This window comes from Muscardinus avellanarius (genome assembly GCF_963383645.1).
Source record: "Muscardinus avellanarius genome assembly, chromosome: 2".
Classification (NCBI taxonomy): Eukaryota; Metazoa; Chordata; class Mammalia; order Rodentia; family Gliridae; genus Muscardinus; species Muscardinus avellanarius.
In genome coordinates, this window is record NC_137787.1 from 110,997,230 (window position 1) to 111,068,817 (window position 71,588).

General features: G+C 44.0%; 2 protein-coding genes across 4 annotated transcripts; both read left to right on the forward strand.

Annotated features, from left to right (window-relative positions):
• Positions 1-287: 287 nt before the first annotated feature.
• On the forward strand, positions 288-36,828 carry AMMECR1L (AMMECR1 like; the record flags this gene model as incomplete). Of its 2 annotated transcripts, XM_080690216.1 has the most annotated exons (7): positions 288-386; positions 17,531-17,975; positions 23,766-23,876; positions 24,776-24,890; positions 29,255-29,345; positions 34,941-35,037; positions 36,717-36,828. In XM_080690216.1, 6 exons carry the CDS (start codon positions 17,569-17,571, stop codon positions 36,826-36,828), a joined length of 933 nt encoding a protein of 310 aa, XP_080546342.1. The 2 variants fall into 2 exon arrangements, with proteins under 2 accessions (XP_080546342.1, XP_080546341.1); XM_080690215.1 differs by lacking the exons at positions 288-386; positions 23,766-23,876 and having other exon boundaries at positions 17,569-17,975.
• Positions 36,829-44,996: 8,168 nt separating this feature from the next.
• Positions 44,997-53,715, forward strand: POLR2D (RNA polymerase II subunit D; the record flags this gene model as incomplete). Of its 2 annotated transcripts, XM_080689663.1 has the most annotated exons (4): positions 44,997-45,069; positions 48,965-49,145; positions 52,596-52,691; positions 53,637-53,715. In XM_080689663.1, the coding sequence occupies 4 exons, from the start codon at positions 44,997-44,999 to the stop codon at positions 53,713-53,715; spliced, it is 429 nt and encodes a 142-aa protein (XP_080545789.1). The 2 variants fall into 2 exon arrangements, with proteins under 2 accessions (XP_080545789.1, XP_080545790.1); XM_080689664.1 differs by lacking the exon at positions 52,596-52,691.
• Positions 53,716-71,588: the final 17,873 nt, after the last annotated feature.

The window sequence follows — 71,588 nt, forward strand, 5'->3', positions numbered from 1 at the left end:
GGAAGTTTAATGTGTGTCTCATGTTCAAGTTCAATAGAACCTTTGATCCTCAGTGTCCTCCCTTGGTGATGACGCTCAGGATTAGGCGATTCAGGGCATGGAACTACTGTGGCTGCCTCATATTTAGCCTTTGAAAGTTTTAAAGTAAGGAGAGCCTGTTCTCTAGCTGTTTCCTTTTTCCAGAAAGTTTGCTCTGGTGAGTTGTAATTTTTACAAAACTGGCTCTGACCTCCGCACTTCCTGGATGGTGTTTGTTCACCTGCATTTCCATTTTAGGTACAGGAAGAAGGAATGGCCTTGGAAGGAAGAAAATTTATTCCAGAGACAAAATAGCTCCCCTCCTCTGTTGTAGCTGTTCCCCGGGCAATACCAACTTTCTGCTTTCAGTGAGTATTAGTTGGACATATTTAGAATAGATTTTGTTGCCGTTTTTTGGTTTTAAGACTGAGTTTGGATTTTAGAATGCAGGGATACTTTGTTCATTTCTATTTTTCTGCTTCCACAAGGGGGTCCTAATATTGATGAAGTTTTTCTACTTGCTCTTTTTTTTGTTTGTTTTGTTTGCTTTTGGTACTAGGGATTGAACTCAGAGATACTCTACCTCAATTACACCCCGAGCCCTACTTTTTATTCTTTATTTTTTATTTTTTTGTAGTACTGGGGATGGAACCCAATCGCATTTTACCTTTGAGCTATGCCCCTAGCCCTAGTTAATGGAGTCCCTGATCAATTATTGATTCTCATTCACCTAGTTAAATTTATTTTTTATTTTATTTTATTTTGGTGGTACTAGGGGTGGAACCCAGCGGCTTTTCTATCTCTGGGCTATACTCCCAGACCTGTTTTATACTTTATTTGGAAACAGGGTCTCACTAAGTTGCTGAGAGCCTCACTAAGTAGCTGAGGCTGGCTTTGAACCTGTGTGATCCTCCTGTCTCAGCCTCCCAAGCACTGGGATTACAAGTGTGAACCACTACTCCTGGCCATTTATCTAGTTTTAATGTTCAAAGATCGAACTGAAGCTGGGCATGGTGTTATATTCTTGTAATAACAGTACTTGGGAGGCTGAGATAGGAGAATCACAGGTTCAAAGCTACCCTCAGCAACTTAGCAAGGCCTTATGTAACTTAGTGTGATCCTGTTTCCAAATAAGAAATAAAATCTGGCTGGGATATAACTTGGAGGTAGAATGCCTATGGGTACAATCCATGCTTGTAATCTCAGTATTTGGGAGGTAATATATAGATTATATTTATAATCTATATTATATTTATATATATAATAATTATAGATGGGAGGATCTCTGTGGACAGCCTCAGCTACTTAGTGAGGCCTTTTGCAACTCAGACTCTTTTCAAAATAAAGAATAAAAAAAAGGAGCCTGGGGGTGTAGCTTGGAGGTAGAATGCCCCTGGGTTCCATCCCTAGTACTGCAAAAATGCAAAAAAATAAAAATAAAAATAGGGCTGGGAGTGTAGCTTGGAGGTAGAGTGACTCTGGGTTCAATCCCTGGTTCTGCAAAAAAATTAAAAATAGGCTTGGGTATAGCTTGGAGGTAGAATTCCCCTGGGTTCAATCCCCAGTACTGGAAAAAAAAAAAAAGTTCAGAGATATGTGTTACCTTTTGTCCTAAATTTGGTATAGTGATACTGTTTTCTTGGAAATTTTATCACAGATTTGAAAAGATTATAATTCACATAAACCTTACACAAAATTTCAAGGGAAAAGCATACTATTGCTGGCAGTATTGCTGGGGCTGGGGGTTAGCTCAGAGGTAGAACACTGGTTTAGCATGTGTGAGGTCCTAAATTGTAAACCCAGCACACTGGGGATTTTTTTTTTTTTTTTTTTTTTTTTTTGGTGGTACTGGGGATGGAACTCAGGGGCTTTCTAGCTTCGGGCTATACTCCCAGACCTATTTTATATTTTGTTTGGAAACAGGGTCTCACTAAGTTGCTGAAAGCCTCACTAAATAGCTGAGGCTGGCTTTGAACCTGTGCGATCCTCCTGTCTCAGCCTCCCAAGTACTGGGATTACAAACGTGGGCCACCACATCCGGTACTGGGGATAGAACCCAGGGCCATTCTACCTCCGAGCTACACTCCAGCCCTATTTTTTTTATTCTTTATTTTGAAACAAGGTCTTACTAAATTGCAGAAGACCTCACTAAGTAACTAAGGCTGTGCTAACCGTGATCCTCCTGTGTCAGCCTCCCGGCCTCCCGAATGCTGGGATTATAAGCTTGTGTCACCATTGCCTGGCTGTTTTTTGTTTGTTTGTTTCTTTTTTTTTTTTTTTAAATTAATGACAGTGTGTTAATCCTTGAACCCAAATTTTTCTGAGTGCTTTCATGGCATCAGAATGTCCCAACCCCTAGCGGGGCGTGGTGGCGCACGCTTGTTAATCCCCGCACTTGGGAGGCTGAGACAGGAGGATCGCATGGGTTCAGCTACTTAGCGAGGCTCTCAGCAACTTAGTGAGACCCTGTTTCCAAATAAAGTATAAAATAGGTCTGGGAGTATAGCCTGGAGGTAGAAAGCCTCTGGGTTCCACCTCAGTACCCCCCCCCAAAAAAAAAAATGTCCCAACCCCTGTGTTGAGAAATAGAGAACAAATGTTTTCATTTTATACACAAACTGAAGTCCAGAGAGACCTAACACCTGGCCACATAGAAAGGGGAGAGCAGGCTAAAAACAAGTTTTAACTCTTGTATTCCAGTGTTTTTCTTTAAGCTTGATAAGAGTTCATATGAAAATGTATAGTTCTGTGCATTTTGAAAAATATAGACATAGTAACAATAGTGTAGATCTGTATTTTGTGGGGGAAATGTTCATGTATCAAATGTTGTATATGTGTGTATGACAGAGATTCATAAATACAGAAATGATTATTTGGAATGATTACCAGAATGCTTGTGGGATTTTCATCTGTTTCCTGGGATGGTTCCATAAGTGGGCCAGAATTACAGTTCAGGTACAAGTGCAATATCTATCATTTAATTATTAAATTGAATTTTATTTAGACTCTGTCACAAAGGAAACAACAGCCTATTTTGCTCAGAAGCCTGCTCCCTTCTGAGGAAAGCTTGATTTGAGCAGACATCTGGGCACAAAATGATAACAGGAGAAAAATTCAGAGGCTTCTTTTTTTAACCTCTTTTCCATCTCCTGAATCTTTATGAGGTCATGCCCTCCAATAAGCTATTTTGAAGCTTGTCTTCAAAAAGTCAGTGTAGGTTTTTTTCTACTTCTAGACTTTTCTAGATGTTTTAATCAGATTATTGTTTGAAATGTAACTATTTTGACAGAGTAGTTCCATTAGTGTTCAATGTGTATCAAGACACCCACAATAGTAGCATATTTAGCAAGCATAGTTTCTTTTTTATTTTATTTTTTTGTACTAAGGATTGAGTTCAATCCCATCTCCAACCTACACCCCCAGTCCTATTACAATCATGCGCCACCATGCCCAGCTGCAAGCATGGTTTCTTTTTAGTGTATATGTGCAAACTTAAATGACCCTATAAGAATAAAATCCCTAGAGGTTTCAAGCTGTCCAGTATTCTTTTTTATGTTTTCTGTCATCTCAGGATAAAAAAAACGGGTGATTTCTCAGAAGCCATTGCTGATGGTGTAATTCAGTCACTCACAGATTCTGAGACATTCCAAATGAGCTCAGAGTGGAACCCAAACTGAGGTTTTTATTACAAAGGCAAACAAGTAGCCAGGCATAGTGGCACATACCTTGTAATCCCAGTATTTGGGAGGCTGAGACAGGAGGATTGCATATTCAAGAATAGTCTCAGCAAGTACTCTCAACAACCTAGCAAGACCCTGTTTCAAAACAAAAAATAAAGAGGCTGAGAGCCAGGTATGGTGGTGCATGCTTGTAATCCCAGCATTTAGAGGATCATGGTCATGGACAGCCTCAGTTACTTAGTGAGGCCCTTTGAAACTCAGTGATACCCTGTTTCAAAATAAAGATTAAAGCCCAGTGTTGTGGCGCACGCTTGTAATCGCTTGTATTCCCAGCGCTTGGGAGGTTGAGACATGAGGATCACACAGGTTCAAAGCCAGCCTTAGCTGCTTGGTGAGGCTCTCAGCAACTTAGTGAGACCCTGTTTCCAAATAAAGTATAAAATAGGTCTTGGAGTATAGCCCGGAGGTAGAAAAGCCACCTCCAGTACCACAAAAAAAAAAAAACAAAAACAAAATAAAGAATAAAATAGGAGCTGGGTATGATGGCATGCTTGTAATCCCAGCATTCAGGAGACTGAGACCGGAGGATTGTGGTTCGCGGACAGCCTCAGCTACTTAGTGAGGCCCTCCGCAACTCAGTGAGACCCGGTTCCAAAATAAAGAATAAAAAATAGGCCAGGAGTTATAGCTCTGAGGTCTAATTCCCCTGGGTTCCATCCCCAGACCCCCCCCCACACACACACACAAAAAAAAAAAGAATAAAAAATAGGGCTGGGGGTGTCCCTCAGAGGTAGAATGCTCTTGGGTCCCATCCCTAGTAATGCAAAAAAGGGAGGCTGGGGATGTAGCTCAGAAGTAGAATGTCCCTAGATTCACTCCTCAGTACCTCCCCCTACCCCACCCAGGAAAAACAAGTAAAATTGCTAGGGTATCTGCAAATAAGATTGTTGGTGACTATCAGCAGTGTTTTTCTTTTTTTGTAGTACTGGAGATGGAACCCAGGGGCTTTCTACCTCTGGGCTACATTCCCAGACTTATATTTTATTTGGAAACAGAGTCTCACTAAGTTACTGAGAGCCTCACTAAGCTGCTGAGGCTGGCTTTGAACCTACATGATCCTCCTGTCTCAGCCTCCCAGGTACTGGGATTACAAGTGTGCGCTACCAAACCCGGCTTTTTTTCTTTTTCTTTTTCTTTTCTTATTGTATGGTGTTGGGGATCAAATCTAGGGGCATTCTAGCTCTCATTTATCCCCTAGCCCTATTTTTTATTCTTTATTTTCTTTATTTTTTATTTTTGGTGGTATTGGGGGTGGAACCCAGAGGCTTTCTACCTCCAGGCTATACTCCCAGACCTATTTTATATTTTATTTGGAAACAGGGTCTCACTAAGTTGCTGAGAGCCTCACTAAGTAGCTGAGGCTGGCTTCGAGCCCTTGCGATCCTCCTGTCTCAGCCTCCCAAGCGCGGGGATTACAAGCATGCGCCACCATGCCTGGCTTTTTTATTTATTTTGAAACAGGGTCTCACTAAGTTGTGGAGGGCCTCACTAAGTAACTGAGACTGACTGTGAACCTGCGATCCTCCTGTTTCAGCCTCCCAAGTACTGGAATTACAAGCATGCGCCTGGTGAATATCAGCAATTTCATAGTTGTTGTATATACTCATGTAGAGCACTGTATTAGGTTTTGTGAAAGATAAAACACAAGTGCTAACTGGCCTCTTGAGGTAACTGTTGGATAGAATTTCTAAGTGGCATATGCTGCCCAGAAGAGTACTACTCTCCTTCCTTACAGAATCATGTGAGGAATTGCTGTGTGGCCTTTGTTGTGGACCCTAATGAAGCTCAGGACTCCAGAGGGTTATGTGTCATGTAAAAGAGAGCATACCCCATTGGACAGGGACTCAGTAGCATACTGAAGAAGGGATGATGGATTTGTTTTGGGTACTGGAGATTAAATCTAGGGACACTTGAGTGTATTCATTCGAGTTACCCCTCCGTGCCAGTCTGGTATGGAGCTGTATTTCTATTTTCTGTATTTCTATTTTTCTAATAAACTTCTTTAAATCTTCCCCCCAAAAAAATAAATCTAGGGACACTCTATCCCCCCTCCCCTTTTATGTGTGTGGTACTTGGAATGGAAACCACAGGCATTCTACATATGAGCTAATCCCCCAGCCCTATTTTATTTTTTTATTTTGAAACAGGTTTTCACTAAGTTTTGGAGGGCTTCACTAAGTATCTTAGGCTGGCCATGAACCTGTGATCTTCCTGTCTCAGCATCCCAGTTACTGGGATTACAAGCATGTGCCACCACGTCTGGCAGGGCACTCTGAATTACATGCCTCATCCTTTTTAGTATTTTTTTTTTCTTTTTCTTTTGTGGGTCTGGGGATGGAACCCAGGGGCATTCAACTTTCAAGCTACACCCTCAGCCCTATTTTTTATTCTTTATTTTGAAATAGGGTTTCACTAAGTTGCGGAGGGCCTCACACCGCGATCCTCTGGTCTCAGCTTCCTGAATGCTGGGATTATAAGCGTGCACCATCATGCCTGGCTCCCTTTTTAGTTTTTGTTTTGAGACAAGGTCTTAAACTAAGTTGCCTGGGCTGACCTCTAAGGTGAGGTTCTCCTACCTTAGCTGGGATTACTGATGTGTGCTACCATGCCCAGCAAAGGGGGCAGTGACTTTCACCTTTGAGGGCAGACTTAACTTTGACAATTGCAAGGCTAAGAGGTCTTATGAAGTAAAACAGGGAGACTTGTCATTCTCCCAGCTTTTTGTTGAAGTATGGATATTGTCTCCATCTGGTGGAAATCCATTTCAAACCAGTGCTTTCTCCTTGGTTGTTCAAAGTGCACAGCAGGACCAGGAGATCACTGCTCTGATGGTGGTGACCCTGGAGCTCAGCATGCCAGAATTACTCAGCCAGAGGCTTGGAAGGGTCAATGTTCTGCATGTTCAATCAAGTGAGGTTTTTCATATAAGTCTACTTACTACTGAGGACTTGACTTCACAGTAACTTGTGCTAAGGTCAGAGTGCCTTTGGTGGTAATTTTTTTTTTTTTTTTTTGGCGGGTATGGGGTTGGAACCCAGGGGCATTCGACCTTAAAGCTACACCCCTGCCATATATATATTTTAATTCTTTATTTTGAAATCAGGTCTCACTGAGTTGCAGAGGGCCTCACTAAGTGGCTGAGGCTGTCTGCGAACCATGATCCTCCGGTCTCAGCCTCCTGAATGCTGGGATTACAAGCATGTGCTACCACGCCTGGCTTGTTGTTATTTTTATTAGGTTTGGGGAAGGTTAAGAATAGTTTTTAGCTGGGCTGGATGGAACCCTTCTACCTCTGGGCTATACTCCCAGACCTATTTGATATTTTTATTTGGAAACAGGGTCTCTTAAGCCAGAGAGGCTGGTTTCAAACCTGTGTAATCCTCCTGTCTCTACCTCCCAAGTGTGAGGATTGACCCTGCCCGGCAATAGAGTTTGTTTTGAGCTGGTCAAACAGTTTGTCCTACTAAATGGTATTGAATAAAGTGTGGTGGCACACACCTGTAATCCCAGTATTTGGGAGGCTGAAACAGGAGGATCACAGGTTTGTGGCCAGCTTTGGCAACTTATTGAGACCAAGAGTAAACATAGGGCTGGAGGTGTACTTCAGAAGTAGAAAGCCCGTGGGTTCTATGTCCAGTACCACAAAAATAAAACAAATAAAAAATAGCCAGGCATGGTGGCGCATGCTTGTAATCCCCGTGCTTGGGAGGCAGAGACAGGAGGATCACACAGGTTTGAAGCCAGCCATGCTGGTTTAAGAGACCCTGTTTCCAAATAAAAATATAAAATAGAATCCAGGCATGGTGGCGCACGCTTGTAATCCCCACGCTTGGGAGGCTGAGACAGGAGGATCGCGCAGGTTCGAAGCCAGCCTCAGCTACTTAGTGAGGTTTTCATCAATTTAGTGAGACCCTGTTTCCAAATAAAATATAAAATGGGTCTGGGAGTATAGCCCAGAGGTAGAAAGCCTCTGGGTTCCACCCCCAGTACCACCAAAGAAAAAATAATAATTAAAAAAAATAAAAATATAAAATAGGTCTGGGAGTGTAGCCCGGGGGTAGAAGGGCTTCCAGGAACCTCAGTACCACCAAAATAAATAAATTAATTAATTAAATAAATAAATAAATAATAAAAGCTGTCGTCAGTTGGGCACAATGGCACATGCCTATAATCCCAGTATGTGGGAAGCTGAGAATGGAAGATCTCTTACTCAAGCCAGCACAGTATAAGTTAGTGAGACTCTGTTTCAAAATAGAAATAAAAGCTGGGCAGGCATTGGTGGCACATGCTTGTAATTCCAGCATTTGGGAGGCTGAGACTGGAGGATCGCGGTTCGCAGACAGCCTCAGCTACTTAGTGAGGCCCTCCATAACTTAGACCTAGTTTCAAAATAAAGAATAAAAAATAGGGCAGCTTGTGTAGCTTGAAGGTTGAATACCCCTGGGTTCCATCCTTAGACCTCCAAAGACAGAGAGAAAGAAAGGAGGAAAGAAAGAAAGAAAGAGGGCAGGGGATGTAGCTCAGAGGTTGAATGCCCCTGGGTTCCATCCCCAAACCTGCAAAAGAAAAAAAAGAATAAAAATAGGGCTGGAGTATAGCTCGGAGGTAGAATGATCCTGAATTTCATCCCCAGTACTGCCAAAATAAAATAAAAATAAAAGGGTTGGGGTTATAGCTAAGTGGTAGAATGCCCCTGGGTTTAATCCCCAGTACCAACCCCCCAAAATTGTCTTCATTGTAATCCCATCATTTGGGAGGCTGAGACAGGAGGATAGCAGTTCTCAGACAGCCTCAGCTGCATAGTGAGGCCCTTTGCAATTCATTGAGACCCTGTTTCAAAATAAAGAATAAGAAATAGAGAGTCAGGCATGGTGGCACACGCTTATAATCCCAGCATTTGGAAGGCTGAGATAGGAGGATCAAGGTTCACAGATAGCTTGAGCTACTTAGTGAGGCCCTTTGCAAATCAGTGAGACCCTGTTTCAAAATAAAGAATAAAAAATAGGGCTGAGGGTTTAGCTTGGAGGTAGAATGCCCTGGGGTTCCACTCCCAGTACTACTACCAAAAAAAAAAAAAAAAAAAATTACCGCTGGGTCCCTTCCCCAGTACTGGTAAAAACAAAAACAAAACTGTCATCAAAATTATTCATCAGAGCCAGGTGCCATGGCACACATCTGTAATCTCAGGATTTGAGAGGTTGAGACTAGAGGATTGCAGATTCGAGGCTAGCTTCAGCAATTTAGCAAGACCCTGTTTCAAAATAAAAAGGGTTGGGGTGTAGTTCTGAGGCAGATCAGACCTAGGTTCAATCCTCAGTACAAAAAGAAAATCAGAAGTTTAGCTGGAGGAAATAGGTAATGTACGGTGAACATAAATGAAATTGATTGGCTCTATATTGAACCTTCTTAAAGCTAGGAATTGGGTTTGTTATACTATTCACTTCATTTTAAAAATTTTCCATAAATTTAACTATTTATAAGCATGGAGGTACATGCTTATAATTTTAGCAATTGAGAAGCTGAAACAAAGAATTTCAGGTTCAAGGACAGTCTAAGCAAAATAGTGAGACTCAGCAACCTAACAAGATAGATTCAAGGCCAGCCTGGGCAACTTGATGAGACTCTATCACAAAACAATAAATAAAATAGGGCAGAGGGAATAAATAGCTCAGTCGAATGCCCCTGGGTTCAGTCCCAGCATCTCTCTCTTGCATGTACATGCACAGATGCCCTCCTTTTTCTTTCTTTTTTCTTTCTTTCTTTCTTTTTTTTATGATGCTGAGCCTCAAACCCAGAGCCTCTCACACTTTAAGCAAGCACTCTACCACTGAGCTAAACCCCTAGCTCAAGAAATGCCTTCAAATATATGTGTGTGTTTGTGTGTGTGTGTGTAGGGTAGGTACTGGGATTGAATCCAGGAACATTCTACATCGGAGTTACACCCCAGATCTTTTTAGTTTTTATCTTGAAACAGACTCTCTAAAATGCTGAGGCTGGCCTCAAACCTGCAATTTTACTGTTTTAGCCTCCCCAATACTGGGATTACAGGCACTACACCTGGCTCTAATACGGTCTTCTCCTTCTCCTCCTCCTCTTCTTCCTCTTCCTCCTTCTTTTGTATTTAATGTGGGACGCAGAGGCATTCTACCTCCACACTACACCCTCAACCCTTTTTATGTTTTATTTTGAAACAGGGTCTCACTAAGTTGCTAGAGCTGGCCTGGAACCCGTGATCCTCCTGTCTTAGCCTCCCAAGTACTGGGATTACAAATGTGTGCTACCACACCCAGCTTCTAATGTGGTTTTGATGCAAAATCTGTGTTCTTTTCACTAATTAAAATTGTGTGTGTGTGTAGTCCAAACACATTCTACTTGGGAATTATACCCTCAGCCCTGTTTTATTATAGTATTTATTATTATTATTATTATTATTATTTTTTATTATTATTATTATTATTATTATTATTATTATTATTATTTGCAGTACTGGGGATGAAGCCAGGGGCATTCTACCTCTGAGCTACATCTCCCACCCCTATTTTTTTATTCTTTATTTTGAAACAGGGTCTCAATAAATTGTGGAGGGCTTCACTAAGTAGCTGAGGCTGTCCGCAAATCATGATCTTCCTGTCTTGGCCTCCCAAATGCTGGGATTACAAGGTGTACCACCAAGGCCGGGTGTGGTGGCACACGCTTGTAATCCCTGTGCTTGGGAGGCGGAGACAGGAGGATTGTGCTGGTTTGGAGTCAGCCTCACTGGCATAAGAGACCCTGTTTCCACATTAAAAAGTTAAAAAATAGGTCTGGGAGTGTAGCCCGTGGGAGTGTAGCCTAGATGTAGAAGGGCTTCCAGGAACCCCAGTACCACCAAAAAAAAAAAAAAAAAGAACAAGGTGCACCACCACACCTGGCCTATTTTTTATTTTGAAACACAGACTCACTAAATATATCTCCTCCTCCTAAGTACAGGGATTACTGGTGGATGCCGTCTGGCCCAGCCCTGCTGAGATTAAAATTTTTATTTGCTTAGTGGTATTGAAGAGAAATACCTAAGGCATAAAGAGCTACAAGAAGCCTGGCATGGTGGTGCACGCTTATAATCCCAGCATTTGGGAGGCTGAGACTGGAGGATCACTGTTCGTGGACAGCCCTCAGCTACTTAGTAAAGCCCTCTGCAACTTAGTGAGACCCTATTTCAAAATAAAGAATACAAAAATAGGGCATGTAGCTTGGAGGTCAAATGTCCCTGGGTTCCATCCCCACACCCATATTAAAAAAAAAAAAAAAAAAAGAGCTACAAGAATTTGGTTGTTTCATGGGCCAGGCGGGCGTGGTGGCGCAAATTTGTAATCCCAGTGTTGGGAGGCGGAGAGAGGAAGATCGTTCAGATTCGAAGCCAGCCTTGCTGGTTTAAGAGACCCTGTTTTCAAATAAAATATAAAATAGGCCTGAGAGTATAGCCTGGAAGTAGAAGGGTTCCATCCCCAGTACCACCAAAAAAAAAAAAAAAAAAGGAATTTGGTTGTTTCTATCTATGTCAAATTGTAGTTTGATAGATAGGTGTTGGGGGCGTTGGTAAATGTAAACTCTGGGTATCCGTTGCAGATCAGAGATTGTAGTGTGTGAGCAGTCATTTATTCTGGAGTTCACCTGCACTCCAATGCTTTGAAAGTCCGCTCTTGCTTTGCTAAGAGACATTATTTGAGTGGTTGCCAGTGTCGCATGACATTTGGCTTTTCCTTCAATTTATGGCATGGGATAATGAGACTGTTTCATCCCTCCTTTTTTAAAAAAATTACTTAATTAATTTATTTTTTTGGTGGTACTGGGGTTCCTGGAAGCCCTTCTACCCCTGGGCTACACTCCCAGACCTCTTTTTACATTTTATATTTGGAAACAGGGTCTCCTAAGCGAGCGCGCGCGGCTGGCTTCGAACCTCCTGTCTCTGCCTCCCAAGCGCAGGGATTACAAGCGTGCACCACCACGCCCGGCCTCATCCCTCCTTTTTGATTCCTTGAATTCTGGGGCCCTAGAGGGAAAGCCTTGGGGTCCTGTTTACCTGTTGAAATGCCAGCTCTGTGCAGATAGTCTTGCTCCTTCATCCAACGTGTGTCCTAAGTCTACAGCCCATAATGTATAACTGAGTCCAATGGTGTTCATTGTGGACTGCGCAGAGTGGGTACTTAAAAATTTCTAGGTGAAGCTGCGCGTGGTACCGCACACTTGTAATTCCAGGATTTGTTTATTTTTTATTTTTATTTTTTATTTTTGCTGGTACGGGGGTTCCTGGAAACCCTTCTACCTCCAGGCTACACTCCCAGACCTATTTTATACTTTTTTATTTGGAAACAGGGTCTCTTAAGCCAGCACGGCTGACTTCGAACCTGCGCAATCCTTCTGTCTCAAGCACGGGAATTACAAGTGTGCACCACCACGGCCGGCTTATTTTTATTTTTATGTTGATCATATTGAAAATGACATACATTCAGACAGTCCTTGGTTCTCCCTCCCCCCCCAACAGTGAATTTTCAGGTTAATGATGGCTATATTCATACTTTTTTTTTTTTGGTGGTACTAGGGGTGGAACCCAGGGGCTTTCTACCTCCAGGCTACACTCCCAGACCTATTTTCTATTTTGTTTGGAAACAAGGTCTCACTAAGTAGCTGAGGCTGGTTTCGAACCTGTGCAATCCTCCTGTCTCACCCTCCCAAGCGCGGGGATTACAAGTGTGCGCCACCACGCCCGGCCTATATTCATACTTTTACCCATATTCAAATGTAGCTCCTCCATCAATCAACCTCAGCCTTCTTTCTCTCCTACCCTTCCTTTCTAGCTTTGCTGAGGTTTCTGCTTCATTATCTGGAGTCCCTCTGGTATCCCCAATGCTCCCTAGTTTGGGCATCTTAGGGAAAACATTATGTCCCTTTCTCTTTCTGTGCCTGGCTGATCTCACTTAACATAATGTTCTCCAGGTTTTTCCATCTTCTTCCAAATGACATGATTTTGTTCTTCTCTATAGCTGAGTAGAATTCCATTGTGTGTATTTCCCATAATTTTGCAATCCATTCATCTGTTGATGGAGACCTAGGCTGGTTCCATAATTTGTAAGAATTATGCTGCTGTGAACATGGGTATGCATGTTACTGTAGATCTCTGATTTCAACCCCTTTGGAAAGATACCCAGGAGTGGTATAGCTGGATCATATGGTAGATTTATTCCCAGGTTTCTAAGGAATCTCCACACAGATCTCCATAGTGGCTGAAATAGTTTGCACTCCCACCAACAGTGTAAAAGAGTTCCTCTTTCCTCACATCCTCACCAGCATTTTTTGTTATTTGACTTTATGCTTGCCACTCTGATTGGGGTTAGATGGAATCTCAGCGTAGTTTTTGTGTGTGTGTGTAGTGGTGGTACTGGGGTTCCTGGAAACCCTTCTACCTCTAGGTTACACTCCTAGACATATTTTTTTATATTTTTATTTGGAAACAGGGTCTCTTAAGCCAGCGCGGCTGGTTTTGAAACTGTGCGATCCTTCTGTCTCTGCCTCCCAAGCACGGGGATTACAAGCGTGTGCCACCATGCCCGGCCTCAGCTTAGTTTTGATTTGCATCTCCCTGATGGCTAGTGATGTAGAACATCTTTTCATGTATCTATTGGCCATTTGTATCTCTTTTGTGAAGTGTCTGTTCAATTCAGTTGCCCATTTCTTGATTGGGTTGTTTTGCTAGTGTAGAGTCTTTTGAGCTCTTTGTATATTCTGGATATTAGCCCTCTATCAGAGTGGTGGCTGGTAAAGATCTCCCATTCTGTAAGCTTTCTCTTTAGGTTTTTGATGGTTTCCTTTGATGAGAAGAAATTTTTTAGTTTGATGCCATCCCACTTGTTAATTCTTGCTTTAATTTCCTGTTCTTTGGAGGTCTTGTTCAGAAAGTTACTGCCTGTATTTATTTATTTACTGACATTTCTTTCTTTCTTTCTTTCTTTCTTTCTTTCTTTTACTTTTTTTGTGATACTGGGGATGGAACCAAAAGTATTCTACCTCTGAGCTACCCACCCAGCCCTATTCTTAGTCTTTATTTTGAAACAGGGTCTGAGCCCTATTTTTTATTCTTCATTTTGAAACAAGGTCTCAGGAAGTTGCAGAGGGCCTCACTAATTAGCTGAGGCTGGCTGCGAACTGTGTTCCTCCTGTCTCAGCTTCCCAAATCAAACTCCTGAGTTTTAATCTTCTTTCTCTCTTCCTAGATCCAGCCCAGGGCATTGCATGTGCTAGGAAAGAGCTTTTAACAGTGAACTACACTAGCAACCCCATAATAGTCTTTTTTTCTTTTTCTTTTTTTCTCTTTTGATACTGGGGATTGAACCTCGGGGAAGTCTACATCTGAGCAATATTCCCAAGTCCTACTTTATTTTATTTACTTATTTATGTTTTTGCAATACTGGGGATGGAACCCAGGACCATTCTACCTCCAAACTCAGACCATGTTCCAAAATAAAGACTAAAAATAGGGTTGGGTGAGTAGCTCGGAGGTAGAATACTTCTGGTTCCACCCCCAGTACCACACACACACACACACACACACACAAAAGGTAAAAAAAAAAATAAAGAAATAAATGTCAGTAAATAAATAAATAAATAAAGCTGGGGTATAATTGAAAAGCAAAACACCCCTGGGCTCAATGCCTGGTCTCTGATTCTGCCTCTCTCTGTTTTAATCTCTAGAGTTATGTAAACTGATTCTTATATATTCATATTTTCTAGTTCTCTCTTTCTCTCACTGATTCTTTTATATTCATCTCTCTCTCTCTCTGCCAAATTCTGGGATTATTGACTTCACATTATACCACAGAGCAATAGTAGTAAAAACAGCATGGTATTGGCACAGCAACAGGCATACAGACCAATGGAACAGAATAGAGGATACAAAAACAAACCCACACACCTATAGGCAATTGATCTTTCACAAGGGGGCCAAACTCATACGCTGGAGAAAAGACAGCCTTTTCAACAAATGGTGCTGGGAGAGCTGGCTATCCATTTGTAGAAAGATGGAACTAAATCCTTACCTCTCACCATACACAGGAATCAACTCAAGATGGATCAAAGACTTAGAAATTAGACCTGAGACTGTGAAGTTATCAGAGGAGGACACAGGTTCAACCCTCCAATATATAGAAAATACCAAAATACAGTACCATAAAATAAAACAACTCAGGAATTTATTTTATTTTATTTTTATTTTTTGGTGGAACTGGGGATGGAACCCAGGGTCCTTCTACCTACGGGCTACACTCCCAGACCTATTTTATATTTTATTTGGAAACAGAGTCTCTTAAGCCAGCTGAGCCTGGCTTCGAACCTGCGCGATCCTCCTGTCTCAGCCTCCTAAGCGCAGGGATTACAAGCGTGTGCCACCACGCCCGGCTTCAACTCAGGAATTTTAACTGCTTGGGAGGTTGAGGCAGGAGGATCATTTCAGTTTATCAATTCATAGTGAGCCTGGGCAACACAGTTATGCCTGTCTCAAAAAAAGAAAAAAAAATAGTGGCTCATGTCTGTAATCCCAGTGCTTGACAGGCTGAGGCAGGAGTTGTCACAGGTTTGAGCCAAACACATAGTAACTTACCAAAACCCTGTCTCAAAATAAAATAGGGATGGATATGTATCTCAGAGGTAGAACACCTTGGGTTCAATCCCCAGTACCATACACACAAACATAAGACAAAAGTATGTGCTACACATCCAAACTACAAGGAAAAGACAAATATGTATGTGTTTGTATATATGGATATATACACATACATACATGGCCAAAACAATATATATAGCGAGTTGAGAGAAAAAAAGTACACTTTTTTCAAGTCAGCAGAAGTTTACAAACTTTGGTGTTATCAACATTGAAATAAATAGGGACTGTTTTCTTGATTCTGTTGAAGGTTGACACTTTTTAGACAACAGAAAAGATCTGTGTGGACACAGGCAGGTGGAATGCAGGCATGATCGCACACGCTTGTAATCTCAGCATTTGTGAGGCTGAGACAGGAGGATCGCAGTTCATGGACAGCTACTTAGGGAGGCCCTTTGCAACTCAGTGAAACCTGTTTCAAAATAACAGCCGGGCGTGGTGGCGCACTCTTGTAACCCCTGCGCCTGGGAGGCGGAGACAGGAGGATCGCGCAGGTTTGAAGCCAGCCGCGTTGGCTTAAGAGACCCTGTTTCTAAATAGGTCTGGGAGTGTAGCCCAGAGGTAGAAGGGCTTCCAGGAACCCCAGTACCACCCCCAAAAAAAATAAATAAAATAATAATAATTAATAATAATAATAATAATAATAATAATAATAATAATAATAATAAAATAGGGCTGAGGGTATCACTCAGAGATAGAATGCCCCTGGGTTCCATCCCCAGTACCCCACACACACACACACCAAAAAAAAAAAAAAAGGAGGAAAGAAAGAAAAAAAAGATTTATGACTTTTAAGCAGGAAAAAAGGAAGAATTAGTAAAAATACATTCCTTCCTCCCCTTTACATCATCAGATGGGAAGCTGTGGCCTCCTGGACCTTGCAGTTCACATTTTGTTAAGCTGGGCAGCTTTGTAATCTCCGCCTGGCTATGACAGGGCAGAAATGGCTACCTCACAAAAGGACTGTGAAGCTCGGGTCACTTGTGTGAGTAAAGGTTTCCAGAAGGTTGCAGTAGTTTTTTGTTTTTTTGTTCTTTTAAATAGGGTGTTGAAAGGATAGCGATGTATAGACACTGGAAAGAACTCAGCTGATCAGGAGGGATGCTGTAGACACAGGCAGGGGAGCATGGTGTTAGAGGTGTGGTTTTTCAGAATGATAGCTGCCTGCTTCTCATCCTCACTCTTGTCTGAGGCTGAAACTGAAATCATACAGATAGATTTAAGTTAGTGATGAGGCATAGGTTGAAAGGATGTGGCTAACAAGGAAAAGCCTGAAAGTTCCTCTGGAATTCTTGAAAAATAGGATGGTTCAATTTGGAGCCTCTGAAAAAGGTAGAGAAAGCAATCTAAATTTTGAGGGGTCCAGGGTGGTCTCCCAGTTACTCTTGAATTTTTCCCATCGTGCTGTCCACTGGCCCCACCCTTCTGATGTGGGAAAGGGAGAGCTGCTTGTTGCCTGGCTCTCTCCATGGTGGCCGTAAACTTAATGGAAAATAAAAAATAGCACCCCTTTAGGAAGAGTGTAGGTTTCTCTGGACAGCCTGAGGTCTCTCCTGGCCCTTTTGGTCTGACAACTCTTTGACCATGTGGCTTGAGGTGGAAAAGAGATTTTTTTTTTTTTTTTTTTTTTTTTTTTTGGTACTAAGGGATTAAATCCACGGGCATTCTACCTCTTAGCTCCACTCCCAGCCCCTTCCTTCCTTCCTTCCTTTCTTTCTTTCTTTCTTTCTTTCTTTCTTTCTTACTTACTTACTTACTTACTTACTTACTTACTTATTTGCAGTACTTGGGATTGAACCCAGGGGTATTCTACCTACAAGCTACACCCCCAGCCCTATTTTTTATTCTTTATTTTGAAATGGTCTCACTGAGTTGCCAAGGGCTTTACTAAGAAGCTGAGGTTGTCTGCAAACTGCAGTCCTCCTGTCTCAGCCTCCCAAATGCTGGGACTACAAGCGTGCGCTACCACATCTGGCTAGAAAAGCAATTTTGACAAGTCTTCCCTGGTGCTTGCCACTCTTTTAGTTTTTGTTCTCTTCTTGTAATAGTTTCAACCAATGCTTACTTTTCTCTTTTGGTTTAGGGTTCTGCAGCATTCCAGACCACAAGCACCAAATCAGGATGGGAAAAAGACGTTGTGTTCCTCCACTTGAGCCCAAGTTGGCAGCAGGCTGTTGTGGGGTTAAGAAGCCCAAACTATCTGGAAGTGGAACGCACGGTCACGGGAACCAGTCCACAACTGTCCCCGGCTCTAGTTCAGGACCTCTTCAAAACCACCAGCATGTGGACAGCAACAGTGGACGGGAGAATGTGTCAGACTTAACTCTGGGGCCTGGAAACTCTCCCATCACACGAATGAATCCCGCATCGGGAGCGCTGAGCCCTCTCCCCCGGCCCAATGGAACTGCCAACACCACTAAGAATCTGGTGGTGACTGCAGAGATGTGCTGCTACTGCTTTGACGTACTCTACTGTCACCTCTATGGCTTCCCACAGCCTCGACTTCCTAGATTCACCAATGACCCCTAGTGAGTAAATAAGGCATTAGGACAGTAAGGAGGGCATGATGGCATCTTTTTTTTTTTTTTGGCGGTACTGGAAATGGAACCCATGGGCATTCTACCTCTGAGCTATATCTCCAGCCCTATTTTTTTATTTTGAAACAAGGTCTTACTAAGTTGTGGAGGTAGCTGAAGCTGGCTGTGAACCTGCGATTCTTCTGTCTCAGCGTGCAACCATACCACCTGGCTTGTGATGCCATCTTTCTTTCTTTTTTAATTTTTCTTTCGTTTTTTTTTTTTATTTTTATGTTTGTTTGTTTGTTTGTTTGTTTGTGGTCCTGGGGATGGAACCCAGGGGCCTTCTACCTCCGGGCTACACTCCCAGACCTATTTTATATTTTGTTTGAAAACAAGGTCTCTTAAGCCAGCTGAGGCTGGCTTTGAACCTGCATGATCCTCCTGTCTCAGCCTCCCCAAGTGTGGGGATTACAAGCATGCACTACCACGCCCGGCTCTGCCCTATTTTTTATTATTCTTTATTTTGAAACAGGGTCTTACTAGGTTGTGGAGGGCTTCACTAACTAGCTGAGGCTGTCTGTCCGTGAACTGCGAGCCTCCAGTTTCAGCCTCCCAAATGCTAGGATTACAAGTGTGCGCCACCACGCCTGGCTCATCATGATACCATCTTTCTGGGAACCCAGGGGCATTCTGCCTCTGAGCTACACCCCCCCTACCCTATTTTTTATTCTTTATTTTGAAACAGGGTCTCACTAAGTTGCAGAAAGCCTCACCAAGTAGCTGAGGCTGTCTGGGAACTGTGATCCTCCTGTCTCAGCCTCCCAAATGCTGGGAGTACAAGTGTGTGCAACCACGCCTGGCTAGAGGGCTGATACTCTTTTTTTTTTTTTTTTTTTTTTTGGTGCGGGTCTGGGGATGGAACCCAGGGGCATTCAGCCTCTGAGCTACACTTCCTGCCCTGTTTTTTTTTATTCTTTATTTTGAAACCGGGTCTCACTGAGTTGTGGAGGGCCTCACCAAGTAGCTGAGGCTGTCCATGAACTGTGAACCTCCGGTCTCAGCCTCCTGAATGCTGGGATTACAAGCGTGCACCACCATGCCTGGCTAGAGAGCTGGTACTCTTAACAAGGGTTACCTCCACTGTGTTTCGTGGCAGCCCCCTGGTAAACTCACAGGGCCACTGACACCCCCTCCCCCCCAAATATGGAAGGTCAGCTTTAGCTTGACCATTTTTACTCCAAGGCTGAGAGAGAGGCTGAGACAGTAGGATTACAGGTTCGAGGACAGCCTCAGCAAGTAGTCAGACTCTCATCAACCTATTGAGGCCCTCATAGGATTGGATGTAGCTCAGGGGTAGAATGCCCCTGAGTTCAATCCTCAGTACCAGGCCATGCTTGTGATCCCAGTTCTTGGGAGGCTTAGACAGTAGGATCACAGGTTCAAAGCCAGCCTCTGCAATTTAGCAAGGCTCTTAAAAACGTAGTGAGATCCTATTTCCAAATAAATGAAGTCAGGCTGGGAATGTATGGTGGAGGTAGATTGCCTCTGGGTTTAAAACCTTGTTCCAAAAACATTAAGGTCATTCCTTGATTTTTTTTTTTTTTACCCCCCTGTACCGGGGATGGAACCCACGGGCATTCTACCTCAAGAGCACACCCCCAACCCTATTTTTTAAATTCTTTTTATTTTTGAAACAGGGTCTCACTGAGTTGTGAAGGACCTCACTAAGTAGCTGAGGCTGTCTGTGAACTGTTATCCTCTGGTCTCAGCCTCCTGTATGCTGGGATTACAAGCGTGCGCCACCACACCTGGCTTTTTTTTTCTTTTCTTTTTAAAACAGGGTCTCACTAGATTGATAAGAGCCTTAACACTGGCTGAGGCTGCCATCGAACCCTCAGCGATCCTCTTGGTCTCCTTCCAAGTACTAGGATTACAGGCATGCGCCACTACACCAGACATATTTCTCAATCTTTGATGTCATGCTGAGACTGTATAGATCTCTGAGCAAGGGGCTAGGGGTATAAAGAAAAAAGTCTTGCCCTTGGGAGACTTCTCATTGAGTTGACAAGTCACACACAGCCAGATTGTAGAGGAGAAGTTTACCCTTGTTTGTGTCTGAGGTGAGATAATATGAAGAAAAGTCAGCATAGCAATTTCAGGGAAGTCTTTCATGGAAGACTGATTAGTAAACTCCCATTATGATGTGAGACTATGATGCACCAATAAAAGCACAAACACATAAAAAAGAAAACTCCCACTGGGCGTGGTGACTCACTCTTGTAATCCCTGCACTTGGGAGGCTGAGACAGGAGGATTGTGTGTGCAGGTTCGAAGCCAGTCTCATTGGCTTAAGAGACCCTGTTTCCAAATGAAAATATAAAAATAGGTCTGGGAGTGTAGTCCAGAAATAGAAGGGTTTCCAGGAACCCCAGTACCACCAAAAAAGAAAAGAAAAGAAAACTCCCAACAGGTAGAGACTGTGCTCTTGGTTGAGGTCAGCTGTCCTGTATAGGAAAGAGACTTGGGTTTGAAGAGTGGGTGGCAGCCTCGTGGGCAGGATCTAGGTTGGAGTATTAAGGGCTTTAGGCTTTGTGTTTTTATCCTGTGGGTAGTAGAGGTCTTGGGTCTTTGTGTAGGTTTGGGGATAATAACTTTGGCTGGTACAGTGCAAGTACTAAGTGCTTTATTGCAAGGAAACATTGGATAGGGGAGAGAGCTGCTAGGAGCCTTTGTAGCCAGGATCAAAGAAGATAGCTTTGAATATGAAAGATAACTTTAAACTTTCAAGTTGCCTTTAAGAAGTGATTAACTTAAGCCGGGCATGGTGGTGCATGCTTGTAATCCCAGCGTTTGGGAGGCTGAGACCAAAGGATCATGGTTCGTGGACAGCCTCAACTACTTAGTGAAGCACTTCATAACTTAGTGAGGCCCTGTTTCAAAATAAAGAATAAAAAAATAGGGTAGGTGGTGTAGCTCAGAGATCGAATGCCCCTGGGTTCAACCCTCAAACCAGCAAAAACAAAAAAAGATTAACTCAAGAATGTAAATTAATGTGGCCCAATCTTAGTACTTGGGAGTCTGAGACTGAAGGATCATAGGTTTGAAGCCAGCCTCTGCAACTTAGTGAAACACTGTTTCAAAATAAAAAAATAAGCATGGTGGCACACACTTGTAATCGGTTTGTAATCCCAGCATTCGTGAGTGAGGCCCTCCACAATTTAGTGAGACCCTGTTTCAAAATAAAGAATAAAAAAATAGGGCAGGGGGTGTAGCTCGGAGGTTGAATGCCTCCGGGTTCTATCCCCAGACCCGTAATAATAATAGTAGTAGTAGTCGTCGTCGTCGTCGTCGTCGTCGTCGTCTTCAGGGGTGTAGTTTGGAGGTAGAATGCCCTTGGGTTCAATTCCCAGTACCACCAAAATAAGCTGGGTATGGTGTCTCACACCTGTAATCCTATTATTTAGGAGGCCGAGAGAGAAGGCTCACATTTTTGAGGCCAGCTTTAGCAACTTAGTGAGGCCCTCGACAATTTACCTTGTTTCAAAATATAAAAAATAAGCAGGGCATAGTGACACAGGCTTGTAATCCCAGCATTTGGGAGGCTGAACCAGCAGGATCATGGTTTGCGGACAGCCTCAGCTATTTAGGCCCTTTGCAACTCAGTAAGACCCCATTTCAAAATTTAAAAAAATAGGGCTGGGGGTGTAGCTCCAAGGTAGAATACTCCTGGTTTCAATCCCCAGTACTACAAAAATGTATTTTTATTTACACATAAAAAATATATATATAAGCCAGGCGTGGTGGCGCACACTTGTAATCCCAGCATTCGGGAGGCTGAGACCTGGAGGATCGTGGTTTGCAGACAGCCTCAGCTACTTAGTGAGGCCCTCTGCAACTCAGTGAGACCCTGTTTCAAAATAAAGAATAAAAAATTGGGCAGGGGGTGTAGCTCGGAGGTCAAATGCCCCTGGGTTCCATCCCCAGACCCGCAAAAAAAAAAAAAATATATATATATATATATATATATATATATTTTTTTTTTTTTTCAAGCCCCAGTACCACACAAACTTAAAGAATCTAAGAGTTAAGAGTTTAGGAGCTGGGCATGGTGGCGCACGCTTGTAATCCCAGCATTTGGGAGGCTGAGACCGGAGGATCATGGTTTTTGGACAGCTTCAGCTACTTAGGCCCTTTGCAACTTAGTGAGTCCCAGTTTCAAAATAAAGAATAACAGATAGGGCAGGGGGTATAGTTTAGAGGTCAAATGCCCCTGGGTTCCATCCCCAGACCTGCAGGAACTAAAAAAGTGTTAGGAGCATGGAGGTATCTCAGGAAGATGGGACAGCTTTTTGTGAACTTCTTTCTAAAAAATTTGTTACCACCAATTTGATGATACCTTAATGAATTATAACTTTGGTCTAGGTATACAAATGGCAACTGTTAACAAAAAGCTTCCTTGAGAAGGCATTGTATTTATTTTCTGAAAATTTATGAGTAGGAAATATTTGTAGTCGGGGGCAGTGATAATTATGGGGGAAAATTGTAAGCTTGTAGAAAATACTTGCAGACATGGGTGGGGGGGTAGGATATATGGGAGAGATGTATTGTCACAACATGGCTACTCATAAATATAGAGTAAAAGTGAGGAAGCTGGGTGTGGTGGCACACCACAGTAATCCTAGTTCTTGGGGCCAGGACAGGATCACAGGTTCAAGGAGAGCCTGAGCAGCATAGTAAGGCACTTAGTAACCTGGTAAGATCTTGTTTCAAAACAAAAAAGTGCTGGGGATATAACTGGTAAATGTGTCTGGTAAAACACATTCACATGCGTGCATGGTGCATGTACACACACAGACTTTTTAAAATCTTTTTTTTTTTTTTTTTTTTTTTTTTTGTGGTACTGGAAGTGCTAACCAGGGGCATTCTATTTCCAAGCTACACCCCCAGCCCTATGTTTTAGTCTTTTTATTTTTTTTTTTAATTTTTTAACTTTTTGGTGGTACTGGGGTTCCTGGAAACCATTCTACCTCCAGACTACACTCTCAGACCTATTTTTTATACTTTTTAATTTGGAAACAGGGTCTCTTAAGCCAGCACATGTGGCTGGCTTCGAACCTGCGCGATTCTCCTGTCTGCCTCCCAAGCACAGGGATTACAAGTGTGCGCCACCATGCCCGGCTTAGTCTTTTTATTTTTAGAAACAGGGTCTCACTGAGTTGTGAAGGGCCTCGCTAAGTTGCTGAGATTGTCCGCCAACCGCGATCCTCCAGTCTCAAGCATGTGTCATCATGCCTGCCCTGTGTGCCTGCGCGCGCACACACACACACACACACACACACACGTGCGCGCGCACACACTTTTAGAAGAGAAAGTTGAATCTTAGGGAAGAAAAATACCCCAAGCTGCAATGTCGTGATCTGAAGCATCAGTGTGGAGCAGAGGAAGGCTTTGCAGGCCATGTTGGCTGGAGCAACTTCAAGAAAGGCATAGTTCTTTAGGTGTCTGGCAATTTAGAAAATCCATCTGGAGACGGGTGTGGTAATGCACAACCTGCAACCTCAGTACTTGGGAGGCTGAGACACAGGACTGCAGGTTTAAGGCCAGCCTCAGCAATGTAGTGAGGCCCTGTTTCAAAATGAAAAAATAGGGCTGGGGTTGTAGCTCAGAGGCACAGTGCCCCTGGGTTCAAGCTTTAGTACCACAAAAAGGAAAAAATCCATTGCACAGTGACTAAAATGAGTAAGAATATTATCTATGATTAATTTGGGTCTGGAGATTGTTTTGTGCTTGATTTTTTAGTCCGCTCTTTGTGACCTGGAAGACAGGGCGGGACAAGCGGCTTCGTGGCTGCATCGGGACCTTCTCAGCCATGAATCTTCATTCAGGACTCAGGGAATACACGTTAACCAGGTAATGGCACCAGGCATTAAGAGATGTTCATAAATTGGCTAGGGTCAGAAACTGCTGTGGCTGGGCGTGGTGGCGCACGCTTGTAATCCCAGCTCGGGAGGCTGAGACTGGAGGATGGCGGTTCGCTGACAGCCTCAGCTACTTAGTAAGGCCCTCTGCAACTTAATGGGACCCTATTTCAAAATAAAGAATAAAAAATAGGGCGGGGGGTGTAGCTCAAAGGTAGAATGCTCCTGGGTTCCATCCCCAGACCCATGAAAGAAAGAAAGAAAGACTGCCTTGCTTCTAAATGATCCATTTTGAGTATTCCTTCAGGAAATGCCAGGATTTAATCTGGTGAGTGACTTTGTCATTTCCTCTGTAGACAGTTAATGGTGCCAGCTAATACTAACACATTAATGTTACCAGATGCAGTGGCATATACCTGTAATCCCAGTACTTGGGAGGCTCAGACGGGAGAATTGCAAACTTTGTGGCTAGCCTCAGCAATTTAGCAAGACCATATTTCAGAATAAGAATAAAAGAAGTTGGGCATGGTGGTGCACCCTTGTAATTTCAGCATTTGGGAGGCTAAGAAACGAAGATCATGGCTTGTGGATAACTTTAGCTACTTAGTGAGGCCCTTTGCAACTCAGTGAGACCCTGTTTTAAAATAAAGAACAAGAAATAGGGCTGGGGATATTGTTCGGAGGTAGAATGCCCCTGGGTTTTATCCCCAGTACCACAAAAAAAGGTAGCGTGCATCTTGGTTTAGTCTCCAGTAAACACACATATCATTGTTGATAGTGGTAGTTGCTCTCTGCATATCTCAGTACTCATAACTGTGTGGGGCTCTGTGGCGTGTGATGTTGGCTCCTGACTTTGGAGCAGCCTCACTTATGTTTTCTGTCCCCCTCCAGTGCACTTAAGGACAGCCGATTTCCCCCCCTGACCCGAGAGGAGCTGCCTAAACTTTTCTGCTCTGTCTCCCTCCTTACTAACTTTGAGGATGCCAGTGATTACCTGGACTGGGAGGTGAGAACAGCTGCATTTGGAACTCTGCGTCTCTCGTTGCATTTGGGTTCGGGTTAGTACATGGTAATGTATCTCCTTCATTGAGAGAGGGCCACCCTGAAAATGTGAATGCTGAGTGTGGAGCCAGTTGTAGACAGTAGACTCCTATGACAGAAAAGGTGCTGCTCCACTATGAGTAGGAAGAAATACAAATGTAAAGTCTTTAGTTTTCCATTTCTTCCCAGTACACTCTATTCAGCCATGTCTAATAAGTAATATCCAGGACCCGGCATGGTGGCACTTGCTTGTAATCCCAGTACTTGGAAGGCTGAAACAGGAGGATCGTGATTCCCAGCCAGCCTCCGCTACTTAGGCCCCCAACAACTTAGTGAGACCCTGTTTCCAAATAAAAAATAAAAAATAGGGCTGGAGGTGTAGCTCAAAGGTAGAATACCCCTGGGTTTCATCCCCAGTACTGTCAAAAAATAATAATAAAAACGGTGGGGGTGTAGCTTGGAGGTAGAATGCCCCTGGGTTCAATCCCCAGCACTATTTAAAAAAAAAAAAAATAGCCAGGCATAGACCAGGCATGCTGGTGCACACTTGTAATAACAGTACTTGGGAGACTGAGACAGGATTGCAGGTTCAAAGCCAACCTTTGCAATTTAGAGAGGCTCAGCAATCTAGGGAGACCCTGTTTGCAAGTAAGAAATTAAAAAAAAATCAGGCTAGGGATGTAGCTAGGGAGCCTTGTGTGGTGGCACACACTTGTAATCTCAGGATTTGGGAGGCTGGGATAGGAGGATAGTGGTTTGGGTTTGCAGACAGCCTCATCTACTTAGTGAGCCCCTTTGCAACTCAGTGAGACCCTGTTTCAAAATAAAGAATAAAAAATAGGGCTTGGAGCCGGGCGTGGTGGCGCATGCTTGTAATCCCCGTGCTTGGGAGGCTGAGACAGGAGGATCGCGCTGGTTCGGAGCCAGCCTTGCTGGCTTAAGAGACCCTGTTTCCAAATTAAAAAAAAAAAATAGGCCTGGGAGTGTATCCCGGAGGTAAAAGGGCTTCCAGGAACCCCAGTACCACCAAAAAAAAAAAAAAAAATAGGGCTTTGGGGTGTAGCTTGGAGGTAGAATGCCCCTGGAAAAAAGGGCTGGGAGCTGAGCATGGTGGTGCACGCTTGTAATCCCAGCATTCGGGAGGCTGAGACAGGAAGAACGCCTTTCAAGGCCAGCCTCAGCTACTTAGTGAGGTTCTTTGCAACTCATGAAACCCTGTTTCAAAATAAAGAATAGAAAAATAAGCTGGGCATGGTGGCACACACTTGTAATCCTAGCATTCGGGAGACAAAGACCAGAGGATTGCAATTCTTAAACAGCCACAGCTACTTAGCAAGGCCCTTTGAAATTCCGTGAGACCCTGTTTCAAAAATAAAAAGATGAAAGCCAGGTGTGGTGGCACACGCTTGTAATCCCAGATTTTGGGAGGCTGAAACTGGAGGATCTTGGTTCAAGGACAGCCTCAGCTACTTAGTGAGGCCCTCTGCAACTCAATGAGACCCTGTTTCAAAATAAAGAATAAAAAATAGGGCAGGGGGTATAGCTTGGAGGTCGAATGCCCCTGGGTTCCATCCCCAGACCCGTAAAAAAAATAAAATAAAATAAAATATAGGGCAGTGGGTGTAGTTCGGAGGTTGAATGCCCCGGGTCTTATCCCTAGACCTGCAAAAAAATTTTTTTTTAAGTAAAAAAATGAAGCCGGGCGTGGTGGCGCATGCTTGTAATCCCTGCGCTTGGGAGGCTGAGACAGGAGAATTGCACAGGTTCGAAGCAAGCCTCAGCTACTTAGTGAGGCTTTCAGCAACTTAGTGAGACCCTGTTTCCAAATAAAATATAAAAAAGGTCTGGGAGTAGAGCCCGGAGGTAGAAAGCCTCTGGGTTCCACCCCCAGTACCACCAAAATTTAAAAAAAAAAAAAAAAAAAAAAAAAAAAACACACACACACGCCCAGCTCTGTTTTATTCTTTATTTTGAAAAAGGTTTTCACTTAGTTATGAAGGCCCTCACAAGTTGTTGAGTCTGGCCAAGGAACCTGGGATCCACCTGTCTCAGCTGCCCAAGTACTAAATGTGTGCCACCACACTTGGTTTGTGAGACCCTATTTAAAATAAAGAATAAAAAATAGCGCTGGAAGCTGGGTGTGGTGGCACACGCTTGTAATCCCAGCGCTTGGGAGGCTGAGACAGGAGGATCCCAGTTCGTAGACAGCCTCAGCTACTTAGTGAGGCCCTTTGCAACTCAGTGAAACCCTTTTTTTCAAAATAAAGAATAAAAAATAGGGCAGGGGCTGTAGCTCAGACGTAGAATGCCCCTGGGTTCCATCCCAAGTACTGCCAAAAAGGGGGGGGGGGGGATGGAGGTGTAGCTCAGAGGTAGAATGCCCCTGGATTCAATCCCCAGTTCTACAAAACATTAAATAGATAAATACAAATAAAATAGGACTGGGGGTATAATTTGGAGGTAGAATGACTCTGGGTTCAATCCCTAGTGCCACAAAGGAAAAAAGCTAAGGTTGTAGCTCAGTGGTAGAGCTCTTGCCTAGTGTGTGCAGGACCCTTGATACAATCCCTACAACTACTAAATAAATAAATAAATGAGAAATAATGAGATAATTGAAAATATTCTAAATATCTCTTGGCAAGCCTTTAAGGAAAAGTTTTTTTGTTGTTGTTGTTTGTTTCTTTTTTGTTTTTTTGGTACTGGAGATGGAAGCTGGGGGGTATTCTATCTCTGAGCTACACCCCCAGCCCTATTTTTATTTTATTTTATTTCATTTTTTGTGGTATTGGGCATGGAACCCAGGGGCATTCTACTTCTGAGCTACACCCCCAGCCCTATTTTTTATTCTTTATTTTTGAAACAGGGTCTCAATGAGTTGCAAAGAGCCTCACTAAGTACCTGAGGATGTTCACAAACCACATCCTCCGGTCTCAGCCTCCCAAATACTGGGATTACAAACCTGTGCCACTATGCCTGGCTTTATTCTTTTTTTATTTTTTTTTTTTTGGATATGGGGATGGAATTCAGGGGTATTCGACCCCCAAGCTACACCCCCTGCTCTATTTTTTTATTCTTTACTTTTGAAACGGTCTCACTAAGTTGCAGAGGGCCTCACTAAGTAGCTGAGGCTGTCTGCAAACCACAATCCTCTGGCCGCAGCCTCTTGAATGCTGGGATTACAAGCATGTGCCACCACTCCTGGCTTTATTCTTTATTTTGAAACGGGGTCTTAATGAGTTACAGAGGGCCTCAGTAAGTAGCTTTGGTTGTCCTCGAACCACGATCTTCCTGTCTCAGCCTCCCAAATGCTGGGAATACAAAGGTGTGTCACCACGCCCAATATTTTTATTCTTTACTTTGAAACCGGTTCTCACTGAGTTGCAAATGGCCTCACTAAGTAGCTGAGGCTGTCTGCGAACCACAGTCCTCCTGTCTCAGCCTCCCAAATGCTAGAATTACAAGTGTTCATCACCATGCCAGGCTAGGAAAAGCTTTTATTAGGAAGCATATATGAAGAATCATGAACCAAGATTAAAAGAATCTTGTAAGGTGTTTTCTTTTTGGGTGTGTGTGTGTGTGTGTGTGTGTGTGTGTGTGTGTGTGTGTGTGTGTGTGTGTGTTACTGGGGATGGAACCCTGTGGCATTCTAACTCTGAGCTGCACCTCCAGCCCTATTTTTTATTCTTTATTTTGAAACCGGGTCTTACTAAGTTGCGGAGGGCCTCACTAAGTAGCTGAGGCTGTCTGTGAATCACAGTCCTCCGGTCTCAGCCTCCCAAATGCTGGGATTACAAGCATGCGCCACCATGCCCAGCTTGTAATATTTTTATTTAATGGGATAGGATTAAAGGTAAAATGTTTTAAATTATTGGGTAAGCTATTTAAAGAATTTATTTCTAGCTAGTTGTGATGGCTAACACTTGTAATCTCAGTATTTGGGAGGCTGATACAGGAGGATTGCAGGTTCATAGACAGCCTCAGCTACTTAGTGAGGCCCTCTGCAACTTAGTGAGACTCTGTTTCAAAATAAAGAGTAAAAAGAATAGTTCTGGGGGTGTAGCTTGGACGTAGAATGCCCCTGGGTTCAATCCCCCGTAGCGCAAAAAAAAAATTATTTTTTCAGTCTTGATATTCTCAGGTGACTACACATTTGACCTTGTCCTAAAGGTGGACTTTTTTGGCCTGTACCTGAAAGAATTAGTTATGGAAAGCAAGTTCTACTTCCCAGTTGTGTCGAGCTGTTCAGGGGACTGTGTTCATTTACATATGGGTGACTGAAGTTCCTTTGGAATAAGGAAATGCCATTTACTTGGTTTTGTTTATCTGTAGGTAGGGGTCCATGGGATTCGAATTGAATTCATCAACGAGAAAGGCGTCAAACGCACAGCCACATACTTACCTGAGGTTGCTAAGGAACAAGGTGAGTTGGATGAATGGGCATTTAGTGAGCAGCACCATGCATAGCTGTGCCAGCTAAAAGGCAGGAGAGCCAAGTGTCATCTTTATCTTTCAGTCCAGCTGCAACAAAGAAATGCCTTTCTTCCTCTTGTTGCGTGTCAAATTCCTGTAGAACAAGGACAGACTCCCCAAAAGATCAAGAGCTGGGAGAAGGTGGCTACTTCCCTTCCTCACCTGCTCACTTCAGATCCTTCCTTTCTGTGAATAGTGGTAGTGCTCTACCTCTTAAGTTATAGTGGTAATCATAGCAAATTTTCAGCAGTCAACCTGAACAGACTATAGAGTTTTATTGTAAAGGGAAGTTGCTTATATCTGTGGGCGTTGAACTTATGATCATGTATCATTAAAATGTTATACTTGTCAAAGGGCATAATGTATTCCTTACTTTTTTTTTTTAAAGAACTCAGTAAAATAAATAAAGAATTCAGTAATGATTTCTTAAAATGGGAACATTAAAGGTAGGAAGTGGGTTGGCCAGGTTTTCTCTTTAAAAGTATCTAGAAAAATACCTTTAAATGTTGCTTGTGCTTTCTGTGATATGTAACTCAGTTTTCTTTCTTTCTTGGAATTAGTCTGTTTTTGAAAATAAAATGTGAAACACAATATTGGTTGGGTGTGAACCTGGAATAGAGAAAAATACCCAGTTAAGTATATTAATGAACTCATTCTGTAGAAAGTGATTGTCTTGTTGGTTTCCCTTATGGTTGTTTAACCTTTTTGAAAGTAGTGTAAATATGGCATAAAAGGAAACTTTATCTAGGTGTAGTGACCCATGACTTAATCCCAGTACTTTGGAGACTGAGACAGAATAATCACAAGTTTGAGACTAGCTTGGGCAATGTAGCAAAATCCTTTTTCTTTTTCTTTCTTTCTTTTTTTCTTTTGTGATACTGGAGATGGATCCAACAGGCATTCTACCTCCAAGAGGCACCTCCAGCCCTATTTTTTATTCTTTATTTTGAAACAGGGTCTCACTTAGTTGTAAGGGACATCACTAAGTTGCTGGGCTGTCCACGAACTACGATCCTCATGTTTTAGCCTCCCAAAGCTGGCATTACAGGCATGTACCACCACGCCTGGCTGCAAACCCTTTTTTGAAAGAGAAAAAAAGTGGTGGGGGTGTGGGATGTAGCTCAGTGGTAGAACATTGAGCTCAGTCCCCGTTTTAAAAAAAAAATCGGGGCTGGGGGTATAACTCTGAGGTAGAATGCCCCTGGGTTCCATCCCTAGTACCGCAAAAAAAAAAAAAAAAAAAAACAGAGAATCTTTTAGCCACCTCAGAGAGGTCATAATTCTAACATAGTTGTCCATGAGAAGGCACACCAAAAGTGTTATTTAGTGAAATGTGAATGATAAGGTTTGCCCTTTGTAATCCCCGCGCTTGGGAGGTGGAGACAGGAGTATCGCGCAGGTTCAAAGCCAGCTGCGCTGGCTTAAGAGACCCTGTTTCCCAATAAAACCTATAAATCAGGTCTGGGAGTGTAGCCCGGAGGTAGATGAGCTTCCAGGAACCCCAGTATCACGAAAAACAAAAACAAACAAAAGTTGGGTAGGAGCCGGGCGTAGTGGCACATGCTTGTAATCCAACTTCTTGGGAGGCTGAGACAGGAGGAGCTACTCCTAAATTGCATGGCTCTACGCAACCTAGTGAGGCTCTGTTTTTGTTTGTTTGTTTGTTTGTTGTTTTTGGTGGTACTGGGGTTCTACACTCTCAGACCTATTTATACTTTTTTATTATTTGGAAACAGGGTCTCTTAAGCCAGTGCGGCTGGCTTCAAACCTGCACGGCATCCCTGTTTTCAAATAAAGAATAAAAAATAGGGCTGGGTATGTATTTCGGAGGTAGAATGCCCCTGTTCAATTTACAGTACTGCCAAAAAAAAAAAAAAAAAAAAGAATGGGTATTGGATGTGATGTCATATGTCTGTAATCCCAGTACTTGAGAGGATGAGACAGAAGGATTGCAGGTTCAAGGCCAGCCATAGCAATTTAGCAAGACCCTCAGTAATTGAGCAAGACCCAGTTTTTGTTTTTTTTTTTGTTTTTGTTTTTGTTTTTTGTTTTTTTTGTTTTGTGGTGCTGGGGGTGGAACCCAGGGCCTTTCTAGCTCCGGGCTATACTCCTAGACCTATTTTATATTTTATTTGGAAACAGGGTCTCACTAAGTTGCTGAGAGCCTCACTAAGTAGCTGAGGCTGGCTTGGAACCTGTGCAATCCTCCTGTCTCAGCCTCCCAAGCGCAGGGATTACAAGCATGCGCCACTACGCCTGGCTTGTTTTTTATTTTGTTTTTGTTTTGTGGTGCCAGGGATTGGATCCAGGGACATTCTACCTCTGAGCTACACCCTCGGTCCTATTTTTAACTCTTTATTTTTAAATAGGGTGTCACTAAATTGCAGAGGGCCTTACTGAGTAGCTGAGGCTGGCCACAAAGCCATGATCCTCCTGTCTCAGCCTCCCACGTACTGGATTACAAGCGTGCACCACCATGGCTGGCTAAGACTCTGTTTTAAAATAAAAAATTTAAGAGCTGACCGTGGTGGCACACGCTTGTAATCCAGTACATTGGAGGTGAGACAGGAGGATTGCGGGCTTGTGCACAGCCTCAGCTACTTAGTGAGGCATTCTGCAACTTAGTGAGAATTTGTTTCAAAATAAAGAAGCCAGGTGTGGTGGCGCACACTTGTAACCCCAGCATTTGGGAGGCTGAGACAGGAGGATCACGGTTTGCGGACAGCCCCAGCTACTTAGTGAAGCCCTCTGCAACTCAGAGAGACCTGGTTTCAAACTAAAGAATGAAAAACAGGGCAGGGTGTGTAACTTGGTGTTCGAATGCCCCTGGGTTCCATCCCCAGACTCTCAATAAATAAATAAGTAAAAAATAAAGAAGAAAAAATAGGGCTGGGGTATAGCTTGGAGGTAGAATGTCCCTGGGTTCCATTCCCAGTACAACAAAAATAAACAATAAACAAAATAAGCCAGGCATGGTAACACACACTTGTAATCCCAGCATTCAGGCGGCTGAGACATGAAGATCATGGTTCGCAGCCAGCTTCAGCTACTTATGCCCTTCGCAACTAAGTGAGACCCTGTTTTAAAAATAAAGAATAAGCCAGGCGTGGTGGCACACGCTTGTAATCCCCACACTTGGGAGGCTAAGACAGGAGGATCGCGCAGGTTCAAAGCCAGCCTCGGCTACTTAGTGAGGCTCTCAGCAACTTAGTGAGACCCTGTTTCCAAATAAAATATAAGATGGGTCTGGGAGTATAGCCCGGAGGTAGAAAGCCTCTGGGTTCCACCCCCAGTACCACCAAAATAAATAAATAAATAAATAAATAAATAAATAAATAAATAAATAAAAATAATAAAAAAAAATTAGGGATAGGGGTGTAGCTCGGAGGTAGAATCCCCCTGGGTTCTATCCCCAGTACCTCAAAAAATAAATAAGTAAATAAATAAACAGAATTAAATATTAAGTCTGGGGGTATAGGTTAGATATAGCATGCTCTTGGGTTCAATCTCCAGTATCAGTAAATCAATAAAATTGTTTGGGAAAATAAAAAGCTGATGGTATCTTATAAAGTGATTTAGTGCGCTTTTTGTTTTTTTCAACTTGATATACTTGTTTTTTATATTAAAAATATGCAAGAAGCTGCCAGGTGCGGTGGTGCACTCTTGTAATCTCAGTACTTGGGAGGCTGAGATAGGAGTATGGCGTGTTTGAGGCCAGTCTCGGCAATTTAGCGAGGCTCTTGGGAACTTAGTGAGACCCTGTTTTTAATCAGAAGTACAATTGGTCTGGGGATATATCTTGGCGATAGAATGCCTCTGGGTTTAACTCCAATACCAAAAAAAAAAAAAAAAATCAGGTTGGGATGTTGTTTGTAGATAGAATGCTACTAGGATCAATCCCTAGTACTAAATAAAGAATAAAAACAATAAACTAGAACTGGAGGTGTAGCTCAGAGGTAGAAAGTTCCTGGGTTCAGCTTCTTGTACCAAAAAATAGGTGAAAAAATGATTCAACAAGCCGGGCGTGGTAGCACACACTTGTAATCCCAGCATTTGGGAGGCTGAGACCAGAGGGATCCCAGTTTGCAGACAGCCTCAGCTACTTAATGAGGCCCTCCGCAACTTAGTGAGACCCTGTTTCAAAATAAAGAATAAAAAATAGGGCAGGGGTTGTACCTCAGAGGTAGAATGCCCCTGGGTTCCACCACCCAGATCCACAAAAAAAGACTCAACAATATCTGTGTGAACAATTTTCTCATCCTTCCTAAGGAAGCAGTTTCTTCCTCTCAGTTCTCTGACATAGAAACAGGATCAGTTCTCTGTCATAGAAACAGGATTAGTAGACATGTCTTCAAGGAAGGCATTTCAAAAGAGTATAAGCATTGGGGCATGGTGGTGCATGCTCGTAACCTCTGCATTTGGGAGGCTGAGACAGGAGGACTGTGGTTTGCAGACAGCCTCAGCTACTACTTAGGCCCTTTACAACTCAGTGAGGCCCTGTTTCAAAATAAAGAATAAAAAATAGGGTTGGGGGTGTAGCTCAGAGTAGAATGCCCCTTTGTTCCATCACCAATACCTCAAAAAAAAAAAAAAAAAAAGGTAACGCTGGGCGTGGTGGTGCACGCTTGTAATCCCCGCGCTTGGGAGGCTGAGACAGGAGGATCGCACAGGTTCGAAGCCAGGCTCAGTTACTTAATGAGGCTTTCAGCAACTTAGTAAGACCCTGTTTCCAAATAAAATATAAAAAAAAAAAAGTCTGGGAGTATAGCCCGGACGTAGAAAGTCTCTGGGTTCCACCCCCAGTACCACCAAAAAAAAAAGGTATAAACTTGCTTGGCATGGTGGCGCATGCTTGTAATCCTAGCATTTGGGAGGCTGAGACAGGAGGATCACAGTTTGTAGACAGTTTCAGCTATTTAGCGAGGCCCTTTGCAACTCATTAAGACCCTGTTTCAAAATAAAGGGTAAGAAATAGGGCTGGGGTTGTAGCTGGGAGGTAGAATGCCCCTGGGTTCCATCCCCAGTACCGCCAAAAAAGTATAAGCTTTAGAATTTAAATTCTGCCCTCCTAGCTGGACACAGTCGTGTAGGCTGTAGTCCCAGATGCTCAGGAGACTGAGGCAGACCCATCACTTGAGCCCAGGAGCTTAAGACTAGCTTGAGCAAAAAAAAAAAATCCCCCTTTCCCCCAGAGCAATCCTGATTATGAGCATGAGGCCCATTGGCTGGTCTGAATGGGACCATATTTGCTCTTCATAATTATCCTTGGGCAACTCCGGACACAAAGGACACAGGAGCAGCCCATCTGTGGACAGCCATTCTGGGACTAATGAGGCCATCATCTGGTGTCTTGGAGTCTGTACTGAGCTGTAAGTGAGATAGATAACAGGGACTCCAGGTATGTGGGCCAGTGCCCAGGGCTTCCTTTGGCCAACAGACTTGGCCACTTATTGACTCCAGTTTGTCCTCTACACTGGCTGTTTTTGAGCATGCCCTCTCCTGTTTGGTTATATGCTGACCTCAATGTGGCATCTCTTCTCCTCAGACTGGGATCAGATCCAGACAATAGACTCCTTGCTCAGGAAAGGTGGCTTTAAGGCTCCAATTACCAGTGAATTCAGAAAAACGATCAAACTCACCAGGTAAGCTGCTCTCTTGTTTTTCTTGTCATTTTCATTTAGTAGGGTTTGGGTAGAGGATACTTTGGATAGAAAGGGGAAGACAAATGTTTTCTTTACTAACGTCCCTAACCTAGAGCAATACGGGTGAGAGGGAGGTCTGAGGAAGCCATGGCAGGAGAGGCAGACTCCTGGCATCATGTGCATCTCCATAGCCACGCCGATGGTGGGATGGGCTGAGTTCTGGCCTGCAGAGTGAGCTGAGAGCATATGAGGGAAGGCAAGTTAGAGAAGGCTCCCAATGGGAAAGTCCAGGGCCAGTTGAGCTACTTTCTAATGCAGGACAACCAGAAACACTTTGTACAGCATTTAAAGGACATACCTCCCCTGTTTGGGGACAGTACTTCTGTGGGGAGGTTGCCTTGTGTTGTAGAATGCACATGGACTTGGGGTCTGAAATCCCAGCTTGATCAGTTACTAGCTGTGTGACCTCTCTGAACCTGTTTCCTGTGTGTAAGATGTGAATGAAAATTCCTTAGGGTTGTTTTAAGATGTGATAAGGTAGTATATGGAGAATTTCTAGCCTAGGGCCAGGCAACACTGTTGGTAATCAGTAGAGATCAGTTCTCTTCCCACCCCTACTATAACTGGAAACACTGAGAGTAGTAGTTCTCAGGAGCCTTTGTTGGGCCCCTCGTTAGTAATATATGAGCCTCACAAGTCTGTTTGGAAGATAACCCAGTGTTTTTGAAATGCTTTGGATCCCCAAAATTAAGGGGCTGGGGGCATAGCTCAGTGGTAGAGTGCGTGCTTAGCATGCACTAGGCCCTGGGTTCAATCCCCAGCACCAAAAAAATTAAAAAAGAAAAGAAACACTCTTCAAATACAAAGCATTATTATTATTATTATTACAATTTATTTGAACAGCCATTTCCCTGTCAAAATTCAGGAATAATCACCTTGCAGTGGAGGAGTGATTACAGTGGGAAAGAGATGGCTCTGGGTAAGGATTGTCACACCCAGCTCCTGTGGTCTGTAGTAGGCTCCATAGGTTTGTAACACCCCATGCTTCGCATCCTGACTCATGGCTCTTTCCAGAGCAAAGCCAAAGTGCAATGAATTTTGTTCTGATGACCCTGTGATATGGCATATTCATCTGGGGATTGAGACCTGTCCTATGTAGCCCAAGGATCCTTTAACCTGCTTCATCAGAATTTGACCCAGAATTAGGTATCTGTGCCCCTTCTAGTTATAATAACTTGCTTATTGCTCTTTTACAAATTGAGGTTGCACTTTTGTCAAATTTGTCTTATTTTAACTTGAAAGTAGATGTGCAGTGTACACTGGGTTTTGGTGCAGCAGTCTTCCAGTCTGCCACCCAGGTGATTTGATCTTGGAATTCTTCATCCAGACCCCAGCAGCAGATTGCTTATGAGCAGCCTGATGAGCATATGTAGCACTTAGAGGTGGGATGTGCTGAGACACATTCTCGGGGGAATCGTGATTGTGCTTTTTCATCTTGTTCATTTGTAATAACAACATTGTTTTCTTGTGCCGTCTTTCATTTTCTGTAAGTAAGATTGCTCTTGGTCTTCCATTTTATTCTTTCAAAATGTGGAATAAGCTTTGGTTTTCTCTGCTGAGTGACTACAGAATGAAGTGTTTGAGATTCCTAATACCCTTGCCTGTTTCCTTATACGCAGGTACCGAAGTGAGAAGGTGACAATCAGTTACGCAGAATATATTGCCTCTCGACAGCACTGTTTCCAGAATGGCACTCTTCATGCCCCGCCCCTCTACAATCATTACTCCTGACACACGGCTGCATGACCAGTCCCACCCCTCTGTGGCCGCCAATGGCTATGACATCATTGGAGCAGATGCCTCCTCTTCCTGGTCCAGTTACTTCTATTACTGCACCATTTTATGATGCTAGCTTCCGTTGCCAAGTCTGCCTCCCACTGACTGAGGGGTGTGGGGTTAATTGAATGAAACAGAACTTGAGGGGCCCAAGCCTTATCTCAGCCTTTCCTCAATATGGGGTTCCGTTGGATTGGGGCTCCTCCATGACTAGTGAAAATTACTCTGTGGGTTTGGAAGACCCTTGTCTGGTGATTTGCCATGTGTGTTAGCCACACACTGGAAGCTGGAGTCGATGGTTCGTAGAGGCTTACCCCACACACACCCACAGCCTCCCCAGATGAAATAGGTGTGTTCCCCTGGCAGTCTGGGCAACGGAGACCAACAAGAAACATTTTTAGGTTATTTTAAATTACTTTTTTTAAACTTCCAATTTATTGCATACCAAGAGTTGATCCCAACCACCATGCTCTGTAAGTGGACGCCATGTTAGGGTTGAGCGTGGGCACTACGAGGCCATTGAGGCTCCTGGACAGAGACCCACATCAAGATCGGAAGCCCTTTGGATGGCGTTGCAGGTCCTACAGCTTAATAAGCCTTGAAGGTTTTAATTCTCATCCCACTCTCAGTTGGACTTTCTGGCCCTCCCTGCATTCAATTTCCTGGTCTTGAACAGAGCTCTATGGTGTAACCTGCTGAGGAATGGATGGAGATGACCCCTGGAGGTCCTGGCATCGTCATCACCATCTGCAGGCCTGAAAGGAAAGACCTCTTCCTCGCCACCTGGCTACCTCACCCCTCTACTGGTAGCAGTGCCTATGTAGCTGGTTCTAGAAGCATAGATGTGCAGACAGGTGGTAGGTGAGGTTGGGCTTTAGAAAGGCACATGCCACAGGAGAGAATCCAGGGTCTCTAAGCTGGTTTTCTTCTCAGGCAAACATCCTGAGGGACCTTAAAGCAGGGAAGTTCCTTTCTCTGGTTTGCCTGAAGTGAGAAGACTTGACGTCTCACTCCTTAGGACCCCAGGACAAAGCTGTGTAACTGAACAAGGCGAATCTTGCTCTTGCCTACTATGCCGGGGATCTGCACTCCACCAGACAGATTGCCAAGTCACTCATTTGTGTGTGTCATTTCAACTTCCATGGGATGTTCCCCTTCCCCGTTGTTGCTGTTTTTCAAATAGCTGTCAGCACATTTTCCTCCCTCTTGCCTCTCATTCATTTGGTGGCAAATTCATAGAACTTGGGGGTTGCTTTTGGAGTGCTGTCACAAAGGCACTGGTAAAGTGTTTGACAGGAACAGGTGGCCAACTGGAATAAAGGATCCTGAGGATGAGACACTGGTTTTCAACAACATGCTTAGAGAACTCTTGAAGTGAATTGGGGGTCAACCCAGTGAACACATTTTGGGCTAATTTATTTTTTAGAGTTTATGTGGTGATGGTGTGGCTTTCAAAAATGAGCAAATATTCAACTAAGATCTTTGAGCTTTTATCTGCCAGGAATGGGGGAGGGAAGCAGGGGCACAATCACAGAGGGGAAATGTGTGGTATTCTGGGCATCCCCATATGTATGGGGGGGGGGGCTCCTCGTTGTTGGTGAAGACCTGAGATGTGTGGGGAGGACAACATGGTGCCGAAGCTGCACCCTCCTGTCCGCTGTGCTGGGTGCCCTTGGGACAGAAATGAAGGTGAAAGGGTCAGTTCATGAATTCCTGCTGCTGAGTATAATATATGTCTTGTTACAAACGTGACGACAGTTACTCTTAGGTGCCATGGATCGATGTCAGGGTGGTCAGCTCTGGACTTAACCACCCACCTCCCAATTTGTACAACAACAGTATTGATACATAGGGCTACACTCATTACTGTTCAAGTGTTCTATGTTAAAAGTTGTGTTTAATTTCTAAAGATTAAAAAAAAGCAAAAAAAAATTGGTGCTAAACTTTCACCCCTGAGCACGCTCAGTGAGACTGGTCATGCAAGCATTTATAGTGCCATGTTCCTCAAGCTTATTTTTCTCATAGAAATGTTGCCCTATCTGTCTTCTCCATTGTATAGTACATATTTTATTAAGGGTGGGGTAGGATACCTGCCATTTAAGAAAATGAACAGAAAAATTTAAAACCCAAGAAATGGGGAAAAAAAAAAATCAGTGCACAAGAACCTGGCTGGCAAAGGCCAGCGCTGCACCACACCACAGTGGGCTCTGGGTTTGGAGTGAAGAAGCCTTACTCCCTGCACATTCCCTCATACTCCCACACAGGTCCGGCAGTGCCAAGGGAATCCCTAGTGGCCTGAGGAGTGGGCACCATCCGTGCCCATCCTGGTAGGCCTAGTCAGGAAGCAGTCTGGGAACATATGGTCATGATGGCCTCATGGAAACATGTGGCAGGTGTCCCTCAGGAATAACACCAGGTCTGGATCATCCACCTGGCACCTTTGCATAGGGAGGCCACAGCTCCAAATTGGAACTGAACTGCCTCTGCACCAGGTATGGAGAAGAGGGGATGTTTCCTGCCCAGCCTTTCTTTTGTCCAGGGGCCACTGGAGCTGAATGGGAGGTAGCCACTGTTGTCAAGGAGGCAGCCCATCTTGGCTGGCTTGATTCAGAGTTTGTTTCATCCCTAGCTGTGAGTGCCTTTTGGTCTGCAAAGTTGGTTTGTCTCATAATACCCACAGCTAGGACATTCTCTGTAATTATGAATTGTCTTTGTTTTACATGAAATAAGAGGATGTCTGGTCACAAGAGTTTGTCAGTGTTGGATTGTTTCCACTGTGAGGTTCTTAAAAATTCTTTTTGCTTTATAATATTAAAACAACTCATGTTAGAGACCCTTTCAACATGAAAGGTTTGTAGTTGAGGTGTTACATATATTTTACTGTTTATAATAAAAATCATCTATACAAAAGTCCCAGGTGTTAATCTTTTGCACAAGATCTGTTTTCCATGATGTGTCAACATCTACAATTTCACTAACAGTTAATGTTCTTTTCTATTTGAGATTTCTGGAGCTTAGGGAGCTACTGCTTTTATTTTCGTTCTTTTTTCCCTATAAGAGACTGTATGGCCTTCCGTGCAAAGACTTCAGACCAATTCTTTGTATTACACTTGGTTGCCTCTTGGCTATATAACGTCTGAGTGCAAATCATTGAACTCTTTAATGAAGTATTGTAGAGAATAAACCATAATGGGTAAGAATTGTTCTCTGCCTCCTTTTTTGTAATCAGGCATGTTCGTTTTCTTTTGCTTTGGTACTGAGGATTAAAACCAAGAGTTTTTTTTAACCTCTGAACTATACTGCCACCCCCCCCCTTTTATTTTTGTGGTACTAGGGATGGAACCCAGGGGCATTCTACCTCCAAGCTACACCCCCAGCCCTATTTTTTATTCTTTATTTTGAAACAGGGTCTCGCTGAGTTGCAAAGGGCCTCACTAAGTAGCTGAGGCTGTGAACCACGATCCTCCTGTCTCAGTCTCCCAAATGCTGGGATATAAGTGTGCGCTACCACGCCTGGTTCTAATTTTGAAACAGGGTCTCACTAAAGTTGCAGAGGGCCTCCCTAAGTTGCTGAAGCTGTCCTTGAATCTGCGATCCTGTCTCAGACTCCCAAGTACTGTGACTATAAGCATACTCCACAGTGTGACTATTTCAACAAAATCGATCCAGATGGATTAACATAGGTTAGAAATCCAAATCTAGAGCTGATGTATCCTTTGTTGTCACTAAGACAGAAGTACATGTGTGTGTATCATTGGGTACTGAACTAGGGGGTTCTAAGCTACGCCCTCAACAGCCCCTTTTTGTTTAATGAAACTGGGGATGGAACCCAGGGGGCATTCTACCTCAGCCCAGCCCTATTTTTTATTCTTTATTTTGAGAGAGGGTCTCACTGAGTTGCAAAGGGCCTCACTAAGTAGCTGAGGCTAGCCGCGTACCCAGATCCTCTTATCTTAACCTCCCAAGTACTGGGATTACAATCCTGCACCACTATGCCCAGCTCCTATTTTTTTTTTTTTTTTTAAAAACAGGGTCTCAAGATGCTGAGGCTGGCCTTGAGCCATGGGTCCTCCTGTCAGCCTCCCAAGTACTGGGATTACAGGCCCTCACCCACCAGCAGCACAATGCAAGTTTCCAGCAAGTACCAGTGCTTGCTGGGTGCAGTGACACATAACTAATTCCAGCAATTTGAGAGGCTGAGGCTGAGGCAGTAGGATCCTAAATTTAAGGCCAGCCTGGACAATTTAGTGAGAATGTGGCTCACTAAATTGGATATAAAAAATGGAGCTGGGAGCAGGGCGTGGTGGTGGATACTTGTAATCCCAGCATTTGGGAGGCTGAGACCTGAGGATCACAGTTCATGGACAGCCTCAGCTACTTAGTGAGGCTCTCTTCAACACAGTGAGACCCGGTTTCAAAATAAAGGATAAAAAATAGGGCAGGAGGTGTAGCTCGGAGGTAGAATGCCCCTGGATTCCATCCCTAGATCCCCCTGCCTAAATGGAGCTGGGGTATAGCTCAGTGGGACAACAATGGTAGGTTCACTTCCTACACACACACAGACACACACACACACACACACACACACACACACACACACACACACACGATAAAGGCCTTTGGGTGTGGTGGTGCACATTTGTAATCCCAGTATTTGGGGGTTGGTACAGGAGGATCACAAGTTGAAGACCAGCCTCAGCAGTTTAGTGAGGCCTGCCACAACTTATTAAGACCTTGTTTGAAAATAGAAATAAAATAGGGCTGGGGGTGTAGCTGAGAGGTAGAATGCCCCTGGGTTCAATATCCAGTAACACACACACACACAGCCCTTCAATATTATAGTCTACATGCTGGAAATGATCAGAGCTGGGCGTGGTGGCACACACTTGTAATCCCACCACCATTCAGGAGGCTGAGACCTGAGGATCCTGGTTCGCGGACAGCTTCAACTACTTAGTGAATCCCTGTTTCAAAATAAAGAATAAAAAATAGGGCAGGGGGCATAGCTCGGAGATCGAATTCCCCTGGGTTCCAACCCTAGACCTGCAAAAAAAAAAAAAATAATAATAATAATCAAGCTGGCCTTTATGGCATAGGCTTGTAATACCAGAATTTGGGAGGCTAAAACAGGAGGATTGCAGGGTAAAAACCATCCTTAGCAATTTAGTGATTCTTTTTACAAATAAAAAATAAAATATGAACTGGGCATGGTGATGCATGCTTGTAATCCCAGCATTTAGGAGGCTGAGACAGGAGGATCGTGGTTCGTGGCCAGCCTTAGCTACTTAGTGAGGCCCTTTACAACTCAGTGACACCCTGTTTTAAAAAATAAAAAGTAGGGCTGGGAATGTAGCTCAGAGGAAGAATGACCCTGGGTTCAATGCACAGCACCACATACATGTATTTGCATATATGCATGCACATACACGCACATGAAAATAACAGCATGAGGCAATGGAGCATATCTTGTGATACCAGTACTTTGGAGGCTGACCCAAGGATCACAGATTTAAGGCTAGTTTCAACATTTTTTTAAAGTTTATTATTTGTTTGCAGTACTGAGTCATTCATTCTACCTCTGATCTACACTCCCAGCCCTATTATTTATTTATTTTTATTTATTTATTTATTTATTTATTTATTTATTTATTTATTTATTTATTGGTGGTACTGGGGTTCCTGGAAGCCCTTCTACCTCCAGGCTACCCTCCCAGACCTTTTTTATTTTTGGAAACAGGGTCTCCTAAGCCAGCGTTGTTGGCTTCGAACCTGTGCGATCTTCCTGTCTCCTCCCAAGCGCGGGATTACAAGCCTGCGCCACCACACCCGGCTTCTTTATTTTTTTATATTTTTCTGGTTACTAGGGATAAAACTCAGGATCACTCTCCCTCTGAGCTACATTCCCATCCCTATTTTTTTCCTTTTTTGTGGTACTGGGAACTGAATTCAGGGACATTCTACCTCGGAGCTACATCCCCAGTACTAATTTTTATTTTTTATTTGGAAACAAGGTCTCACTAAGTTTTAGAAGGCCTCACTAAGTAGCTAAAGCTGCCCACAAACCTTCAATCCTTGTCTCAGCCTCCCCAGAACCGGGACTACAAGGGTGTGCCACTATGCCCAGCTCCTTTTATTTATTTCTTTATTTCTTTAAAATTTTTTTTTTTTTTTGTGGTACTGGGGTTCCTGGAAGCCCTTCCACCTCCGGGCTACACTCCCAGACCTATTTTTACATTTTCATTTTTGGAAACAGGGTCTCCTAAGCCAGCGCGCTCGGCTGGCTTCGAACCTGCCGATCCTCCTGTCTCCGCCTCCCAAGCGCGGGGATTACAAGCGTGCGCCACCACGCCCGGCTATTTCTTTAAAATTTGAAACAGAGTCTCACTAAGTTGAAGAGGGCCACACTAAATTGCTAAGGCTGCCTGCTAACCAGAGATTTTCCTGTCTCAGCCTCCCAAGTGCTGGGATTATGAGCGTATGCCTCCGTGCCTAGCAAAGCCTCAATAATTCAGTGAGATCCTCAGCAATTTAGCGGGACCTTGTTTCAAAATTAAAAATAAGAGCCGGGCGTGGTGGCGCACGCTTGTAATCCCCGCGCTTGGGAGGCTGAGACAGGAGGATCGCACAGGTTCGAAGCCAGCCTCAGCTACCTTAGTGAGGCTCTCAGCAACCTAGTGAGACCCTGTTTCCAAATAAAATAGAAAATAGGTCTGGGAGTATAGCCCAGAGGTAGAAAGCCTCTGGGTTCCACCCCCAGTACCACACACACACACACACACACACACACACACGCACACACACATTAAAAATAACCAGTAGTGATGGTGCATGCTTGCAATCCCAGCATTTGGGAGGCAAAGACTAGAGAACAGCAGTTTGCAGACAGCGTCAGCTACTTAAGTAGGCCCTTCGCAACTTAATGAAACCCTGTTTCAAAAACTAAAAATACTTAAAAAGGGTTAAAAATAAAAAGAGTTACGGGTACCAGGCATGGTGGAGCACGCTTGCAGTACTAGCAATCGGGAGGCAGAGAGAGGAGGGTCCTGGTTTGCGGACAGCCTCGCTACTTAGTGAGGCGCTTTGCAACTCAGGGAGACCCTGTTTCAAAATAAAGAATAAAAAAATCAGAGCCGGGCAAGGTGGCGCACACTTGTAATCCCAGCATTCGGGAGGCTGAAACAGGAGGATGGTGGGTTTGTGGACAACCTCAGCTAAGTAGTTAGGCTCTCTGGAACTTAATGAGACCCTGTCTCAAAGAATACAAAATAGGGCAGGGGCTGTAGCTCGGAGGTCGAATGCCCCTGGTTCCATCCCCAGACCTGCCCCCCCCAAAAAAAAATAGCTAGGGGTATCTCAGAGGTAGAATGCCCTGGGTCCAATCTCTAGTACAGTAAACAAACAAACAAACAAACAAGTGTGATGGCACACACTTGTAGTCCCAGTACTTGGGAGGCTGAGACAGGAGTATGTGTACGGATTCTCGGCCAGCCTTAACTACTTTGTGGGACACTCCGCAATTTAGACCTTGTTTAAAAATAAAAAATAATGAGCTGGGCGTGGTGACGCACGCTTGTAATCCCAGCATTTGGGAGGCTGAGACTGGAGGATCTGGGTTCGCGGACAATCTCAGCTACTTAGTGAGGCCCTCTGCAACTTAAGTGAGACCCTGTCTCAAAATGAAGAATATAAAATAAGCGGGGCGTGGTGGCACACGCTTGTAATCCCAGCATTTGGGAGGCTGAGACCGGGGGATCGCGGTGTGAGGACAGCCTCAGCTACTTAGTGAGGCCCTTTGCAAAAATAAAGAATAAAAAATAGGGCAGGGGGTGTAGCTCGGAGGTAGAATAAGCCTGGGTTCCATCCCCAGACCCGCAATAAATAAAAAAAAAACAAATAAATAAATAATAAAAACAGGTCCGGGAATGTAGGGTACCAGGATGTAGGTCGGAAGTAAACCACTCCCCCAGCCCAGGGCGCCCCTCCGTGGGGCGGGCCCCAGCGCCGCCGCCCTCAGGGCTTTCGGGTCCCACACTCGAGGCCCCGCCCCCAAAACATAGGGCCCGCCCCTTCCGGCCGGCAGTTGCCCGCCCACACTTCCGGCTGTACCGCTGAGCGGCCCAGAAATGGCTGCGGGAGGCAGCGATCCTCGCGCGGCAGATGTGGAGGAGGACGCCTCGCAGCTCATTTTTCCGAAAGGTGGGCTGGTACCGCGCGACTTTTCGCCCATCCCGTGGCCTGGGCTTGTCCGCCCGCCCGGGGCAGCTCTCGGCGTGCAGGCGGGCGCGGGGGACGCGGGGCGCGGGGGAGCTTTGCTTAGCGTCTGGCAGAGAGGGCCATATTATCTTGATTCCACTCCCCGGCTCTCGGAGTTATAGGCGGCCGACGTCAGTATTTCCAGGGACGGCTTCTGGCTGCCTGTTTTTAGTACGTGTGTGTGTGTGTTACTGGGGATGAAACTCAAGGGCTTTCTACCTCCCAGACCTTTTTTTTTTTTTCTTTTTTTTTTTTTTCGATACTGGGGATGGAACCCAGGGCATTCTACCTCTGAGCTACACTGCCAGCCCTATTTTTTTATTCTTTATTTTGAAACAGGTCTCACTGAGTTGCAAGGTCCTCACTAAGTAGAACCAGAGGCTGTCCTCGAACCTTGATTCTTCTCAGCCTCCCAAATGCTGGGTTTGCAAACGTGCGCCACCACGTCCGGAGTCCCAGACCTATTTTTATATTTTATTTGGAAATAAGGTCTCGCTAAGTTGCTGAGAGCCTCACTCAGTAGCTAGGGCTGGCTTCGAACCTGTGCGATCCTCCTGTTTCAGCCTCCCAAGTACTGGGATTACAAGCGTGTAGCACCACGCCCGAATTTTAGTACTAGACTTATCTGTTAACCGCATGCGAGGTGCTGAACAGATATGTCTTAAGATAAGCAAAGCTGTATGCCAGTGTGCTCTGGACAGATTTTCCTTACTGGGTCTCAAACCCAGAGCATCTCTTTAGGAACAAGTGCTCCACTTCTGATCTACAGTCCCACTTCAGGGCAGACTGTAATCAGTAATATTGCAGTAGTGAAAAGAGTCCAGGGTGAATTGAAGTCAACTTCAGTTTTTACGGAATTTCTGGTCCTTTTATTTATTATTATTTTTTGGTGGTACTGGGGATGGAACCCTTCTCCGGGCTACACTTCCAGACCTATTTTGTATTTATTTGGAAACAGGGTTTCTTAAGCCAGCGAGGCTTGCTTCGAACCTGTGTGATCCTCCTTACAAGCGTGCTCCACCACGCCCGGCTTTTCTGGTCCATTTATTTTATATTTAATTTTTTTGAAGATTTAAAGAAATTTATTAAAAGATAGAAATACAGAAAATAGAAATACAGCTCCATACCAGACTGGCATGGAGGGGGTGACTCGAAATGAATACACCATTTTTTGGTCCTTTTAAAGTGAGCATAAGAGAAAGGAGAGAGTGTAAGCCGAGAGAGTCAGGGAAATGAAACACTAAAGCTGAGAAGGGACAGGGTTTGGTGGTGATACACACTAGGAATCCCAGTACTTGGGAGGCTGAGACATGAGGATCTGGGTTTACAGCCACCCTCAGTTATTTAGCAAAGCCCTTCACAATTCAGTGAGACTGTTTCAAATAATAAAAACCAGCAGCTTAGTGAGGCTCTCAGCAACTTAGTGAAGCCCTGTTTCCAAAGAAAATATAAAAATTGGGTTGCGGGTATAGCCCTGGAGTGGAAAGCCCCTTGGGTTACACCCCCAGTACCAATCAATCAATCAATCAATCAGTCACACTAAAAAATAGGGCTAGGGTGTAGCTTGGAGGTGCAATGCCCCTGGGTTCCATTCCCAGTATGAAAAACAAAAAACAACAACAAAACCTGGGGATGTATCTTGGAGGTAACATGCCCCTAAAATCAACTGGGCATGGTGGCACACACTTGTAATCTCAACATTTGGGAGGCTGACACAGGAGGATCCAATTGGAGGACAGCCTCAGCTACTACTTAGAGGCTCTTTGCAGTTTAGTGTGACCCTGTTTTTAAAATAAAGAATAAAAACTGCGTGTGGTGGTGCACACTTGTAATCTCTGCACTTGGGAGGCTGAGACAGGAGGATCACACGGGTTCAAAGCCAGCCTCAGCTACTTAAGTGAGGTTCTCAGCAACTTAGTGAGACCCTGTTTCCATATGAAATATAAAATAGGTCTTGGAGTATAGCCCAGAGAAAGCCTCTGGGTTCCACCCCCAGTACCACCAAAAAAATAAATAAATAAATAAAATAAAATAAAGAATAAAAAAATAGGGCTGGGCTCTGGCTTGGAGGCAGAATGTCCCTGAATTTCAATTCCATCCCCAAAAGCGTGCATGCCACACACACACACACACACACACACACACACACACACACACACACACGGGGAGGATTGGTAAATGAAACTGGGGCATTCTATCTCTGAACTGTACACCCAGCCCAATTTTGTGTTTTCTTTTGAAACAGTCTCATCTAGGCATGGTGGGCCACCTTTCTGATCCCAGCATTTTGGGAGGCTAAGACAGGAGTATCACAAGTTCTCAGCCAGAGCCAGCAACTTAATGAGGCCCTATGCAATTTAATGAGACCCTATTTCCCCCCCCCCCATACTGGAGATTGAACCCAGGGGCATTCTACCTCCAAGCTATACCCTAAGCCATATATATATATTTATTTATTTTGGAAATGGAACTCAGGGGCCTTCTACCTCCGGGCTACACTCCCAGACCTATTTTATATTTTATTTGGAAACAGGGTCTCTTAAGCCAGCTGAGGCTAGCTTCGAACCTGCGTAATCCTGTCTCAGCCTCCCAAGTGCAGGGATTACAAGCATGCACCACCATGCTCAGTTTATTCTTTATTTTTTGAAACAGGGTCTCACTGAGTTGCAAAAGACCTTACTAAGTAGTAGCTGAGGCTGTCCACAAACTGCAGTCCTCCTGTTTCAACCTCCTAAATGCTGGGATTACAAGTGTGCCTCACCACACAAGGCTAAAACACTATGTTTAAAAAAATTTTTTTTTTCAGTACTGGGGATGGAACCCAGGGGCATTCTACCTCTGAGCGACACACCAGCCCTATATTTATTTATTTATTTATTTATTTATTTATTTATTTATTTATTTATTTTTGAAACAGGATCTCACTGAGTTGCAAAGGGCTTCACTAAGTAGTTGAGGCTAGCTTTGAATTTGCACAGTCCTCCTGTCTCAGCCTCCCAGATGCTGGGATTACAAGACTGCACCACAATACCTGGCTTATCCTTTATTTTGAAACAGTCTCACTAAATTACAAAGGACCTCAATAAGCAGCTGAGGCTGGCCACAAACTTGTGATCCTCCTGTCTCAGTGTTCAAAGTACTGGGATTACAGACATGCACCACCAACTGGCCACAAATTTTTTTTTTTTTTTTATTTGCATTCTACCTCTGAGCTACATCCCCAGCTCTATTTTTTATGCTTTATTCTTTGAAACAGGATCTCACTGAGTTACAAACAGCCTCAGTAAGTAGCTGAGGCTGTCTATGAATTGCAATACTCTGGTCTCTCGAATGCTGGGATTTCAAGCATGCGCCACCAAGCCTGGACCCAAAACTTTTTTTTTTTAAGAGAAAGTATGTCTCACCCAAGTGAGCTAAATTTTATATCTCATACACACTGCCAATACTCTGGTACACCAGAGTGGTGCGTGGATAAAAGCAAAGATGTGAAATAGAGCTGGGTGTGTTGGTGCACACTTGTAATTCCCGTGCTTGGGAGGCTGAGACAGGAGGATCGCACAGATTCGAAGCCAGCCTCAGCTACTTAGTGAGGCTCTCAGCAACTTAGATGAGACCCTGTTTCCAAATAAAGTATAAAATAGGTCTGGGATTATAGCCCGGAGGTAGAAAGCCTCTGGATTCCACCCCCAGTACCACCAAAAAAAAAAAAAAAAAAAAAGATGTGAAATAGAAAGCCCCTGGATTTCTGTAGTCAGGGAAATGTTCAAATGCAGTAAAGAGCTCTAAGCAGACTTTGGAAGAAATACTTTCAGCCAACATTTATGCTTCTCACAAACAGAGTTTGAAACAGCGGAGACACTTTTAAATTCCGAAGTTCATATGCTTCTAGAGCATCGAAAACAACAGAACGAGAGTGCAGAGGATGAGCAGGAACTCTCCGGAGTCTTCATGAAAACTCTAACCTACACGGGTCGTTTCAGTCGTTTCAAAAATAGAGAAACCATTGCCAGCGTCCGTAGGTAAGTGCTAAAAAAGAGTTTCTAGCCGGGTGTTGTGGCACACGCTTGTAATCCCAGCATTTGGGAGGCTGAGACCAGAGGATCGCGGTTCTTGGACAGCCTTAGCTACTTAGTGAGGCCTTTTGCAACTCAGTGAGACCTGGTTTAAAAATAAAGAATAAAAGAATAGGGCAAGGGGTGTAGCTTGGAGGCCAAATGTCCCTGGGTTCCATCCCTAGTACTGCAAAAAAAAAAAAAAAAAAAAAGAGTTTCTATCAATCTAGACTGTTGGAATTCTGTGGGTAATTCTTTCTCTTTTTCCAGAAAATCATGTGTGAATTTAATTTTTAAATAAAATAGTTTATTTATGAAAAATTTAATAATTGCTGGGCGTGGTGGCACATGCTTGTTATCCCAGCATTTGGGAGGCTGAGACAGGAAGATCGTGGTTCAAGGACAGCCTCAGCTGTTTAGTGAGGCCCTTTGCAACTCAGTGAGACCCTGTTTGAAAATAAAGAGTAAAAAGCTGGGCATGGTGGTGTATGCTTGTAATCTTAGCACTTGGGAGGCTGAGACAGGCAGATCGCACAGGTTTGAAGCCAGCCTCAGCTACTTAGTGAGGCTTTCAGCAACTTAGTGAGACTCTGTTTCCAAATAAAATATAAAATAGGTCTGGGAGCCGGGCATGGTGGTGCACACTTGTAATCCCCGCGGTTGGGAGGCGGAGACAGGAGGATGGCGCAGGTTCGAAGTCAGCCGCGCTGGCTTAAGAGACCCTGTTTCCAAATAAAAAGTATAAAATAGGTCTGGGAGTATAGCCTGGATGTAGAAGAGCCCCTGGGTTGTTCCATCCCCAGTACCACCAAAAAAAAAAAAAAAAGAAGAAGAAAAATATAGGGCTGGGGATATAGCTTGGAGGTAGAATGCCCCTGGGTTCCATCCCCAGTACCACAAAAAATAAATAAATAAAAATTAAGCTGGGAGAGTCTGTCTGAGTGGTGGAGACCTTTCCTAGTATGCAAGAGGCCCTAGCAAATGATCCCTAGCACCACCCTCATGTATATGTGTGTGTGTGTACGGGGATTGAATCTAGGGGCATTCTATCTTCAAGCTTTATCCCCCAGCCCTATTTATTTATTTATTTATTTATTTATTTATTTATTTATTTTTGGTGGTATTAGGGATGGAACCCAGGCACCTTCTACCTCCAGGCTACACTCCCAGGCCTATTTCATATTTTTTATTTGGAAACAGAGTCTCTTAATCCAGGGGAGGCTGGCTTCAAACCTGCGCCATCCTCTTGTCTCAGCCTCCCTAGTGTGGGGATTACAAGCGTGCTCCACCACGCCCGACTGGTATTTATTTATTTATTGATTGATTTATTTATTTTTGTGCTACTGGGATAGAACCCAAGGGCATTCAACCTCCGAACTACACCTCTAGCCCTATTTTGTTTGTTTGTTTGTTTGTTTGTTTTTGATTTTGCAGTACTGCGGATTGAACCCAGGGGCATTCTACCTCCAAGCTATACCCCCAGCCCTATTTTTTATTCTTTATTTTGAAACAGGGCCTCACTGAGTTGCAAAGGGCCTCACTAAATACTAGCTGAGGCTGTCTGTTAACCAAGATCCTCCATTTCAGCTTCCTACAAGCATGTACCACCATGCCCTGCCCCTGTTTTTATTTTGAAACAGGGTCTCACAAAGTTGCAGAATCTGTCACTAAGTATCTGAGGCTTGCTGCAAACTTGCAATTCTCCTGTCTCAGTCTCCCAAGTACTGGGATTACAAGCATTCCCCACCATTCCTGGCCTTATTCTTTATTTTCAAACAAGGTCTCTTTAAGTTGCAGAGGCCTCACTAAGTAGCTGAGGCTAGTCAGTCTTAATTTTTTAAAATTTTAATTTGAAAGACAGTCTTGGTTACTGAAGCTGCCCTCAAACCTGTGATCCTCCTGTCTCAGCCTCCCAAATACTGGGATTTAAAGTGTGTACCGCCACACCAGGCTTAAGCCCTCTTTTTTTGTGTGTGGCATTAGGGATTGAACCCAGGGGCATTCTTCCTCTGCGCTTCAACCTCAGCCCTATTTTATTTTCATTTTGAAAGAGGATCTCATTAGGTTGATGACATCTCACTACTTGCTGAAGCTGTCCTTGAACTTGCCATCCTGTCTCAGCCTCCCAAGTACTGGGATTTCAGGCATGAGCCACAGTTCCCGGCCCCTTTGGACATTTTTGTTTCTGGGTGCTGGAGATTGAACCCAGAGACTTAGACATGCTCAGCCCAGATGCTGTGTACGTGTATATGTGCACAGCATTAGAGAATGCTGCATATCAAAGAGAAATACCTGAGCCGGGTGTGGTGGCTCACTCTTGAAATCCCACCACTCAGGAGGATGAGGCAGGAGGATTCGGGCTTGAGGACAGCCTCAGCTACTTAGTGAGGCCCTTTGCAACTCAACGAGACCCCTGTTTCAAAATAAAGAATAAAAATAGGGCAGGGGGTGTGGCTCAGAGGTCGAATGCCCCGGGGTTCCAGCTGAGGCTGTCCACAAACCATGATCCTCCAGTCTCAGCCTCCCAAATGCTGGGATTACAACCATATGCTACTTTGCCTGGCTAACACCATGAGTTTAATAGTAAAACTTAAAAAGAAGCTGAGAGGAGCAATTAAGAGTGGAAAGCAATACAGTTCCTGGGGAAAGGTTTTAAGGTACTCAAGGTATACAGTGTTCCCAAGCTGTTCTTTTTGTTTTGTTTTGTTTTGTTTCTCCCCCTGTACTGGGGATAGAAGCCCGGGGCATTCTACATTCAAGCTGCATCCCTAGTTCTATTTTTTTTTTTTTTTTTTGTTAGTACGGGGGTGGAACCCAGGGGCTTTCTACCTCTGGGCTCTACTCCCAGACCTATTTTATACTTTATTTGGAAACAGCGTCTCACTAAGTTGCTGAGAGCTTCACTCAGTAGCTGAGGCTGGCTTCGAACCTGTGCAATCCTCCTGTCTCAGCCTCCCAAGCACGGGGATTATGAGTGTGTGCCAACATGCCCAGCTCCTAGTTCTATTTTTTATTCTTTGTTTTGAAACAAAATTCTGTGTTCTGTGTTCTGTGTTTTGAAACAATTCTTTGTTTTGAACAAACCCAGGGGCATTCTACCTGTGAGCTGGGGATGTAGCTCAGAGGTAGAATGCCCTTGGGTTCCGTCTCCAATACTGCAAAAAAAAAAAAAAAAAGGTCTGGGGATGTATCTTGGAAGTACTGGTGATAGAACCCAGGGTGATCTAACTCATGGTGTTAGATGTATATCTGATATTTTGACATACAGGTATTTCTCTTTGATATACAGTATATTCTACTGTGTGCAAATCTGCAAAAATAAAAATAGTTACAGATAGTTTTCCCTTTCTTTGCTAGGTGCATTTGATCTTCCTGTTATTTATTTGCTGATATTTGATTTTTATCTCCTATGATCAGCTTGCTGCTCCAGAAAAAGCTGCATAAGTTTGAATTGGCCTGTCTAGCCAACCTTTGTCCAGAGACTGCTGAGGAATCCAAGGCTCTGATCCCAAGGTAAGTACCAGTTGTGATGCGTTCTGTGTGTATTGGATAAATTTCTACCAGTAGAATTACTACGTCTAAGCACACTTGTAAATAATCTTAGTACTTGGGAAGCTGAGATAGAAGGATTGCAGATTCAAGGACAGCCTCAGTATTGTAGCAAGATTTATAATGACCTAGTGAGACCCTGTCTCAAAACAAAAAAATGAAAAAGGCTGGGGGATAGTTTGAGGATAGAATAATTTTCCCAAGTTCAATTCCTAGTACAACTAACCAAGAAACAAATGGGCTGTAGGCCACATACAGTGATGTACTTCTGTATTCCCATTACCTGGGAGGCTGAGACACAAGGCTTGCAGGTTCAAGCAATCTTAGTGAGTTCCTCAGCAACTTAGTGATACTCTTTTTTTTTTTTTTTTCGGGTGGTACTAGGGGATGGAACCCAGAGGCTTTCTACCTTCAGGCTATACTCCTAGACCCATTTTATATTTTATTTGGAAACAGGGTCTCACTAAGTTGCTGAGAGCCTCACTAAGTAGCTGAGGTTGGCTTCGAACCTGCGCGATCCTCCTGTCTCAGCCTCCCAAGCGCGGGGATTACAAGCGTGAGCCACCACGCCCAGCTTGTGATACTCTGTTTTAAAATAAAAATAAGCAGAAAGGATGGGGTGTAGCTAGGAGTAAGAATGCTGCTGTGTTCAATCCCCTGTCTCTCCCCAAGTGAATAAATAAATAATGCTGTGGCGTAGCTCAGTGGTAGAATGGGTGCTTAACATGTATTCTCAGATTTGAGGCCAGCCTCAGCAACTTAGTGAGACCTTGTTTCCCAACAAAAAGTCAAATGGGCTCGGGATGTAGCTTATAGTTAGACTGCCCTGGGTTCAACCCCCTGTACCACAAAGAAGAATTTGGGAACATTGCTAGTCGCTAACTCACTCATTTCTTTGTTTCCTTGCAGCCTGGAGGGGCGGTTTGAAGATGAGGAGCTACAACAGATTCTTGATGATATCCAGACAAAGCGCAGTTTTCAATATTGACATGCAAAGTCACTTGGCTGCCTGGGAAAATCCTGGACCCAGGACAGGACTGAGCCTGCTTTTTATAGGAACTCTGTTGCAAAAGACAATTAGGTTTTCTTTGGAGAAGACAACTGGCCTTGGTATTAGTGCAGGCTGCTGTGGCGACCATGACTGTTAGACCATGAGATCCAAGGAAATCCTGCAATGGTGGGCCAGTAGGAAGGGTGCAGTGGGCAGTGTGGGAGCCACGTTAGTCACTCATACTTGTGGTTTTAGGAGCCCCCACGTTTTTTTATTTATAACATTTCAGAAGTTTTTATCTCAATATGTTCACAGTTTTTGAAAGTAAAAAAAAAACAAAAACAAAATGAAACTAGTACATGGAAAACTTTTATATGGATTGGACAGTCTCACCTAGATGCAAAATTAAGAATTAAACCAGGCTCTGTTGTTGTTTCACTGGGGGTTGAACCCAGGAGTATTCTACTTCTGAGCTATACCCCCACCCAATTCTTTAATTCTCTATTTTGAAACAGAGACTCAAATTGCTGAGGGCTTCACAAGTTGCTAAGGCTGGCCACCAACCTGCATTCCTCCTGTCTCAGCTTCCCAAGTACTGGAATTCCAAACTTGTATCATGATACCTGGCTCCTTCAAGTCCTATTTTATTTTTACTTTTTGGGAGGGGATACTAAGGATTGAATGCAGAGGCATTCTACCTCCAAATTACACCCCTTCCCCTCCTCTTTTTTTTTTTTTTTTTTGCAGTACTAGGGATTGAAACCCGGGGGCATTCTACCTCTGAGCTGTACCTCCAGCCCTATTTTTTATTCTTTATTTTGAAACAGGGTCTCACTGAGTAGGGAGGGTCTCACTAAGTAGCTGAGGCTGTCTGTGAACCTGTGTCATGCTGTCTCAGCCTCCCAAATACTGGGATTGCAAATGTGTGCCACCACGCCCAGCCTTGCCATAAATTAAGATTTTTTGCAAGGCATAGTTTGTAATACTTAAGCTTTGGAGGCTGAGACAGGAGGATCACAGGTTTGAAGCCAGCCTGAGCAGCATAGCAAGACCCTATTTCAAAGTAAAAAATAAAATGGCGCACACACAATATATATATATATATATATATATATATATATATTACTATATGTATAAAAATATATATATAATGGGCTGGGAGTGCCAGGCATGATAACTCACACCTGTAAACCCAGTACTTGGTAGACTGAGACAGGAAAATAGCATTTTTGCAGTCATTCTCAGCATCTTCGATCCTCCACAATTTAGACCTTGTTTTCAAATAAAAAGCAATAAATAGGGCTGGGGGTATAGCTCAGAAGTAGAATTTCCCTGGGTTCAATGCCCTGTACCACAAAAAACGAAAATGCTGGGGACTGGGCATGGTGGCTTTCATCTGTAATCCCAGTACTCGGGAGGCTGAGACAGGATAATCACATGTTTGAGCCCAGCCTCAGCAACTTGTCTATTTAGCAAGACCTTGTGCCAAAATAAAAGGCAGCCAAGTGTGGTGGTGCATGCTTCTAATCCTAGCATTTGGGAGGCTGAGACAGGAAGATTGTGATTTGTGGATATCCTTAGCTACTTAGGCCCTTTGCAACTCAGACCCTGGGCTGGGGGGTGTAGCTTGAAGGTAGAAAGCCCCAGGGTTCCATCTATAGTACCATAAAAAAATAAAATAGCCAGGCATGGTGGCGCATGCTTGTAATCTCAGAATTTGGGAGGCTAAGACAGGAGGATTGTGGTTCAAGGCCAGCCTCAGCTACTACTTAGGCCCTTTGAGACTAAGTGAGACCCTGTTTCAAAATAAAGAATAAAAAATAGAGCTAGGGGTGTATCTCTGAGATAACCTCTGGGTTCCATCCCAGTACTGCAAAAAATATTAAAGGAGCCAGGCATGGTGGGGCACACTTGTAATCCCAGAATTTGGGAGGTTTAGACAGGAGGATCATAGGTTTGAAGTGGGAGCTGAGCATGGTGGCACAGGTTTGTAATCTTAGTACTTGGGAGGCTGAGACAGGAGAATCACATGTTTGAGGCCAGCCTCAGCTACTTAGGCTTTCTGCAACTTAGTAAAAATCCTGTTTCAAAAACAAAAAATAGGTCTGGCCGCGTGCGTGGTGGCGCACACTTGTAATCCCTACCCTTGGGAGTGGGAGACAGGAGGATCGCGCAGGTTTGAAACCAGCTGCGCTGGTTTAAGAGACCCTGTTTCCAAATTTAAAAAAATATAAAAATAGATCTAGCAGTGTAACCCGGAGGTAGAAGGGTTTCCAGTAACCCCAGTACCACCAAAAATAAATATATAAGTAAATAAATAAATAAATAATAAAATAATCGGTCTGGGAGTGTAGCTCAGAGGTAGAATGCCCCTGGGTTCAATCCCTAGTACCACACACACACACAAAGTCAGATGTGATGTGTACTGTTAGTCTCAGTACTTGGTAGACTAAGACCAAAATCAAGGTCTTACAGAATTGCCGTGGCTGTCTCAAATTTATCCTCTCAGCTGGGTGTACTGGGGATTAAACTTTGGGCCATACACACTCCCATGCTTGTTTTTTCTTTATTTTGAAACTGTTTTACTAAATTGCAGAGGGTTTCACTAAGTAGCTGAGACTGGTCTCAAACATGTGATTCTGCTGTCTCAGCCTCCCAAGTACTAGGATTACAAACCTGTGCCACCATGCTCAGCTCCCACTCCTTTTTTTTTTTTTTTTTTTTTTTTTTTGGCATTGGTCGTAAAACCCTGGGGCTTTCTACCTCCGGGCCACCCCCCCCCCCTATATTTTTCTTTTTCTTTTTTGCGGGTCTGGGGATGGAACCCAGGGGCATTCAACCTCCGGGCTACACTCCCTGCCCTATTTTTTTATTCTTAATTTTGAAACAGGGTCTCATTAAGTTGTAGAGGTACTCACTAAGTAGCTGAGGCTGTTTGCGAACTGCGATCCTCTGGTCTCGGCCTCCCAAATGCTCAGATTACAAGCGTGCGGCACCAAGCCTGGCCCTATTTTTATTTTTATTTATTTTTTTTCCTGGCCCTTTTTTTTTTTTTTTTGGTGGTATTGGGGGTGGAACCCACAGGCTTTCTACCTCCAGGCTATACTCTCAGACCTTTTTTTTTAAATTTTTATTTGGAAACAGGGTCTCACTAAGTTGCTGAGAGCCTCACTAAGTAGCTGAGGCTGGCTTTGAACCCGTGCAATCCTCCTGTCTCAGCCTCCCAAGCGTGGGGATTACAAGTGTGTGCCACCATGCTCAGCCCTGCCCTATTTTTAAAATTTATTTCTCTGGGCATGGCGGCACATGCTTGTAATCCCAGCATTTGGGAGGCTGAGACAAGAGGATTGCGGTTTGTGAACAGCCTCAGCTACTTAGGCCCTCTGCAACTCATTGAGACCCGGTTTCAAAATAAAGAATAAAAAATAGGGCAGGGGGTGTAGCTCAGAGGTCAAATGCCCCTGGGTTCCATCCCTAGACCCAAAAGAAAAAATATTTTTTATTTATTGTTTTTTGTGGTACTGGGGGTGGAACGTTTGGGCTTTTCTACCTCCGGCTATATTCCCAGACCTATTTTATAGTTTATTTGGAAACAGGGTCTCACTAAGTTGCTGAGAGCCTCACTTAGTAACTGAGGCTGGCTTTGAACCTGTGCCATCCTCCTGTCTCAGCCTCCCAAATTCTGGGATTACAAGTGTGCGCCACCATGCCCGGCTCCCACTCCTATTTTATTCTTCTATTTATTTGGGGGGGGGGTGTACTGAGGACTAAACTCAGAGGCATTCTACCTCCAAGTTATACTTCAGCCTGATTTTTTTTTTCTTTTTTTTAGTACTGGGGGATTGAACCCAGGGGTATTCTATCTCCGATTTTATTTTAAAACGGTCTCACTGCTAGGCATGGCGGTGCATGCTTGTAATCCCAGCATTTGGCAGGCTGAGACTGGAGGATCCCTGTTCGTGGACAGCCTCAGTTATTTAGTGAGGCCCTTTGCAACTCAGTGAAACCCTGTTTCAAAATAAAGAATAAAAAATAGGGATGGGGTGTAGCTCCAAGGTAGAATGTCTCTGGGTTCCATCCTCAGTACTACAAAAAAAAAAAAAAAAAAAAGCCCAAAACAAAACAAAAAACAAAACAAAACAAAAAAAAAAACGGTCTTAGTTGTGGCTTATTTATATTTGAAACAGGTTTAAGTTGCTGAGGGCTTTGCCTCTCCAAATTGTTGAGGCTGATGGCAAATCTGTAATCCTCTTATCTCAACCTCTCCAATACTAAGATTACAGGTGCACTCCTTACTCACATTTTTATTGTTTTTTTTTGTTGTTATTTTTTTAAATTTGAAACAGGGTCTCACTAAGTTGCGGAGGGCCTCACTAAGTAGCTGAGGCTGTCCGCGAACCTCAATCCTCTGGTCTCAGCCTCCTGAATGCTGGGATTACAAGGTGCGCCACCATGCTGGGCTTCACATCCTTCCTTTCTTCCTGTCTGTCTGTCTGTCTTTCTTTCTCTCTCTCTCTCTCTCTTTTTCTTTCTTTCTTGGTACTGGGGGTGGAATCCAGAGGCTTTCTACCTCCGGGCTATACTCCCAGACCCATTTTATATTTTATTTGGAAACAGGGTCTCACTAAGTTGCTGAGAGCCTCACTAAGTAGCTGAGGCTGGCTTCGAACCCGTGCGATCCTCCTGTCTCAGCCTCCCAAGCGCGGGGATTACAAGTGTGTGCCACCATGCCCGGCCTGGGCTTTACCTCTTTAATTGTAAGGTGATCAATTGCAACCCAAGAGACTAGAGACCACAAGGGCCAGTCCATTAGGGAAAATTTATTGCAGGCAAGGTTAAGCTAAAGGGCCGTCTGGCAAAACAGAGCAGCGGAACTAAGGGGAAGCAAAAAATGTTTATATCCAGAGCAAGGGAGAGGGTAGTGCCTATTAGGGAGAGCAAGGGAGGGGGCAGTGCCTTGTCCTGGGAACACCTGGACTCAGTTGCTCACAGGTGGTCAGGATTGGAATGTTCCACCATGTGACTCTTCTTGTTTTGGGTAACTGCTCCTTACACTGGGTCAGACTGTCCTGCATTACCTAGGCACAGCCATGCTTGTGAGGCCCACAGGTCTCCATGCACCCTGTGACCTAACATTAATAACTAATACCACCTGGATCCCGGCTGAGTCTCTCCTGCTGCCTGTGCCAGTGTAACCCTGGGTTAATTTGCATTTTGAATCTCAGGAGAGCTCAGATGGCCTCCAAGCCCAGGTGTTGGTGGTTAGGGTCCGTAAAGTGTTTCAGATGTCTTACTGAAACTTCACCAGATGACTTGGAGACTTTTCTATAAATGCTCTAAAGGCCACCTTTATGGTCTCTTATTGTATGTGGTGCTAAAGATTGAACCTAGGGCCTTATGCATGGCACGGACATTACCACTGAGTCCTATACTTAGCCTGCTTTTATGCTGTTTAATACTATTGTTGTAGGAGACAGTCTTCCCCCTTTCAATTTCCTCCCGATTCCTGAGATAGGCTTTCCAGAGGCCTGAAATCAGAAACAGGGTTCTTTATTTACTGGTAAATAGCTTAGTTGACAAACTCAAGGGATCTGAACCTCAAACAAAGGACTCCCAGAGAGGGGAGAAGTTTAAAATTTATTATACCTAACAAAGTGTTTAAGTTACATACCATCTCTTAGTTCTCTTCGTCTTTTATTTTTCTTAGTACTGAGGATGGAACCCAGGGGCATTCTACCTCCAGGCTACACCCCCAGCCCAAGTTTTTATTCTTTATTTTGAAACAAAGTCTAAGTTGCAAAGGGCCTCACTAAATAGCTGAGGCTGTCTTGAGAACCAGGATCCTCCAGCCTCAGCTTCCCAAATGCTGAGATTAGAAGTATGTGCCACCATGCCTGGCCTCTATTTTTTATTTTGTTTGGGAGCAGGGGGGTCTCACTAAATTGTTGAGAGCCTCGCTAAGCTGAGGCTGGCTTCAAACCTGTGCAGTTGTCCTGTTTCAGTCTCCCAAGTACTTGAATTACAAGCATGCACCACCACGCTCAGCTTTTTCTCCAGTCTTGTGTGTGTGTGTGCGCGTGCTACTGGGGGTAAAACCCAGGGGCTTTTCTACCTCCAGGCTATACTCCCAGACCTATTTTATACTTTATTTAGAAACAGGGTCTCACTAAGTTGTGGAGAGCCTAAGTAGCTGAGGCTGGCTTCGAAACAATGCAATCCTTCTGTCTCAACCTCTCAAGAGCCTGGATTACAAGCGTGCGCCACCCTGCCTGGCTGCAAGCAGATTTTTATAAAGTTAATTTTGTTGTTGAGGGCAGTAAGGGCTCCTCAGGGGTACTCTAAGGAACTTTGTCAGGCTTTTTCTCTACCCAGAGTGCCACCTGTTAGGTTGGGTCATGATCTTGCTGACTCGATCTTCTCGACAGCCCGTGGACACTTCTCAGTGACTCTCCTGGGGTCTTTACAATCTTTCTACTTAGGGGATTAGGTGACTTTCCAGAATCTGTAGAGTTTTTATAAGTCCCATTGTATTTCCTGGGTTCCATTGACATTGACTTTGGAGGGCCAGGGCCAAATATTGGCTATATTTGTCATTTATCCTTTTATATTTTTGTTTCACAAGCCTCAGTTGTTAAACATCCAAGAGGCAAAATTTTACCAGTATCTCATAATGAATAGGGGTCGATATAGCCTGTTTCTTTTAAGTGAGGGCTATTAAATATTGTTTAGGTTACTCTGCTTGTAAATTGTATGTCTGTAATGTTAACAGACTACAATTACAAAGACCTGTAAGGAAATGTAAAAAAAAAAAAAAAAAAAAAAGCTGGGTGTAGTGGCGCATGCTTGTAATCCCAGTATTGGGAAGCTGAGACCTGAGGAGCACGGTTCGCGGACAGCTGGCTGCGAACCGCGATCCTCTTGTCTCAGCCTCCCAAATGCTGGGATTACTTGGATGTCCCATCCCCAGACCTGCAAAAAAAAAAAAAAAAAAAAAAAAGGGACAAAATAAATCTACTCTCTACAATTTGACAATATTGGATGGTATAAACAAATCTCCATTTAAACTTGACTTGCTCACATATATACACACATTATTATTATTATTATTATTATTATTATTATTATTATTTGGTGGTACTGGGGTTCCTGGAAGCCCTTCCCCCTCCGGGCTACACTCCCAGACCTATTTTTTTTTACATTTTCATTTTGGAAACAGGGTCTCCTAAGCTAGCGCGCGCGGCTGGCTTCGAACCTGCGCGATCCTCCTGTCTCTGCCTCCCAAGCGTGGGGATTACAAGCCTGCGCCACCACGCCCGGCATACACACATATTATTAATACCAGTTTTTTGTTTTGTTTTGCGGGTCTGGAGATGAAACCCAGGGACATTTGACCTCCAAGCTACACCCCCTGCCCTATTTTATTTTTATTTTTAATTTTTATTTTTTTTGCGGGTCTGGGAATGGAACCCAGGGGCATTTGACCTCCGAGCTACACCCCCTGCCCTATTTCTTATTCTTTATTTTGAAACCGGGTCTTACTGAGTTGCAGAGGGCTTCAATAAGTAGCTGAGGCTGGCTGCGAACCGCGATCCTCTTGTCTCAGCCTCCCAAATGCTGGGATTACAAGTGTGCACCACCACGCCTGGCTCTAATTCTTTATTTTGAAACAGGGTCTCACTGAGTTGCAGAGGGCCTCACTAAATAGCTGAGGCTGTCCCCGAACCTTGACCCTCCAGTCTCAGCCTCCCGAATGCTGGGATTGCAAGTGTGCACCACCATGTTCGGCTTCTCCGCTCTTTTAACTGCCTCCTCTTGTTTACATTAGGGAAAGCTCTTGAATCTTGACTCTGGGTATCCAAAGGAGCAGCTCCCTTATCTTATGGAAGTGTCTACTTGCTTGCTTGTGGGCAACTAGGGGGAGGTGTTGGAGAATTTTTACTCCTGATTGGTTGTTCCATTCATACCCCCCTTTTAAGAATTTTCAATACACCTAAGTGAGAAATTCTCAATCTCCAAGGCTACTTTTAGTCATAGCCACAAGGGCAGTATAAAAGATTGGATTTTTAGCTGGGCATGGTGGCTCGTGCTTGTAATCCCAGCATTTAGGAGGCTGAGACAGGAGGATCACGGCTGGACAGCCTCAGTTAATACTTAGTGAGGCCCTTTGCAACTCAGACCCTGTTTCAAAATAAATAAGAAATATGGGTGGGGATTTAGCTCACAGGTAGAATGCCCCTGGGTTTCATCTTCAGTACTGCCAAAAGAAAAAAAAAAAAAAAAAAAAAGAAGATTGTTTTTTCCCCCCAGCCATTTAGGTTTTTATTATTTACTGGGCTAAATCTCTGACACCAGTCCTAGTTGAGCTTTACTCCACAGAATGAGAACTGCTAATGGCATATTTTGTATCTTAGCAATACAATGTCACATTAGGCAGACACCCCAGTGTCAAAATCAAGAACTAAAGGACCGCCATAAATTTTACTAATAATGTCATTGTGTGTGTGTGTGTTACTAGGGATGGAACCCAGGGGGATTCTACCTCTGAGCTTCAACTCCAGCCCTAGTTTTTATATTCTTTATTTTGAAACAGGGTCTCTCTGGGTTGCAAAAGGCCTCATAAAGTGGTGGAGGCTGTCTGCGAGTAGTGATCCTCCTGTCTCAGCTTCCCAAATGCTGGGATTACAAGAGTGCACCACTATGCCCAGCTAAGACCAGTTTTTAATCAGAGTGGCATGGTTTGGAATGCTACATAGTTTAGCACCTTTAATTATCTGTTTAAAGATGATCATAATATAGGTAAGAACCTGTTTAAAAATAAAAAACAGCCGGGCGTGGCAGTGCACGCTTGTAATCCCCGGGCTTGGGAGGTGGAGACAGGAGGATTGCGCAGGTTCGAAGTCAGCCACGTTGGCTTAAGAGACCCTATTTCCAAATAAAATGTATAAAATATGTCTGGGAGTGTAGCCCGGAGGTAGAAGAGCTTCCAGGAACCCCAGTACCACCAAAATAAATAAATAATAATAAATAGGGCTGGGGCTGTAGCTTGGAGGTAGAATGTCCCTGTATTCTATCCCCTGTACCACAAAAATAAATAATAAAAATAAATTTCTTTTTTATCTTTTTTTTTTTTTTTAAGGACTGGGGATGGAACTCAGGGGCATTCTACCTCCTAGCTACACCCCTACCCTGATTTTTTTTATTCTTTATTTTGAAACAGGGTCTCACCAAGTTGCAAAGGGCCTCGCTAAGTAGTTGAGGCTATCTCCAATACCACTGGCACACACACAAATCTCCCTAAATTGCTGAGGGCTGGCCTCCAACTTGGAATCCTTGTGTCTCAGCCTGCCAAGAACTGCAAGCATGCATCACCATGCTAGGCCCTTTATATAACTTTATTTTTTTGGTGGTACTGGAGGTGGAACCCAGAGGCTTTCTACCTCCAGGCTATACTCCCAGGCCCATTTTATATTTTATTTGGAAACAGGGTTTCACTTAAATTGCTGAGAGTCTCACTAAGTAGCTGAGGCTGGCTTCGAACCTGCACGATCCTCCAGTCTCAGCCTCCCAAGCAAGGGGTTTACAAGAGTGCGCTACCCCGCCCGGCTTTATATAACATTTAGATAAAGCTTAGGTGTACAGCATATTCAGCCCTCAGATGTATACACAAATATATAGATATCAAATATACTATAGAGAGATATGGGGTTGCAACCCAGAGGCTTTCTACCTCCAGGCTATACTCCCAGACCTATTTTCAATTTTATTTGGAAACAGGGTCTCTTAAGCCATCTGAGGCTGGCTTCGAACCAGTCCGATCCTTCTGTCTCAGCCTCCCAAGTAATGGGATTACAAGTGTGCGCCACCATGCCCAGGTGAAATCCTGTTTTAAAATAAATAAAGCTGGGCATGGTGGTGCATGCTTGTAATTCCTGCGCTTGGGGGGCTGAGACAGGAGGATCGCACAGGTTCGAATTCAGCCTCAGCTGGTTTAAGAGACCGTGTTTCCAAATAAAATATAAAATAGGTCTGGGAGTGTAGCCCGGAGGTAGAAGGCCCCTGGGTTCCATCACCAGTAACACACACACACACACACACACACACACACAAATAAAAAAAATTATTTTTTTGGTGGTACTGGGGTTCCTGGAAACCCTCCTACCTCCGGGCTACACTCCCAGGCCCATTTTATATTTTTATTTGTTCATGGCCAGCCACAACTTGGCGAGACCCTTCTTCAAAATAAAGAAAAAATCGAGCCGGAAATGTAGCTCGGAAGTAGAATGCCCTTGGGTCAACACCCAAATCCTCAGCACCACACACAAAAAAATTATAAAGAATAAAAAATCGGACTGGGGGTGTAGCTCGGAGGTAGAATGCCCCTGGGTTCAATGCCCAGTATGGAAAAAAAAGACCTGCTTTATCCTACTCTTGCCAGTTTGTTGTTCTTTGTGGCCCAAAGCGCCTCCAACAGCACTGGGGATTGAACCCACGGGCTTCTACCTGCGAGCTACATTCCCCAGCCCTATTTAATTTCTTATTTGGAAACAGGGTCTTGCTAAGTTACTGACAGCCTATTTGCAGAGGCTGTCTTCAACCTTACGATCTTGTCTCAGCCTCCAAATGCTAAAAGCGCAGGCCTGCACCGTGGCGCCAGGCTCGTGGGCTGTTTTAAGATCCTGATTAGGTGAGAACATGAAAAAGTTAAAAGATCCCTCGTCTCCTGTATCCGGGGAAACAGCTCGCACCTCTCACCGCGGAACAAAAGAAAGCTCTGCGGCCGGCGTGGGCCGGGCCGGCCCTCCCGCACAGACGCAGGCGCAGGCGCAGCCGGCCGCGGCGCGGACGCGCGTGACGTACGGCGCACGCAGTGCGTGCTTACGCAGGGGCGTGCGCCGGGTGGTTCGTAGAGGAAAATGGCGGCTGCGCTTTTGGAGGGGAGGTTTTGAGAGGGGAGGAGGAAGGGCGCCAGACAGGGGAGACGTTCCGGGCTGTGAGGACGGAGGCCGCGCTCGCCATTCGGCGCTCTGCCCGCCGCCAACGGTGAGTTCCGGGGCGGCGCGGCGCCGCTCGCCTGCTGTAGGTGGCCCCGCTCTCCGCCATTTTCAGCTTGGCCGTTGCGAGGTTTGGGGGGTCTGAAGGGACGCCCGGGGGCAGATGAAGGAGGACGGAGGTCCGGTACCCAAAGGGCTGGGTGGCGAGGTTTGAGCCTTAGGGGCCGGGGTCGTCTAGGGGCCGCCCGGGAAGGGCACGGAGGGACGAAGGCCCCGTCTGCGGCCCCGCGGCGCCTGGCGGGCCAAGCAGGCCACGGAGGAGACGAGAAGTTCGCGGGATGGAAGCGTGTTTCAACTGAGATTTTGGGCGGGAGTGGAACGAGACAGGCCGAGAGTTGAATGGAGCGTGGCTCTGAGTGGTTGGTAGAAGAGGTCGCAATAAGTTTATAGGGAACCGATAAAACAACTAAAGGTTTAGTCTTGCTATTATTGTGTCTGGGAGTCGATGTTTTGTATAGGGATAAAGGCTTTGGCCTGACAGGCAAAGCCCTGCTTGCTCCTTTGGAATAGTTATATTAGTTTGGTTTTTTGTAGCTCATGCTCCCTAAAAGTGTCCCTCTAAATAACTCCCTATTTCCATTCTTAAGTCGACTTGTGCAATTTATTCAGCGTAGCTTTTGATCTTAGAAAGCATTTCTGTTTTATATTGTTTTTGAGAGGGAGATCTACCTGTGTTGCTCAGGCTGGTCTCATACTTGGATCCACAGCATCCAGAGCAGGTGAGATTACAGGCGCGTGCCCCCATGCCAGGTCAACAGTCCTGTTCAGAATACAAAAATTAATACTGATACTCGTGGTAACCCTTGTAGTTAGTTTCCCTTTCCAGATGAGGAATGGGGGGGAGGTGATAGGGAATCCAGTAATTCATTCTATTTAAATAAATTCAGAGAAGTACCGGCCACCTGTAGGAAACCGTTAAAAATGTTGTAGTTTTTACACAGATATCAGTATGCTAAGTGTTCAGGAATTTTAGAGGACAGCGTATGAACAAAAAGCCTATGCAGAAAAGCACACCTCTTGTGAGCACAGCTTTTAAGTACACTCTGGAAGTGTAATGAATACTTTTGCCAGTGAATGTGATGCGGTGGTTGATCTGTTCAAACAAAACTCTCAGCGACTGTTAGTTGAAGGAAAATATGCTAATTGTTCCCCTGGTGGCACTTTTCCTAATCATAGATGCATTTGACCCATCTTTTATTATTATGTACTTTTGCATTTTTAATTGGTTTCCATGCCCAGTAGAAAGTATGATACAGATTCAAGTTTCTGCTAAGACCCGAAGTTTCATATATAGCTTGTTTTATAGGAACTTAGGTGAAATTTTTATTTTTCCTGTACTACTCGGAAGAATTTTGATAGAAAGTTAGCTTACATTACAGTGTTAGGGATAACTAAATGGTTATCTATGAAGTTGCGAATTTAATTAACATTCTGTTTAGTGAAAAATACTGTCTGCTCATGGTGGCACAGGCTTGTAATTCTAATACTTGGGAGGCTGAGAAAGGAGGATCGCATTTTCGAAGCCAGCCTTGGCAAGGTAGTGAGACCCTTTTCCCCAAATATCAAGTAAAATCTGCTGGGGTATAAATTGCCTCTGTTCAAGACGGGCGTGGTGGCGCAAGCTTGTAATCCCCGCGCTTGGGAGGCTGAGACAGGAGGATCGCATAGGTTTGAAGCCAGCCTCAACTACTTGGTGAGGCTCTCAGCAACTTAGTGAGACCCTGTTTCCAAATAAAATAGAAAATAGGTCTGGGAGTATAGCCCGGAGGTAGAAAGCCTCTGGGTTCCACCCCCAGTGCCACAAAAAAAAAAAAAACAAAAAAACAAAACAAAAACCTAGAATGCATCTGTTCAATCCCCAGTACCATAAAACAAAATAAAACTAAACTGACTGATTTAAAAAACTGATCTTAGCCAGACGTGGTGGCGCACACTTGTAATCCCAGCATTTAGGAGGCTGAGACCTTAGGATCACGGTTCACAGACGGCCTCAGCTACTTAGGCATTCCGCAACTTAGTGAGACCCTGTTTCAAAATAAAGAATAAAAAATTGGGCAGGGGGTGTTCAGAGATCAAATGCCTCTGGGTTCCATCCCTAGACCCGGAAAAAACAAAAAACTGATTTTGTCATCACAGGTTTTCTTTTTTTTCTTCTTTTTGGCGGTACTAGGGATGGAACCCTGGGGTATTCTACCTCTGAGCTACATCCCCAGCCCTATGTTTTATTCTTTATTTTGAACCTGGGTCTCACTGAGTTGCAAAGGACCTCACTAAGTAGCTGAGGCAGTCCATGAACCGTAATCCTCCACTCTCAGCCTCCCAAATGCTGGGATTACAACTGTGCGCCACCATGCCCGGCTTTTCATTACAGTTTTATTTTTTCCTTTATTTATTTATTTATTTATTTATTTATTTATTTATTTATTTATTTATTTATTTACGGTACTGGGGATGGAACCCAGGGGCATTCTACCTCCGATTACACCCCCAGACCTTTATTTTTTTCCCGGCACTAGGGATGGAACAAACCTAGGGACATCCTAACTCCAATGACACCCCCAGCCCTACTCTTTTATTCTTTATTTTGAAACAGCTTACTGAGCTGCAAAGGACCTCACTATAGCTGAGGCTGTCCGCACACTGTGATCCTCCTGTATCAGCCTCCCGAATGCTGGGATTACAAGCGTTGCACCATCACGTCCGGCTTCCCAGACCTATTTTTTAGTATTTATTTTGAAATAGGGTCTCACTGAGTTGCAAAGGGTCTCACTAAGTAGTAGTGAGGCTGTTTGCGAACCACTATCCTCCTGTCTCAGCCTTTCAAATGCTGGGATTACAAGTGTACACCACCACGCCTGGCTTCACAGTTTTACCTTTTTTTTTTTTTTTAAATTGGTGCATTGTAATCATACATCTTTTTTTTGCGGGAGGTGCTGGGGATTGAACCCAGGGCAGTCTACCTCTGAGCTATACCTTCAGCCTGATTGTTTATTCTCTTTTTTCTGTGTGTGGGTCTGGAGATGAAACCCAGGGGCATTCAACCTCCAAGCCATACCCCCTGCCCTATTTTTTTTTTTAATTCCTTATTTTGAAACATGGTCTCACTGAGTTGCAGAGGGCCTCACAAAGTAGCTGAGACTGTCTGCGAACCGCGATCCTCCAGTCTCAGCCTCTCAAATGCTGGGATTACAAGTGTACACCACCATGCTCGGCTGTAGTCATACAAATTTATTTGGGGGGTAATGGAGATGGAACCCAGGGCTATTCTATTTCCACCCTATACCCAAGCCCTATTTTTTATTCTTTGTTTTGAAACAGGGTCTCACTGTTTTGCGGAGAACCTCACTAAGTAGTAGCTGAGGCTGGCCCAGAACCCGATCCTCATGTCTCAGACACCCAAATGCTGGGATTATAAGCGTGTGCCTCCATGCCTGGCTGTAGTCATACATCTTAATGGAGTACAAGATGGTAGAGGCATATATACACACATCACTCAATTAGCCCCAACTTTTTTTTTTTTGGTGGTACTGAGGTTCCTGGAAACCCTTCTACCTCTGGTATACACTCGCAGACCTATTGTGTGTGTGTGTGTGTGTGTGTGTGTGTGTGTGTGTGTGTGTGTGTTTGAGTGTTTGAGTGTTTGAAACAGGGTCTCTTAAGCCACCGAGGCTGGCTTCGAATCAGTGCGATCTTCCTGTCTCCGTCTCCCAAGCTCGGGGGTTACAAGCGTGCGCCACTACGCCCAGCTAGCCCCAACTTTTTTTTGTGTGTGTGGTACTGGAGGTGGAACCCAGAGGCTTTCTACCTCCGGGCTATACTCCCAGACCTATATTATATTTTATTTGGAAACAGGGTCTCACTAAGTTGCTGAGAGCCTCACTAAGTAGCTGAGGCTGGCTTGGAACCTGTGTGATCCTCCTGTCTCAGCCTCCCAAACGCAGGGATTACAAGCGTGCAGCACCACGCCCGGCTTAGCCCCAACTTTTTAATGGTGCTTTTAGTAACTTAAGCCCTTACTTCTTGCTAAGTAATTAAAGATCCCAGGATTCATGCCTGTAATCTCAGTATCTTGGGAGGCTGAGATAGGAGGATTGCAGGTTTGAAGTTAGCCTCAACAATTCATTGAGGCATCTATGAACTTAGACTGTTTCAAAATAAAAAATAAATGCTGGGCGTGATGGCACAAGCTTGTAATCCCCGCACTTGGGAGGCAGAGACAGGAGGATCTCACAGGTTTGAAGCTAGCTGCGCTGGCTTAAGAGACCCTGTTTCCAAATAAAAATATATACAAAAATAGGTCTGGGGGTGTATCCTGGAGGTAGAAGGGCTTCCAGGAACCCCAGTACCACCACCAAGGAAAAAAAAAAAATCATTCCCGATTACCATAAAAAAAAATAGGGTTAGGGAATGTAGCTTGGAAGGTAGAATTCCCCTGGGTTCAATCTCTGGTAACACACACAACACAAACACACAAATGTAGCTTTATAACTACAAAGGATATGCACGAAAGTTTTCCATTTAAAAAATGCATTTGTGTAATCCTTTTGAGGTTGCTTAGCAAAATTTTAAAATGTTACAAGTATCTTTAGATAAGGTAGTATTATTTCCAGTCTTCACATTAGAAATTGTTATTATCAAATGTCATGAACTGGTAAATTGTTAAAGCATGAATTCCAGATTGTGCTAATCCTCTATAAAACCTACTTCAAGAATTTTATTTGTGTTGAAATGGTAAGAAATGTGTTATTGGAGCCGGGCGTGGTCCACAGGTTTATAATCACAGGTTTATAATCCCTCCCTGATTTATAAAAATCAGGGAGGCTGAGACCAGAGGATTGGGGTTTGTGGCCAGCCTCAGCTACTTAGTGAGGCTCTTTGCAACTCAGTACTATCCTGTTTCTAAATAATAATAATAATAATAATAATAATAATAATAATAATAATAATAATAGCAGCAGCAGCAGCAGCAGCCGGGCGTGGTGGCGCACGCTTGTAATCCCAGCATTTGGGAGGCTGAGACTGGAGGATCGTGGTTCACGGACAGCGTCAGCTACTTAGTGAGGCCCTTCGCGACTCAGCCAGACCCTGTTTCAAAATAAAGAATAAAAAAATTGGGCAGGGGGTGTAGCTCGGAGGTCAAATGCCTCTGGGTTCCATCCCCAGACCCGCAAAAAAAAAAAAAAAAAAAAAAATAGGGCTGGAGGTGGCTCGGAGGTAGAATGCTCTTGAGGTCCATCCCCAGTATGGCAAAATAATTAATAAAGAAAGAAAGAATAAAAAGTATTACTGGGAGTGTAGCTCAGAGGTGGAATGCCCCAAGTACCACACTCACAAACAAACAAAAAAAAGGAAATGAAATGTGTTGTTGGTAACAGATACGAATTCTGGGCCAGACATGGTGACATAGGCTTATAATCCCTGTTCTTAAGAGGCTGAGACAGGAGGATTGCGATTTGAGGACAGCCTCAGCTACTTAGTAAGGCCTTTCTGCAACTCAGTGAGACCTTGTTTCAAAATAAGAATAAAGAAATAGGGCTGAGCCGGGTGTGGTGGCGTGGTGGCGCACGCTTGTAATCCCTGCGCTTGGGAGGCTGAGACAGGAGGATCGCACAGGTTCGAAGCCAGCCTCAGCTACTTAGGCTCTTAGCAACTTAATGAGACCCTGTTTCCAAATAAAATATAAAATAGGTCTGGGAGTGTAGCTCAAAGGTAGAAAGCCTCTGGGTTCCACCCCCAGAACCACACACACACAAAAAAAGGGCTGGGGATGTAGCTAGGAGGTAGAATGGCCCTGAGTTCCATCCCCAGTACTTCAAAAACAAAACAAAAAATAAAATGGTTCTGGGGGTATAGTTCAGATTTAGAAAGGGCTGGGTTCAGTCCCCAGTACAAAAATAAGAAAGAAAAATTAATGCTGGGTATGGTGGCTCATGCTTATAATCCCAGCATTCGGGAGGCTGAGAGACCTGAGGATTGTGGTTTGTAGCCAGCCTCAGCTACTTAGGCCCTTTGCAACTCAGTGAGACCCGGTTTCAAAATAATGAATAAAAAATAGGGCAGGAGGTGTAGCTTGGAGGTGGAATGCCCCTGGGTTCCATCCCCAGACTGGCAAAAAAAAAAAAAAAAAAAAAAAAAAAAAATTAAAATAACAAAAATTCTACTTCTGTATTTCAAAATAAAATACAGCCTGGTTTGGTGGTACATATTTGTAATCCTGGTACTGAGACAAAAACATCACCGGTTCATGGCTATCTTCAGCAACTTAGGGAGGCCTTCCCCAATTTAGTGAAACCCTGTTTCAAAATAAAATAGGGCTGCTGAGAGTGGTGGCGCACGCTTGTAATCCCTGTGCTTGGGAGACGGAGACAGGAGGATCTTGCAGGTTCGAAGTCAGCCTCGCTGGCTTAAGAGACCCTGTTTCCAAATAAAAATATATAAAATAGGTCTGGTAGTGTATCCCAGAGGTAGAAGGGTTTCCAGGAACCCCAGTACCACCAAAAAAAAAAAAAAGAAAAAAAAGATAGGGCTATAGGGTATAGCTCAGTGGTAGAATGCTCCTGGGTTCAATTCCTAGTACTAAAACAAAATCATATTTACACCAAGGGTTTTCATTATAGGTGACTGTTCTGTGAAAAGAGCTAAAAGAATACCTATGTTGTGCAGATTTAATCACTAAAGAAACTCTTATCTCTGATATTACCAACAATGGTTTATTCAAGGAAAAAAAAGTCCCAAACTTTTAATTTTATTCATATCTAAATATCTCTTTTTTGTTCCCTAGAGTTGTGGATACTCAGGAGATAGCAGAAAGAATAATCT